The 72,089-nt window shown below is 34.1% G+C and overlaps 2 pseudogenes across 2 annotated transcripts; both read left to right on the forward strand.

Annotated features, from left to right (window-relative positions):
- Nucleotides 1-29,542: 29,542 nt before the first annotated feature.
- LOC149568401 (putative inactive receptor kinase At1g27190 pseudogene) lies at nt 29,543-32,026 on the forward strand (annotated as a pseudogene). Its single transcript, XR_016362554.1, has one exon. The product of XR_016362554.1 is annotated as a putative inactive receptor kinase At1g27190 pseudogene (transcript).
- Nucleotides 32,027-35,479: 3,453 nt separating this feature from the next.
- Nucleotides 35,480-37,887, forward strand: LOC149568402 (putative inactive receptor kinase At1g27190 pseudogene; annotated as a pseudogene). Its single transcript, XR_016362555.1, has one exon. The product of XR_016362555.1 is annotated as a putative inactive receptor kinase At1g27190 pseudogene (transcript).
- Nucleotides 37,888-72,089: the final 34,202 nt, after the last annotated feature.

Here is a 72,089-nt window from a genome sequence, read left to right on the forward strand (position 1 = left end):
CTTTGAGTAACTTTTTATCCACACCACATTTGTGCAATCTATAGATTTTTGTTGTCATCAGTCTTCTCAAAACATCTTCAAAGATAGTTATGCAGTCTTTCATACCATGCTATGGGAGCTTGCTTTAAACCATATAAAGCTTTGTGTAATCTACACACCATGTTCTGATTGTTAGGATCAATAATACTTTAGGTTGTTCAATGTAAACCTCCTCTTCCAGTATACCATTCAAAAATGATGACTTAACATTCATTTGATAAAATTTGAATCCTTTATAGGTAGAATAAGAAAACAGAGTTCTTACTCCTTCCAATCTTGCTATTGGGGCAAATGTCTTTCCATAGTCAATTGCCTCTTCATGTGAATATCCTTGGCAGATTAACCTTGCCTTATTCCTTGCTACTTCACCATTCTCATCCAATTTGTTTCTGTACACCCACTTGGTTCCAATAATATTCTTGTTCTTTGATCTTGGTACTAGTGTCCATGTTTGTTCTTCTCAATCTGATCAATTTATTCTTTCATGGATTTACTCTAGTCTTTATTCTATAATGCATCCTTCACTGATTTAGGTTCATGTATGCTTTAAAAACATGTCTCATTCCTTAATCTATTCCTTGCTATTGGTCCAACCTCTTTTTTTCCAATGATTTGTTCAACGGGATGATGTCTCTTGACATATTTTGATAATCTTGGCTCTATTCACTACTACATCTGAGGCCACTTTTCGACCATTATTGGTCAAAATTTTGACTTACATTTTGACCAATCTTCGACCAACGTCGACCAAGTCATTGGTCGAAATTTTTTTGGTTGAAATTTCAACCAACATTCTCGTTGGTCAAAATTTTGACCAATAAGTTGGTCGAAAAAGCCTTCATAACCGAAGTGCAATGTTGCCTAGAATTGGTCAAAATTTTGACCATTGAAGTTTTCCATTTTGACCAATATAAGTAGAAATTTTGACCAATGATGGTAGAAAGTTTTGGCCATGAAAGTTGAAACTTTTGACCAATGAAGGTAGAACTTTCGACCAATATAGGTAGAAATTTAAACCAATAAAGGTCGAAAAGTTTGACCAACAAAGGTCGGAACGTTGGCAAGGAAAGGTAGAAATTTCAACTAATGATGGTCGAAAATTTTGACCAATGAAGGTAGAAATTTCTACCAATGCCTGGGTGTAATTTTTTTTTAGGCATTCTATAAAACAGTTCACATGCTTTCCCTATGATATGACATTTTGCATGCATCCTGCAGTGTCTCATCCGGCTGATGATGGATTACGGAGAGTGATCTGAAACGATGACGCTAAAAAAATCACAATCAAATCCAAAATGAACTTGCATTACAAATGGATTGTGGAAATCTGATATTGTGTCTCGCATTGTGATACGCCCCTTATCCTAGATTGTTTGCTATACATATATTAGATTACAATAGTAACATCATAGAACAAACTGCGTATAATAAGACACCAGATACTTAAGTAATCCACACAAGAAGGCATCAAAAGCAATAAAAGACAATATAGAGAGGTTCACAATGATGAGTTAACGTGCATGGTTTGCCTATATGCAATATTGCACTAATTGTTCACAGTAGACAAAATATATGTGCATTGTTAGGCAGCTTCTGCTTAACAAAGCCTACTCTTAAGTTCCCACAATCAAAAACTGTATGGTATGCACTCATGAAAATATCTCCAAGAATCCTAAAAAAAAATTAGTGTTTACAAAAACTTACTCTAAATCCATGTTTGCAAATAGAAAAGGAAAAATTACATGGCACAACATACCATGTCGGACCCAATTGGTGGAGGAACATCCATACCCACAAATCTACTTAGGCACCTAGTAGCAGCACCTTCACCAACTTTCAAAATATATGCTTCCTACAACACCCACATGGAATGGATTATAATATTTCTTAAAATAGTGAAAATTAAATATGATACAATACATCCATTTAGAAAAATGAAACATATACGGTGAAAATTAAATAGAGATCCTAGTGCACTTTTCAGTTGTCTTAGCATTGAGACATCTATTGACAATGAGTATGTGACTGGGTCATATAATTTCAATCTTATTTCTAAGAGTAAAAATGCAAGGGAATGTTAACTTCCAATTTATGGATAGAAGGACAACCTATCAATAGAGTTATAGGATAGATTTGGAGAACAGTATACAAATATGATTTATGCTCGGGTGTTAATTTGTGCTGTTTACACACAGGTTTGACAATCTCCATTGTTCTTCTAGCATTTAAAGCAATGCAGGAATGTGCATCCCCTCTCTTATGGTGTTTTATTTTTAATTGTGAAATTAGTGATCTATATGCTGGAACCAACTATGATACATGGTAGGAAATTGTCTATTAAAGTATTGCTGATGTTCATTGTTATTATTATTTGGCCATTGGAATCGACAAAGTTGACATGGACAACTTCTGTTCTAGGTTGATTGGTGGGAATTTGTTGGTTGCTGGTCCATAAACAACTAGAACTTCACCTCCAAATGCAAGCTCATTGTTTGCAAAAATCCAATACTGTACATAACTTCACCTTCAAATGCTAGCTTGTTGCCTACAGAGATCAAATATTGAATTACATGTTGCCATATTGAGGGGAGGCTGCAAGAGGAAAGCATGTAGCAAACAAAGTATAGCTTGTTAGAATTTGTTAGGAAATGGTTACGTGAATTTGCATGTGTCAAAACTAGAGTCACTAAGATCAAACAGTGTTGCATCTAGCATCTTAGAGAGGCAAAAATTGATACAGGGATACATGTGATAGAAAATTTCATGTGGGCAGAAAGACCTATTAAGGCTAGCAAACAAATAAGAAAATGTTCTAAGGAAAACTGTTAAGAGAGAGAACCTTTGTTCTGTTTCAGTGTCTTGTATATCCAGCATACGAGGAGGTAAGTTGTTGGCAGTCTTGGTGCCAAGGTGGCTGTGAGAAAACAATGGAAGAGTGTAAGTAATAAAGATAATGAAATATAATAGAAGGCAACATTTACCTAGCATGATTAAGATATCTTACCATTTTTTAAGTTTATCTTGCGGAGTGGTACTCTCTTCAGTTGTTGTGTTCTTGTCCTTGGGGCACCTTGAAAATGCAAACAAGAAGAGCACATTAGGAAAGCATTCGAAAAGCAAGTAAACATGTCAGTGGGTATTGATGGGCTAGAAAGGTTAGTCAATCAAGATGTTGTGCATCATTGCAATTCTGAAAACCTTGTGAGTAAACTATAGATGCACTCACTTGACAATGACTAAGTATTGTAGTGGGAAACCATGTCAAGTAAATACCTTTGTTTGGTGCATCCTGTTTGGAAAAGGTCGATTGGAAGGCATACTGATGTGACATTGACTGTGACAAGGTAAAAAGAGCTATGAGTATATTTTTTTCCAAATTAATATTATTACATCATACCAATAATTTGAATGACTTAATCTTTTAAATATTATTTGTAACCAGTGGCATGAAATCTTAAAGTAATGTGAGCAAAACTGAAAGATGGTTCAGCAAAATTATCTCTGTTTTCTTGTCTTAGATGGAACTTTTCCAGTATGAGTGAGATGAATTTCGGGTATAAAAAAGGTAATCAAATTTTACCATTGCCATCACCTTCCTCTTCCTCTATATCAGTCGGTATCAGAGTATAGCTTTCAGATATATTATAGGCGATTTGTTGAAGGTTGGAAGTTGAAGATTCATAATGCACAGAGAAGATAATGTGGCAAAGGAGATTGAGAATTTAAGGAGAGATACACTAAGTTGAAGGAGATGACACAAAGGAAGGCACTATTCGGGACAAGTTGTAAATGCAAAACAAGGTATGTAATGTGGTAATAGATTCAAGTTCTAAGGATAGAATTCTTTGTGAAGTTTTGCCAATGAATTGTAATCTCTTAAATTTTAGAAAGGCCATGGCAGTTTAAGAGATGCTTTGTATGATGGGAGAGAAATAAAATTTCAAATTAAGAAAGATGGAAACACTTTGTCTCTAATATGATTGCAGAAGGATGAAAAAGAGAAAGATAGGATAGGAAGGGTGATCGTGATAGGCGGGAGGGAATTTCTAAGGCATGAGGAAGACGAAAACAAAGAAGGTGCAGCCACACAAGAAAAGAGAATGTTGATACAAGTATAAGCAATGATGCAGGGTTCAAGAGTAAAGAAGAAGATAAGACATAGCTCTACAAGTCTGAAAATATAGTGATGTCAAGGTTTCCCATCTAACAAAAGTGTCAACATGGTGCTCAAGAATGTACAATATAAATAGGAAAACATGGTGCTCAAGAATGTTAGATTTGTTAAAGTTGATAAAAATGCTTGGGTAGAGGAAAGCAAAGAGATGCCACTATTTATCATTATGAATGATGAACTTGTCAATATCATCAAATTGATCGAATATGGACTTCATCATCAAAAGAGACAGAAGAATCAACAAGTGTGTGATCATGATAGAACATGATCATCAAAAGAGATAGAACATGAGCATGATCAGAACCATTGATGTAAAAAATTGTACAATTAATTTAGAAGTATTTGTACTATACCTATGGATTGTGGAAAGCTGATAGATCAAGTATTGGTATCTATTTTGTTAAAATCTTTACGATACTAAAAATATATCATCCTCCTTACTAGTTGCAGTGAATCACACTTCTTTGATACTTCTTCCAAGTTTCTATACTTATATTCCTTGTGACACTATCTTGAAATGTTCTTTTTCAACTAAGTAATATACTATGTATGAGATAGATTAGATTTCCACTATCTATTACAATTATTGTTTTGCGTCTGAATTTCACTATGAGTTTTTTGTTTGCATCAATGTTTCTGATCACTCTCATCTTGATGATGGTTCATGGAGTGTAATTTGAAATGTTCTTACAAACAAAATCATCCAATAAAATATAGAAGCAAAACAATAAAATATGTCATATTTTAAACAACAGTACAAAGAATTGACTTATATCATCATTGTTTTCTCTTTTGTCATCGTGATGATAGATCATAGAACATGATCCAAAATATTAATAGAGAAAAACCCAAAAACTCAAATACAATATAAACCATTTTGACACTTTTCCCCTTTACTAGGCTATTCTCTTCTTTCGATCAACAGACCCTATTTTCTTGATTTTTCTCTTAAACTTTCCAAAACACCAACAAAATAAATAGGATTTTCAGATACCCTTTTGGGAGTTCTATAACATACTCAAAAATTAATATGGACTCCTTTGGAAAAATATGCCAAAAATCATGATTGTCACTATTTTTCAAGGGTAAAACATGAGGTTTTACAAAGCAACTATGCAATATACTTATCCCAACTCCACCAAATTCATATATTCATCATATTTTGTGCCTAACTAGACAAATCCATCATCAATTTCATCCTACGAGGACTTTTGATATGAAACCCCCAAATTCAAGCCTTAAAACCCTCAAAATCAAGGGTATCACCAATCTAGGTCAAGCACACACTTTCAGGATCTAAAACTTAGGATTCACCATCCACTCATCATGTATTCAAAGAATATCAAATAAAAAGTACACCTTGTTAAGCCAGATGTACGGCTGCATAACACCTAGCACTCATTTGGGTACCCAAATTAGTCCTTCCAACACTCAACTTTGCATTTCTTTCACAATAACCTACAAATCTTCACTTTTCTTGCATATTAGAGGTTAGTTTGGCATGTTAGTGCTATGGGTTCCATCCCAAGAAGTGGTTAAGAGTACACATTGGATGGAACCCTCATTTCTTCATGTTAAACTAGGCAAAACTGTGACTTTCGGCGTGACAACAGCAATAAAGATTTAAACTTGTTAATAAATGTATTAAATCTGATTCAAAGTCTCTTAATAACACTTTCCCAACATGAATGAAAGATTACACCACCAAAATATGCTTCAAATGTGCAGGCTTCTTCCAGCCACTTCTGAGGCAATCTGGACTGAGGCATTACTCAAAATTCATGCTAAGACTATAGGCCACTCCTATGCTTTGAATAGCGTGTTGAAATTGGTGATATCAAAATGTATTTCACAAATTCATGTTATGGGCAGCAGTAGTCGTGGATCATTTTAGACCTACCACATGCGAAGTGACCATTTTATGTTAGTTTGAGCTTCACTTGGTTTCAAGAATACTATAATATTCTCTACTTAACAAGGCCAACCACATGAAGGTGGAAGCTCATCTAGCCTCACCCCCCTCCCCCTAACATCAATCTAAAGTACCCATTATCATCTAATTACATACTTCATTGATTCATTCATCCATTTATGAACCATAACATTCAATCAATACAATCACATAACATTCATTAATATGATATAAAATTCATTAATACACAATACTAATCAAGACTTCATTAAGACATAACAATATTCATTAACATAAGATAAAAATCAGTATTAATATGCATCATTCATACATAATTACTTAAAACAAAGTTCTTTCATTATCCAACAAGGTTTATGAAAGAAGATTTTTAAAACATCATTTCTTCTTTTTGTTTTTATGAGCTCTCTTAAGAAAAGCGCTGATAGGAGCATCCATATCTGCATCATTCTCCTCCTCTTCTAGCACGTGTAATGTCAAATTACGATGGCTCCTTCTCTTTGCAGGAGCAGGAGGCTGTTGCACTAAAGGGGGCTCTATTGCAAGAACAAGTGAATGGGATAAATTGGCATAAAGTGGATCATGTACAATTATCATGCACAACTTAAACATTTGATAGTAATGTGTAAGCACTATAACAAACCAAAAATATGTGATATTAACAATATAACATATCACAAAAATGAGTTAACCCAGGGGCATCATGTATTGTCCATACAAGCATTGCATGGAATTTAAATTGTCGATGTCCTATTGGTCTAGAGATGTCATACATAGTGATGCCATTCCATAACTTCAACAACTCGTCAATTAGGGGCTCAATATACACGTTCATATCTTTCACTTGGTATTTACCTAGCAATTGAATGAACATAAACATTACATTATTATTATGACCATTTTCATGCACTATTTATAAATTAATTTAGATAACTATAAAATGATAAAAATACCTGGCACAATCATTAACAACATTATGTGCTCCCTCTTTATGGACATCCAAGGAGGAATGTTATTATTAATAAAAAAAATAGGCCACACTGAGTAAACAGATCTCATATCTCCATATGGATTGACACTGTCTGTTGCCAATGAAAGCTTCAAATTACGAGGTTCTTCTTTAAAGTGTGACCATGTTTCTTCTATCTCTTTAAATGCAAAACCATCGACAGGCATTCACATAATGTCATCCTGACTTCTATTGCATGCATGGTAATCCATAAATTGTGCCAAGGTAGCGCACCTGAATAACCGTTGAAGACGTGGAATAATGGGAATGTACCGAAGAACCTTGTGAGGCACTTTTTTTGTTATTTGATCTGACCAATATCTACTGCTATGACAATCAGGGCATTCTGCTGCAAATTCATATTGTTTATGATATAGAATGTGATCATTGGGACATGCATGTATTGTTTGATACTTCATTCCAATTTGATCCATAATGTTAGATAATTCTCGGTACGAACGAGGCAAAATGTTTGATGGTGGTAACAAAAACTCACTAATAATTCTCGGTACGAACGAAGCAAAATGTTTGATGGTGGTAACAAAAACTCACTAATCAACCTACAACAACAAATATGCATTGTTAATATAATGAATAGTAATTGTATGCTAACATTGAAAATGACAAAAATGACATACCTTAGCATACATGACATTGCTACATTAGATATACCATTCATAACCTTTAAGTTCACCAACAACACTATAGCCAAGAGTAGAGTTGTTTGGGAGCCTTCGTATAAGGGCTCGTGTGCCTTCTCAAGTAAAGGTATATCAAGACCATCTTCATCATCATTATTAGATTGGCTAGTACCATCATTGTGAGCCTCTTCATCACCTGCCCCAATACCATCTTCTTCAATCATGTCCTCTAGCACATTATCATCTTCTTCCATGAGAGTGTTATCCTCAGCTTGGATATTCACACCTCCATGTTCCTCCAGTAGGAAATCCACATTCAGCAATGGACGAAAATTGTGGCCTCCTTCAACATGACCATGTTGCCTACAATGACTCTAGGCTGTTGTGATTAGAATTCTTCGAGTCTTTAAGCCTTTACACATCTTGCAAGGACAATAACATTTATTAGGTTTTCTTCAGAACTGAGCCCACAATGCAGCCATTGTCTCATTTTGTTCAGCGTTCATATTGTTAGGTGTGGTCTTTCTTCACAGGAAAATATATCTGCAAATAAATTGGACATGTTGTGATTAATGTTTATATCTGCACATATGGTTTTCCTTGATTAATGTTTTCAAATGTAACTAAAATGATCCTATAATTTCTAGAAGGCGTAGATGTTTGCAAAATGTGCAGTACCACCCTTCTACCAAAAAAACACACCTAGTATAGAATAATGGATAAGATCAAGACAACAATAATAGTGGTCCTTCTATTGATACGCCTTTTGAAGGTTGAATAAGGTCCTAATTTTGCTAACCCACTCTGTTTTATCTGCTATACTTTCTACTTTCAGCACAATTGCACTATGTGCTAGAATAGAAAGCCATGAAACAAAGATCAACAACCATTTGAGCATAGAAGGTGCCAATTTAATATACAAATATGTGCACTTGCAGTTTGAAACCTGAACCCCAAAATGACACACACCTTTTAGTACTATTCTGTATGAAATCTTGTTGTTGATTTTGAATGTAAGACGTATAGCTACAGCATCAGGACCATTTGCCCTTTTTGAGTTTTTAGAACTTGATTTAGCTAGAGCTGGAGAATCAGAAGTACCATCATTAATTCATTTATTCAAAGACATTAATTCATTAAAAAGTTTTGTGGTGCTTGCTAGATAATGAAGAAAAGTCCATATAAAATTACACAATGGATAAACAGATAGAGACAGTCAATCTCATTTTTCTGTTACTTGATTTAGAAGTTTAAAGGTTCTAATTACAAAACAATTTTATATCCTTCGGGGAACTTTTGAAAAAGACCAAAAGCCTTTACAATCACAAGAGATCAACTTATAGTATACTTAAATTTTAGTAAAGATATGCATTGTAAATTTTCCTCGAAGTGACTGGCGCACATTACAATTACTATGCCACTTAGGCACCACGATATTGCCACATAGGCACTACGATAAACTTAACCATTTCTATTGGTTGGAGAGGCTATGGTGAATTAAAGTAGTATTTGGAGTATCTAGGAATCAAGACCTTTATTAACATGCAACAAAGCAGAGTTCTTTGCTAAAGTAAAACTATGTATTCTCATGCTTCTCCATAGTTGTAGAGGCATGTTTGTTACCATCCTCCTAAGGCATGGATGTAGATAACATTTACTCTTCCCAAAAAATTGAACATAAAGCATTTCAAAATAGAAATCACAAAGAATTTCTGTCTTCACTGGATTCTTATTTCAAGTGAATTCTCAATACAGCTAGACACTCCGTTATGGCATACTGATTCAAGTTAGCAATCCTTTGTAGTAGCTTTACAATCCTATCTGGAAATACTAGTTCTTTACATGGCACTCTTGAGAAAGACATGAATATCTTTGGCCATATCAACTCTGGGATAGCTATCATACATACATACATACATACATACATACATACATACATACATACATACATACATACATACATACATACATACATACATATATATATATATATATATATATATATATATATATATATATATATATATATATATATATATATATATATATATATATAGACACACACACACACACACACACACACACACACACACACAGATCTCAAAAACTGTGAATTTTGTATGTAGCAATCTTGAGAAAGACATGAATATCTTTCTTCTAGTCACATTAATTCTCAGATAGCTTACACAAACACACACTAGATAGAGGCTAGAAAACCATTATGAAAGTTGAAACAGTTCAACTTAGTTGTGACTTCACATGTCAATGTTTTGAATGAATAACGTCAAATATAATAGTCAATTTTGACTCGATCTCCAAAAGAACAAAGGTAACAACTATATCCCTTGGTGATATATTTTGTGAGACAACTTTCACAGTTTGGTTGGTAGATGTTCGGAGCCCTGAGAAAGCTAATGATGAAGATCATGCATATTTTTGTTGAATGCTTGGGTAAGATCATATCTAATTTATGAGGATGGCTTGTACCACTACAAAAGAGTACATGGCATTTAATAATTATGGGTTGCTAAACTTGGAAATAATATATAATTGGACAAAACTATGATTCATTTGATAGGATAGTTTTAATTTTTATGTTTACTAACAATTCATTTAAGAGACTTAAATGTAGATCAATCATTTGTCATTCGTAATGGCTACTTGCACAAGTGTTGAGATTAATGAAGATGCATAAAATAAATGCAACAATACTAATAAAAAGAGGATTAGGATAAACTAAATGTAGAAAAATGCTTCTAAATTGTCTAAAAGGCTCATTTAGATATAAACAATAGGGAAAGACTTCTTTTGAAGGCATGGAAGACTGGATAAACATGCTGCAATGATCTCATGGGAATACATAGGCATTCCAGTGCTATAAGGATAGATTAACATAATTCTGAAGCATGTTCTACTATATGTGGTTTAATATTGGTTCACTTCAATTATCAGGTTATCTGATCACCTAAGAGACACTAGTGCCCCATATGCATGTAATGCTGAAACATATAAATATTCCTTCACAAGTATCCACCTTAATGGATTTAGAAGAGATGAAGAATTATTTTTTTAAACTCGCCTTTGTGCATTGCTCAACTTATGGTTCCAGAGGAAACAACAGTGTTCTTGTTTTAGGAAAAAATTTACCAACATCCTATTATTTAAGAAGGGATACTTTCTTCTTGACCTTAACACTTTTTGACATTATTTAATTTGGTATATCTTTGTCGTAAATTTTTGTATAGAATAGTGCACTAAAATAAGCATAAAATTGTGGAGCTGAAATTAGAACATTCTTAAAGGAAGACAAGGTTTTGTCTGGACTCTAAAATTTAACTTTTGACCAACAGACTGAGAGGACTTACCCATAATTTGGCACTATGCTTCATCATCTGTTCAAGATTATATCTGTATCTTCAATCTGTGAGAAAAGAGTAAGTTTGATCATTAATTTTAACTATTTCATGGGGCTCTAATGTTTTCTATTTTGTAGCTGACCAACTATTGAAGAATTCATCTACCTCTGATTTTGCTTTGCAAAAGAGACCACTTCTACAGCTTACCATCAGCCTGTTACAAGTCGAATCATCCCAGTCGTCACTCTTTAAAACATGTTGATGCCCCTTATCATCTGTCTTGTATAGCCTTAGAATAAATATCAGTTATGCTTATTACACTGTCCAGATTCTCATTAAGACTTACAAATGGCATTTGAGTGCCTTCTTGCCTCTTTGATCTATTACTCATTGACTACATTACACAATGCAAAAGATATCCTTCTCTAGTGATATTTTTTTGGATTATTGGTAGACCATTTCCCACCAAAGTGAACATTGTCCAATATCTCATATGTAACAGCATTGTGAATAAAAAATATTTTCATAAGTTTACCTAGCCACATCATAGCCTGATTCAGAATTCCAAGGCTACAAAAATGATTAAGAAGTGTACTATAGGACACCGTATCTGGGACAAAACCCATTTAAAAAAGTTTTTCTAACAAAGTAATAACCAGACCAAGGGAATCCTTGCAAAACCCATCCCGAATTATATTGAAAGTGAATGTGTCTGGAGAAAATCCTGTGGAAACAACTCTCTCAAGGAGATTAAAAGCTAGCTAAGTCATTTTTGTAATGCAAAGACCATTTATCAAAGTATTGTAGGTAATAACATCAGGAGCACAACCACTACATGATATCATGTTCATGATCTCCAAAGCTTGCTTCATATCAGCTGCCTTACAGTGAGCATTAATTAAAATATTGTAGGTAAAAATATCAGGGGACAAGCCATTGCTTGGCATGAGGGTACAAAGCTGATTTGTTGTACTTATCATTTCTTGTTTACAAAATCCATTAATGAGAGTATTAAAAATAACGACATTAGGCGCAAGCCCAATTTTTAATCATTTGCTTTTCTAGCCCAATGTCCATCAATTAATGAGCTATAAGTGAAATTGTCAGGAAAAATGTGTCGATTTACCATTTCCATAAGGAATCTATGTGCCTTCTTTATGTAGCTTATCTTGCAAAGCCCGTTCATAAAAGGAGTGTAAGCAATAACATCAGGTGGAATTTCTTTCTTGTCCATTTGTGCCCACAGTTTAAAAGTTTGTTCTACATTACCATTCTTGAGATGTTCATCAATCAATACAATGTGTACAGTTTTGTCACGAATCAAACCTTCTCCAAACATTTCCCTCAAAAGCAAATGTGCCTCCTATATATTACCTTCCTTGCATAACCCAATTGTAAGAGTAGTATAAGTAATCACATGAGGAAAAATACCACTCTTTACCATATTATCAAATAGTTTGAATGCAACACTTGTGCAGGCAACCCTGCAGTGTCCAGCAATAATGATATTATACGTAAAGTTTTTTGGAGCCAGACCATTTAGAATTAGTTGGTTTAAGAGTTTGACTGCTTCTTCTAGCCTGCCAGCTCTACAATGACCTGAAATGAGTTGTAAGTGCACATATCAGGAGGTATGTTCCTTTCAAGTATGTAATGTAATATTTGATTGCCTTGCTTTTCTCTGCCAAACTTGAAATAACAAGCAATGAGAGTGTTGATCCCTAGAGCAACCTGGCTAATGTTGACAGAGAAATGTGCTTGGACATTGCAGGAGTGGACTGAACTTCAAGAAATTAATTTGGATTGTGTTAGGGATTGAACTGCAGGAGTCCATTGATTAGATTTTGATAGTTTTGTGTTCTATTTTTTGACTTATCAAATTTGTTTGCCTTGCTTTTGGATTACTGGTATTTATGAATATCTTAGGAGGTTGTTATAAGCACTAGTTTGAAAACTCCTGTTAGGGAAAAAAGAAAATGAGAAATGTCTACTCCAAAAAAAGGAAAACATTGTATAGGGTGCATATAAATATATTCAAAACAAGGCAAGAAATGTCAATCTATAAAACAAAACTTCAACTCGCCTTTGTAATGCTGGGAAGGAGACTCTTCAACGTTTCTAGCTATTATTTGATCCTTTCATGCCGCCTTCTTGCTGAAATCTCTTTCAATGGATCAACTTGGAAGCATTCATGAGCTCTCCTCTACTACAATCAACCACCAAAGAACCCAAGATGTCAAACCCTACTGGTGTTGACGCTGTTAAAACCTTTTGCCGCGTACTCCTGGCCACAAATCGCAGTGGTAGAAAATGGTTCAGTGCATGCACGAGTCTTCTAGGTGCAATACAATAAGATTAGGGTGGCAAACATAACTTATTTCAATTTTTGGTTAAAGATGAACCCGTGTTGGTTGAAATTTCGACCAACACGGGTTCATCTTTAACCAAACCCCATCACAATTCGACCAAATTGACCCCAAATTATCAGATGGTCAAAAGTTTGGTCAAAAATTCGAGTCAAATGTACTAGTGATTCTTCTTTCAACAATAGGCCATTCATGAAGTTCAATCATAGGTTCATTGTGTACTTCTCTGTTAAGTAACTAGAAATTCTCCTCTTTTAAATTGATCTCGACATCATAATGTAACTTGACTTTTGATTATAACTTAGTTGTCGAATACAACTTGTCATCCATTGTATGCGACTCAATAGTCATTGATTCTTGTTGATTTGTAGCTACAATATCACTAGAGTCAATAGACATTCCTTCATATTAGTATATAAAGGTTTTGTAATTCTTAGGTTCCTTCTTTTGTTCATCTTCATGTATTTATGTATATTCATCAAATTTTACATTTGCACTTTCCACAACTTTGTTACTGTTAGTATTTAAACACTTATAAGCTTTACTTCTTGTAGAATAACCAACAAATATACCTTCACTTTTTGCATCAATTTTACCATTTCTATTGTCCTTAAGAATGTAACACTTTCTTCCAAATGCCTTAAAATAGTTGATATTGGATGAGTATCCATACCATAATTCATAAGGTGTGAAATTTGTACCTTTCTTAAGTTGTACTTGGTTCAAGGTATAGACAACTGTCTAACAACCTCTCTCTAGTATTTTATAGCAACGTTCTTCTCCATCATTAGTGTTCTGACACAATCCATCATAGATTTGTTCCTTCTTTTAGCTATCTCATTTTTTGGAGGGGTCCTAGGTGCAGAAGTTTTTCACTTGATTCCTTATTTTGCAAAAGTTATATAATTTATTTGATGTAAAATCTCCACCTTTGTTAAATCTCAGGCATTTCAAGCTTTTACCAATTTCCTTTTTGACTTTAGCTAGATACCACTTAAACATTTGAAAAGCATCAAATTTTCTCTCAAAAACATAATTGTCATCATTCTTGAGTAATCATCAACAAATAGAATAAAATACTTGTCACCTTTGTATATTTACACATCAATTGGTCCACATAGATCAATATGAACTAATTCCAAAATTTCTTTTGAAGTATGACTCTTACTCTTAAAACTAGACTTTGTCATCTTGCTTAGTTGACATTGTTTGCAAATCTCATTATCAGGTTTCTTCAGTTTTGACAAACCTCTAACTCTCTTCTTCTTACTGATACTAACCAAGTTGTCAAAATTTACATGACATAGTTTTTTTTCCATGGCCATATATCATCAAATTGTACAACAAGACAAATAGTTTCATTCATGTCAAGATAAAATCAAATTACCTCGTATGATCTCCACTCCCAAAGAGTTCTCCATCAACATCATAGATCTTAGATTTCTTGTGTTCAAATTCAACCTTGTATCCTGAACTATTCAAGTGTGACACACTCAAAATATTATAGTTAAGTCCTTCTACATAGTAAGCATTGTCACACATGATATTGTTTATCAATTTTATCGATCCTTTACCTTTCATTGGACAAGGTACATCATTACCAAATCTAACACTATTTCCATTGTAATGCTGAAGGGTAGTGAACTTACTTTTGTCACTAATCATGTGATGAGAACATCTATTGTCAATGATCCATCTTCCACCTTTGGTTACATAGGTTACTAATGCAGTTGCCTCATCTTCATCTAAATCATCTTTCATAGCACCATAGACAACTTCATTATCATGACCATATGATTCTTCATTTGATTCTTCTTTGACAATGTAACAAGCTTTCTTTCCTTTGTTTTTATAACCTTTGTTTCTCTCATCTTTTCTACTTCTAGATTGTCTTTATTTCTGTTGTTCTTTGTCTTAGTACACCTTACTGCAATATGACCAACTTCATTACAATTAAAACATCTGATGGGTAACTTACCATAGTATTTTCCTTTGCCTATATGAAATCTCTTATCCAATAGTGCTCCCAATTACTCTAAATCTTCATCATACGTGTCATTGTCACTAGCAACATACTTGACCTTTTTCTTTCCTTTAGGTTCTTTGATTGTCAGCTTAGCTTTGAAAGTAGAATCAATATTCTTAGATTTGAAATTGTCAAAATTGGAAAGTTCAAAGTAGTGAGTCTACCAACCAATCCTTCAAGGGTTAGATCACTACCAGGAGTACCCATCAATTCTTTTATAGAAGAGACTCTAATATTATAGCTAGGTAGTAGGGCTCTCAACACTTTTCTAATCACAATCTCATCTTCAATAACTCCATTTCATCCTCTTATTGCATTTACAATAGCTTTAATTCTTGCACAATACTAGATTATAGTTTCACCTTCTTGTATTCTCATTTCATCAAGTTTTCCTCTTAGAATTTCTACTTTGGCTCTCAACACATTCTTGTCTCCTCTGTAGATCTTCTATAGGGCATCCCACATTCTTTTAGAAGTGGTACATGTTTGACTGTCTGCAAACTCTAAATAACTTAGGGTAGATGCAGTCTCCAACATTGCTTGATTGTGTTATTTCTTCTACTTGAGTTGTTTAATCGTTGGGGCTCTAGTTACTGCAACATATTTAGTGGTGATAGTCACCTATGTATAATCTCCAAGTCCTCCTAGTTGCAACTTCATCAAACTTTTCCATGTAGGAAAGTTTTCCTTGTTTAACTTGGGCACCTCCTTTCTGTACATCTTGATCTTTAGCTTTAAGTACCTTCAAAATTTTTCTTTCACAAGAACTAAACACTCTAATACCAATTGTTGAAATTCTTTAGAGTAATTCAGAGGTGGGTGAATTAGTTATCCAAGGTCCAAATGTATAGATAAAAATTTTCAATACTTAACATATACTTGTGCATGCATTGATTATCTAATATCTCAAACCATAGTATATTATTGTCCCAGGTTAAATAAACTTTGTAGAAATGTAAGGGTGAACCCACAATAATGGGTTCCACTTTAGTGGGATGAACAAAAATGGGAAAAATTGCAAAATGAGAAATTGAGTTTACCATATGTTCGCGCAAACACACTTATTGTGTTCGCGTGAACATATTTCGTATGTTCACGCGAACATATGTGATATATATGTTTGCGCAAACATGATTTGCATGTTCGCGCAAACATACGTTCACGCGAACATGGTAAACGTGTTCGCGCGAACGCCATGTTCGCACGAACATGCAAAATCTCAAAAAATTTAACCTTTTTTTCTTTTTTCTTTTTTTTTGCTCTTTTGACTGCCATAATTGTAGAAGAATGATCTCCTACTGTAAAATAAAAAATTTCAAAATGTGCTGCTCGGAGGAAGCTTTCCAACGACTATAATTTTATTACATAATTTAATCATTAAGACTTTCAAATATGAGTTTAACTCATTATAGGTTCATTACCGATTGAACATCAACCGACTTTGACACCTCGGGAAAATTAGAAAATTAGGTCAATTTTTTTTTGAAAAATATGGAGGCATTGGCTTATTGAGATAACTTTCTATTCAAAAATAAATAAAAATGGTTTATGATAAATTGAGTTCAAATTATTTGTGTCAAATGAAACGTATGTCTGAATTACGGTTCATGTCACTTCAAAACTTCATAAACTATACAATATTCAACAAAAATAAATCAAACCAAATGTAGACACTGGATATTGATGTTACAAATCCAACACCGAAAGAATTACTTCATTATCATTTCTAGAAAAAAAAGTTATGTGTGTCAAACAGACTGTCACTTTTTAAAATATTAAATTTTATTATGTACCACTTTTTGGAGGAGATAAAAAAAATTGACATAAATATTTTTTTTTTTAGATTAAAAAATATGGTTACAAAGTAGGAACAAAGTACTCAAAATCACTAGTTTATGTCATTTGAAAATTATTTATATTTTTGGAGATATAGTCACTTGAACGTGACGTTTGTTGCAAAAATATTGATTTCAGTGTCAAAATTGGTCAAAAAGTGGAACCCATTATTGTGGGATCACCCGTAAACATGAAATACCACAAAATAATTCACATAATTGGACACAAGGATTTAATGTGGAAACCCAATTTGGGAAAAACCATCAGTAACATGCTACCAATTTTTACTCTTCTGAAGTGAACTCTGTGAGGAATCAACCCTGTTAAAGGTTACAATGCACACTGTTGAATGTGACCTTGATTAAAAGATTTTAATCACCTTGTTAGGAGTGATCCTTCTTAGAGGAATTTATAAAATTCAATTAGAATCTCACCCTATTAAAGGATTTACTTATGACTATTATGTCAAACTTAATCCAAAGGATTTACCCAAATTGATACAATTGTTAGAAAGTAATAGTAGGACTTGATCTAATAACAAAATAACTCACTTGTAGATTACAAATCACTTGTTCAGTCCTCCATTCTACTTTGCATTCAATTTCCTTCTTCTCTGACAACTTGTTCACCCTTCAAGGCTTCACCTCCTTAAGCCTTCTTGCTTAGTATGCACATTGTAGATTCATCCCTTCGGCCACCAAATAAGGCAACATCTCAAGACTCCTTGTCTCTATCTAGTTTACACTATGACACTTCTTTTCTAGGCTACTATCTCCTTAAACAGAGAATTTATGTGTTTTGTCTCTTAACCACAATCATCTATCTTAGGGTTAGGTTAGATTCATTGAATCTACTGTCTTTTCCATTTTATTCCCTTTTAGAAATTTCCTTTACAATCCTCTTCAAATTTCTCTTCAAACAGTTTATCTTAAATTTTATGCCATTAGCTCATTATACTTATCTTCCAAATGCTTCACACAATTCAAGAAATCAACTTTGTCGGCTCAATTTCATCAAATCTTTGATCAAACTCATTTTATTGGCACTCAAAAATAACATGTTTTCTCGGCTATCATTATCTTCTGATGCTTGATCAACACTAGATTTCTCGACATACACTAAGTCTTTACTAGTGTTCGACACACACTAAAATTTCTTCACTCGTTACCTACTAAATTTCTCTTTGCTTGACACATACTAAACTTACTTCACTCAACTTCAACTCACTTTCTGCTCGACCTACACTAACTTGCTCAGTTTTGATTGTTTGCTTAGTTAGGCTTGACAAACACATTTCTTTACTTATTCTTCTTCTTGTCTTTGCTCAAGTATCCTTTCATTATAGCCTTAAGTAGATAAGAAATACACTATATCATCAAAGTCTTACTTGGTCTTAGTGCTTCTTTTATACACCATATAACTCAACCTTTCTTTAAGTACTCTTGTTATCCTTTATTTTCAAATCCTCTTCATCAATCAATCAAATGATAGCATTTAGACCAAATTAGCAATTGTCTCACTAGCAAGTAGAAGGTTTGACATTAGTGACAAAATAATAATTGTTCCATGATAGGTTTCATCAATCTTCCTCATTTTTATACTTCAACAATCTTCTTCAACAAATATCGATGAAAGCATTTTTATAGACTATCAGTTTATGTCGAGAAAGATAACTTAGTGTAAAACCACTAAAGAATTCATTCACCCCCCTCTTAGTAATTTATCCAAATCTTTCCAAAACCCTCCCCCTCTTTCTCTCTCTTTCTATCCTATTATCTCCAACTCTCCCTCCCTCCCTCTCTTTCTCTCTCCCCGCCTCTCTCTCTTTCCCTTCACCCCTCCCTCCATCCTTCTCTCCCACTCTCCTTATCCTATCCCATTATCTCTCTATCTATCCCTTTCTCTCCCTCCCTCCCTTCTCATCTATCTCTCTCCCTCTCTCCCTCTCTTTTCCTCTCTCTCAATCCCCCACTCTTCCTATTCTATTTCTCTCCCTCTTTGTCTCTTCCTATCCATTCCTCTCTCTTCACATCCCCTAGTTATCTCCCTCTCATTTCCCCTTTCATATTATTTTCTTTTTCTCCCTTTCCATCTCTTCCTATCACCCTCTCTACATTTGTCTCCCTCCCTCCCTCCCTCCCTCTCACTAATTCTCTTTCTCTCCCTCCCCCTCTTTTGATCCCCCCTCTCCCCTTCTCTCCCTCCCTCCCTCCCTCCCTTCCCCCACTCTCCTTATCTTATCCTCCTCTCTCTCTACCTATCCCTTTCCCTTCCTGTAATGCCCTGCTCAGAAATACTTGGAACAAGGATAAGTAAAAGCCAATACATTTTTTTTAAGGGATAAAGGATGGATACATAAAACATGAACATGCAACTAGATATCACAAAGATTGCAATGGAAGACTTAACCAAATAGTCCAATCAACCAATAATCTCCAAGCATCATTACTTAACAACACTTTCATTAACCAATTATGTGAGTTAAATATATAATGCCCATTTCCTAATTATAATAAATGTGCAAGGAATCATGACTAGCCATCCTAAAACCTAACTAAGCTTGAAATCCTGAAAAACTATCTAAGTTTGAAATTTAGAAGCATGCTAGGATCTAAAATCTTTATCTTAACTCCTAGAGGTATGGAACCTAGCTCAAATGAATCTTCACATATATACAATATATCTTAAGTATAAGTGTCATTCCCTTTTTCTTATACTTAAACGATATATTTTTTACCCAAACTAGCAAGATCTAGGAAGGTGTGAGACCCAATAGGGTATCCAAAACTCTAGATCTCATTTCCAGAAAGTGCATGAAAACACTCTTTGTTTACTATACAAATAAATACAATATTCCAGTCTCACACAAGTGAATACATACGCGAGCAGGAATCAAGCTTCGCGTAAGGGACTGCTCCATTGCATGAGAAAATACCTCAAGCATGAGTCACATGAACTCGTGTGAGTAAATTCTAGGCTACATGAGAGTATGCACTCTTGTGTGAGCATCTATCATACCCTGCATGAGAGAATACTTTCCTTGCATGAGGAAATGCATCTCTGATGCGAGATCACCTGACATCACAAATAAGATACATAATAGGAAGCAAGGTATGAATGAATCCTCCACACTAGGGAGTACCAAAAGCAAAAATGTTGAGGCTCAAACACTTGATAGAATGAAATATATTTGACATGCTAATAAAGGAGAATCAAACATCTAACCATTTAATCCGTGACATCTAATGTAATCATGCAGTAAGAAACATCACAATGAACATACATGTGCATAAATCAACTATCTCAATAAAATAAAATAATATTAATCACAAGAGAAACATACTCCAAAAAGTTATAGAGAACCATGTCAACATTGAACTCTAGAACTGAATTGGAGGAAAGCCAACTTTGTACGTCGATCCTTAGCAATGGTATAGGTACGCCTCCCAAACACGTGGAACTCGTAGGCCAACTCTAATAATGTTGATGGAGATGGTGATCTAACCAAAAACACACACAAGTATGCCATCTATGGCTAACACTTATGCCAAACAGTACATGGGACTAAAACTAAGATCATGAGATAATGCAATACAATAGGTCCTGGTCAGACACTCTATGGGCCTACCATGTAGGGACTTTAGTGGAGTGTAGGACACTTGGCATCATGGAGCCCAAGCTAAACAACATGTGGGAACTCTCCCTTAGGAGGCCATCACACCATGTCCTCAGTAAACTGGTACAAGCGCTCACCCTCAAAAAACCCATAAAGGCACATACCCTCAAATCAACTGACACATGTATTCTCTTATCTAATCTTAGTTTTATTACCCATTAATTCATTTAGTTATCACTTATTAGAAAATACTTCACATTTATCTAATTGGAGATATTACTTAGGGTAATGAGATAAGCCACTCCACACATCTACCCTACACACCCATGCTCATCACACGATGAGTGCCCATAGGCAATGCAGTTTCCCAATCCAACCCTAATGAACATAACTCTACCGATATCGATTGAGAGTTCAAGTCTCACAAGAACCCGAAAAATACATGCTCACATGCTCGTGTATGGGCTCACCAACTACACGAAGGTCATAAACAACAAGTTTTGGATGAGAAACAATAAAATACCAAGTATAAAAATCACTCAACTGAGCATATTGCTAGGAGTATGGATTCAACACAAATCCCAATGCAAGGAGAATACATCTATGACCAAATTGGAATCCTCACGGATAATCCAAATCCATGACCAGCATCAATGCCAAGAAACACCCAAGAAAACTAGGTAGCACACAAAGTGAGGTGAAGAGAAAAGAAGCCCAAAATTCAACATTTACAAAAATTAATGAAATTAAAACCCTTTTTACAATCAAGTATAAAAACCCCAAATATCAAATAAAATTTAGGTTTGAAGTTTGTATGCAAATATGACTAGCATAGTGGTCTAAAAACCCAAAACCCTAAGTCAAGAGGCAATCAAATGCTCATACTTGTCCAATCGCCTAGAGTTAGCATACAAGAATGGAGGGGAACACTAGTTCTTTGCCTCATAGTAAACTACTATCCAAAACAAACTCTAAATTAGAGTTGAAATGTAAAAATGAGAGAGCCCTTCTTGGTAGCCAAAAGGGCAAATACAGGAATTCTCGCGATAAAATAATCACTCTGCTAAAAATGTCGAAAGTCTTGACAAATCAAGTCTCCCTGAGCCAGATCCAATTAGATCAACCTCGCACCGATCCCATGCCCGCGACTCCCACAATGAGGAAAACGGTAATTCCTCCTTAAGTGAATTTTGGGATTTTTCTCTCAAAATCAAGTTTTAAAAGTGAGGTGAGAAAGAACTCACTTTTTGGAATATATATTCACTTGAAAAGTGAAATATTAAAATAGAAAAATAACTGGCTCACTTAATTATATATCCCTTTTTAACCTAGACAAAATTAGACAGTTCTAATTAAATAGAATTCAACAACAAAAAAGTTGCCAATAATTAAAATAATTAAATCCAATAATAAAATTTCCTTAAGACATTAAATCGCAATATTCCTTAGTAATTTCCATGGCAAATGTGGAGATCTAGATAGACAGATAGAATACTGGTCTAGTCATAAATGCAAATTAATTTGGATTTATTAAATCACCAAAGAGTTTAATTAGATAATTAAATAAGATATGTCGCTCATACATGGATGACATTTGCTAGGTATGAACATCTGAATCACTAACTCCATGTGCCACTACTGGGGATATAAATCCAACACATTAAACAACATGATCAAGTGCAATTGCATATAATAATATAGCCGAAGCAATAAATGCATTAAAATCATGTAATTAATCATTTATTTAATTACATTAAAATAATCTACTTAAATCATTCATTGCATCATGAAACATCTCAAAGCAAGAATGAAGTAAATATATGTAGCATCAAATTATAGTATCCAAAATCCAATAGGTCCATCATATAATCATAAATATAGTATATGTTTGAATACAAAATAAATAGATATCATCATCAAGTATCATGTCACATCAACAAGCATCATCATGTAGATATGATCAAATTGAACAACATAGCATCTATCATCTATGATACTGGCAATCCAAAATATTATATTTGACCATCAAGTCATCTCAAATGTCATCTAATATGAGTATCAAAGTATCTCTCAAATCAAAATATAGCAAGGTACAAAATGCAAACACAAAAGGCACTACACTCCCTCCCTCCCTCCCTCCCTCCTTTCTTATCCCTCTCTCTTTCTCTCCCTCTCTTTTCCTATTCCCCCCTCCTATACCCCCCTCTTTCTCTCCTGCACTCTCCCTCAATCTCTCATCCCAGTCTACTTATCCTATCCCCTCTCTCCCCCATCCCTTCTTATGCCTGTCCCTTTCTCTATTTCTCTCTCCATCTCTCAATCCCCTCTTTCCTATTATCTTTCTCCCCCCCCACCCCCCCACCCCTCTCTCTCTCTCTCTCTCTCTCTCTCTCTCTCTCTCTCTCTCTCTCTCTCTCTCTCTCTCTCTCTCTCTATCCCTTCTCTCCCTCTTTCCCTTTCAATACCTCTCCCTCTCTCTCTCTCTCTCTCTCTCTCTCTCTCTCTCTCTCTCTCTCTCTCTCTCTCTCTCTCTCTCTCTCTCTCTCTCTCCTTTACTTAGCATAATGTGTGTACCCTATAGTACACTTGCACTATAACATGAACACACTTCTTAATACATTGGAATTCACCAAGTGCAAGGCTTGGATTTTCCTTGGAGATCCAACCTAAAGGCTTGGTGGACTTAAACATGTCTAATGCATGTTTCTCAATAAGCATACAAAAAATTTATAACTTTTTGTGTGTACTCTCCATTAGGTTTCCTCATGGTTTAACATCGATAAGAGTAGGTTACATGATACTATAGATCTCTATGCTATATAATTAACTGTATAATTTATTTTGAATTTAGACTATTTTAAGCCTTTGAACTATAATTTCTTTTGAATGTATGTCCATTTTTTATCAAAACAAACATGTAGTTCTTGGGGATTAGATTTTGGCTTATTCATCAAATTTTATAACAAGTTAGTTGTTTAGAAACTAGACTTCATTCTACACTTTAGTACAATAATATTTTGATTTTTTATTACTTTTCAACTACTTTAGGGGGGAGCACAAATATTGCACATTTTCAGGATGTGTCCACTTACAAAATTTGTGCAAAATTAGCAAAAAAATCCTAGATAAACTATGTGGTGCTAGGTAACTTCTAACTAGAGTGATTTTAGAATTTAAAAAAAAATGGTTTAGAGGGAGCACACCTGAAACAATGTTATGTATTTACTGAAAAATAGTACCAAATTGTATGCCCCCTCATTTTGAAGGCCTTAAGCTCCACCATTTAGCAAAAAAGTTAGTAGTTTAGAAAATAGATTTGAAGGACTACAAAATTCATTTTTGTTTTATCTTAAAATTTTGAGTCTAACTATCTTCAATTTCTTGTCAAAGTTTAGAAATTGTTGATTTCCAAAAAAAAAAAAAAGTGAATTCTTCAACCTCGCTTTTGGTTTCACATATTTGTGCACTTACCCAACAACATATACATATTATTTTTTACCAATCAAGAATAAAAATGAAATTATTTAAGATGAAGAAATTTATTTTAGGGCAATTTCATGAAGCCTTGATATTATTATCACAATTTAATTAAAACTATCACATCTTGTCTTACACTACTTTCTAGAAATTGGAATCTAAATTTGATTCCCAAATAACTACGTGAAAGCCATGTATCCATGAATGTTTGAGGCCCATAGAAAATCATGCAACAACTTCTTTAGCTCATTGTTTGATGATTTGCATAGTGCATAGTAGGAGGAATAATGAACATGTTTTCACAAGCATCTTTGAAAATATTAGAAACTTTCCTACTAGAGAAAGTGGCCTGGTCAACCATTATTGCAATTTGGTCAAAATTTTGGAAATAACTACACTCCAAAGATTGGGTGTAGAACCATGAAAAGAAAATGGGATACCAAGAAAGAGAAAAACCTAGTCACGATGAATCCACTTCTAGACATATTGAAGAATCTAAAATGGAACTGGAAGAAATGATTGAAAATCGTCCATTTGAGGTTCCTTTCTAGAGTATTTAGACACACTGTGTTCACAATTTTCTTGACATTGCTCACCTAAGTGCAGGGTTTCACCTTGTAGATAATTTGATTCCCCACTTCTTTGTTTGTCCCCATTTGGATGGGGTCTTGCTGGTAACACTCCTTCAACACCTTTAGGTTGGTTCGATTGTGGTCGAAGGATGATCCACAAAAATCAGAAGCCATTGAAGGTTGGGGAAAGGAGGATGATCCATGCCCTCCTCCTCCTTCTACTATTATGTTTGCATAGGGTGATTTATCTTTGGGTTACACTCATGTTTTTGTTTCTTTGCGACGCGCATGTGTTTCTCTATTCTCTGGGTTGTAGGCAAGCTCATATGATTATCAATGAGTGAGCTTAATTCCTCACTCATATTTTTAAATTTTTTAAAAACTTGTGTTTATAATTTAATATAAATGATTATGGCATTTAATAAAAAAATAGATTTAAAAAAATCCTTTCAAATTAATCTCTGCTCATTTGCATTCTTAAATAATTAAGCGATTAAATACTATATTATGGATTAAAGAAATGAGATCTACTTTACCTTATTTAAATATTGAAAATAAAGTTATTTGAATCTAAAAATATTTATTTTCAACATTTTGTGAATTGAAATTGAAGGCAAAGAGATTTAATGTGATAGTGGATTTGTTGAAAGATTTAAATAAATATTATTTTTTTAAAGAGAAAAACTTATTAATGATTAAAAAAAAAGGAAATCTTTAGACAAAGAGCAAGAGTTATAAACCATGTTCTAATTTAGTAGACAATGTATATTATTAATAAAAGACTTATTAATACATCATCTTGTGAGTCAATAGGTGCCCAATTCTTGGAAAAAACAAGAGTTGCATGCAGCTAGAGTCCTTGCCTAATGTAACAAAAAAAGAGGAAGTATTGCAAAGAAAGTGGGCAAGTTAGTAAAGATAAGTGAAAAAATAAGCAAAGATAAGTGAGAAAATAAGCAAATAAACGAAAGGATCAATGGCATTATTGTCATATATCTTGTCCCATTCTTATGCCTTTTCTTCATAACATCAATAGAGAATGAATTTACAACACAAAATATTATTTTCCCCTAGTTCTATATTCCTATAGTTTGTAAAGGAGAAATCCATGTATATGGAGTGATATAGGCCAAGAACTAGTATGTAATGAATTTACAATACAAAATATTATTTTCCCCAGTTCTATATTCTAATGAATTTACAACACAAAATATTATTTTCCCCTAGTTCTATATTCTATAGTTTGTAAAGGAGAAATCCATGTATATGGAGTGATATAGGCCAAGAACTAGTATGTGGAACAATACTCAGATACCCACTAGTGGGTGAGTGAAACTCCTTGGTGAAAATATATCACAAAATTACAAGTGTTCTATTAGTGTTGATATAAATAGCTTATATGGTACCACCTATTGATCATGGAAAAGTGGTGATTTTCTGCCATATAAATTTCTTCCAAAAAAATTCCATAATAGACGTTGTTATGTATAATAAATATAAATCTTTTCATATTATTACCATATACTATATGTTATACAAAATGTGTCATAAAATTAATGACAAACAAATTTGATAAAATTTACACAAACAAATTAAAGAAAGAGATGTCATTAAGAGTAAACTTTAATATGATATAAGTAATGATTGCAAAAAGAAAAAGAAAATTAAAGTTTTTTTATCCTCTATTCACTTTGTGCATAAACTATAAATACAAGAAACTAATAACAAAATTTTAACATGAGGAGGTAGTAACTATTTTCATGTTTAGACATGTGGAAGCACAAGAAATGAAATGATGTAACTATTTTCATGCTTAGACACATGGAAGCAGAATAAATGAAATGATGTGCATACAATACAAAGATATTAGCATTGCAACTATCTTGCTATGCATGTATGCCAAATGTGGAAAAGGCACCTAGAATGTATGGATCAATGACACATTTCCTACGCATTATATTATTTATTTAGCCTTTAAAATCCTTTTGGGGGAGGATGTAAACATTTTCAAATGTTCTCTTTTTCTTTTTTCCATTTTTTTATGGTTATTGTTCATTGGAAACATCCTTTTTCATATTTATTGTTCATTGGACACATCTTTTTTTCTTGATTTTATTAAAAAATTAGAAAACCCTAACAAGAAATAGGGGTTCAAAAATAAAAAATGGGAAAGAGAAGTCATTTTAATGAAGAATCTCTTAAAACTACATGATAAATGTACTCACACAATTTTCCTAAATTATGAAGTATGGATTAATTGGAAGTAGGTGACTACAACATTTATCTTTAGTGATTTGAAAGAATTCAGATTGTAAATGCAAAACTACCTTGATTGATTTAAAGGCTAGTTTGAGAAAAGGCAAGGATCCCTATGTTAGTCCATAGGACCCCATAAGGACTTTTGGAAGCATCAAGTATATTTTCCATAGTTTTAATATGTGCTTCACTGCAAGAAATGAGACCCAAGTAGAAGAAAAGTATTAGCCATGGTTGTAGCACAAATGCACCAAATCTCATTGCTAAGATTATCTCATTATGTATACATTGAAGAATTCAAAAGTTGTCCAAAATATACAAAATAAAGAGAAAACATATGAGTGTAGAAATGCAAAATTTAAGTTGCTATAGAAAGTCTGAGTTCAAAATGACTAACACCTGAATTGCAACCTAATATAAATGTATATCTACAGATATTGAAAATTTCAAATGGAGTTGAATATTAAGCACAATCCAAAGTTTCATAAGTCCCAAAACACAATAATTAAATTTCCTTGTGCTTAGCATGTACACAATCTTCTAATTGTAGCTCTACCATGGTAATGATATCCACAAACTATGTGGAATCGGAAACCATGATGAGAAACAAAGCTACCATTCCACTGGATGAAACATCAAAAAGAATATTACCACCTCGTATTCCTTTGTTTTCTAATTTGGGGGACACTCAAATGAAAGAAGATGTTATTTCACAACACACTATCACCCCTTTCAAATTTGAGAGGAGTGATGGATACATGCTTTTGTCAAGATGGTTACCAGAGAGCTCTTTGAATGTAGCATTGGAGATTGCAAGTTTTGATTACACCATCTACATTTTGCAATAGATATTAAAAGCCAAAGTGTGAAGATATCAATCATCTACTTGACATTCTTGAAATGAAATTATCTCATTTTTGATAAATTTATATGATGGTCTACTTGGATATCTTCACAATAGTCCATGTGCTTAGAGAAGTATGAATTCTTATCTATTTTAACATCGAGGTAAAATGCAACATTCCCTAATGCCTTTTGATGACTTGACTATCATTCAAGTGAAGAATATGAATGATGGTACGATTTACCATGTGATGAAGGTTCAACATGAGCAATGTTCAGTTCGGCTTCCAAATGTGCAACATACAAAATAGAAAATAATAGATTTTGTTTAGTTTTTTCTATCATAAATGGTTTATAGACAATATGTGGTCTTCTAGTCTTAATCTTACAAGAGGAGTAAAGGGAATTCCTAGGGTTAAAACTATAGGATCTCATGGTTCTCCTAGTTCTAGTCTTCTAGTTCTTCATTCTATGAAGGTGGATGACAACAAAAAAATCTTTCCATTGGCAAAAGTGCCCAATTCACCAATCAATTAGCACCATTAGCCATCTCCGTAAAAATGTGTATCAAATAGACAACATCAAGGAAAGTTTAGAGGTTGGAATGGCTTACTCTTCTAATCAACAAAGAGAGAACCTAACACTCTTAAACATGGAGGGAGGGATTAGCCTACCAAAAAAAAAATCCTAGTTTGAGATCTTTTGAATAACATTACATCTAAATATAATGAACTGTCTCTGACTAGAACAATTTAGGAGCATTGCTTACATAAAAATTGGGTGTACTAAAAATGCAGATTTTCAAACCTCTATTTTGTGTAGATGAAAAGAAAGGGGCAAATAGTTTTTAAAAGAACTGTTGCATGTTACAAATATCTAGACAGATTTTTGCCATGCCTTGTTCTATGCAACCAAAAACCATGGCAACCCCGCATGCAAATAACACGTTTATTTGTGGAGAAAACACCAAATGGAAATGGAAAATGTCACTTGGAAATTGCCCAAAACATGCATGTACACTCTTAATTTCTCTTAAATTTGTTGTGGAAATAATGAAAAGACTATGGGTAAAAAAGAAGACAGCCAATGGGAAAATCAGAATTAAACTAAACAAATTTCTTTTAATACAAAATATTACTAGAACCATAGTATAAAAGGAACTTATTTGCATTTGCACGCATACCTAGATAGCAACTAATAGGAAAGAGCATATCAAAAACATTAATCTTAGGAACTAAAAATGTTAATAATTAGATCAATTGTGCAACTTTATAGATACCAATAACTCATCATTATTGTACATAAGTATTTAAATTCATTTTACAATTTTTTATTTTTAAAATGAACAAATTAAAAAAAATACTAAATCAATTTCATAGTTCGCTTTAAACTAACCCGTGTTTTTAAATTTTTGTGCATATAATGATTTTCCTATATATCTCTTTACTACCAATAAATTAAACATTATAGCAAAACATGTGGTAAAATCTGAAAATTAACTATAATACCTACCCATTTCTAGTAAGACACGCGTTTGAGAATTTGTTGCGTGCAAAGATGAAAATTTTCGTCGAACTTCACAAGATGAAAACAACTTTGAAAAGTATTGCCGTGTCCAATGGGCGAAGAATCGAATTGAAACGCCGTGTTGACTGGGAATGGAAGTCAAGATGCGGCCGGAGCCCAATTTTTCCATCTCCTTGCTCCTTCCAAGTTTCTGCACAGTCATTTGCAGGAATATGTCCATTGGAAATGAAACACAATTATGCCATTGAAAACTTGGTGTTTATGCTACATGAGCTGCGGTGCGGAGGCCATGACAAAGTTTGTATATTCGATCCTCCTCTTCTTCCTCTTCTTAGAGTTGCCTCTCTGCAACAGTGTGCTCATAAAAAACCCAGAGGTAGAAGAAGACGACATAAGGTGCCTGAACGAGAGTAAAGCTCAATTGACTGATCCAAATCAGTCTCTCTTCACGCGGCGGTTTGGAAACAGCAGCCAAGGCTTTATTTGTAACTTTGTGGGAGTTGGGTGCTGGCATAACGATGACGGCAAAGTGATGAGCGTTAAGCTCCCTTCGATGGAGCTCTCGGGACTATTCCCCAGCGGCCTGAAGTACTGCGGGACTATGACTTTTTTGGATCTCTCAGGCAATAGACTTTCTGGCCCAATCCCAAAAGATCTCTGCAAATGGCTTCCCTGTCTTCTGCAAATTGATCTTTCATCAAACCAGTTTACCGGATCGATCCCCCCCGAGCTCGCTAATTGTACATATCTGAATGTTCTCCACCTCAATGACAACCAGCTTAGCGGCTCGATACCGTGGGAATTCAGGCGCCTGGAGAGGCTCAATGACTTCAATTTTGCAAATAATATGCTTACAGGCACTATACCCTCTAAGTGGGTCTCTAACAGCACCGACCTTTTTGTGGGTAACCCTGGATTGTGTGGAAAGCCCTTCAACAGGGAATGCGATCTTGAAGGATTGCCGAAATCAGTGAATCCAGTGGTTGTTGCTGCCTTTGTGCTTTACGGGATCGTCATTATTACCTGGAGCACTGTCGGTATTCGCTGCTGGATTTCAAGACGAGCTTCTCGAGGATCGCTGCTGCCGCCCTTTAAGCAGTCCACTGATCATCTGAGAACTCGGAGATCCAAAAAAGTTCGTATGTTTGAGAAGCCCATACAAAAGATGAGATTGGGTGACATTCTGGATGCCACCCACAACTTCAGCGAAAACAACATCATATGGAGTGACAGGACCGGCGTATTTTACAAGGCTGAGCTACCCGACGGATCTCTGCTGACAGTGAAGAGGCTAAGGACATGCGAGCAGAGTGAGAAGGAGTTCAAGTGGGAGATGAATACGTTGGGCCATCTCAGGCACCGTAATCTGCTCCCGCTTTTGGGTTACTGCAGTACGGGCGAGCAAGAGAGGCTGCTCGTCTACAAATACATGGCCAGAGGAACTCTTCTCAATTGCTTCCACGGCCTCCACAGAGACCAGAATGAGTTGGACTCGCCCACCAAACTCAGGATTTGTGTGGGAATTTCGAGAGGACTTGCGTGGCTTCATCACAATTGCAACCCTCGTGTCGTCCATCGCAATATGAGTTCAGGAGTTATTTATTTGGATGAAGGCTACGAGCCCCGCGTTAGCGGATTCGGATTAGCGAGATTCACCGACGATGACGGCGAGATTCGCGTTAGCATTTCTCCCGAGCAGAATCTGCAGGAACCGGAATTCCAGTACGATGCGCTCGAACAGGGGAGGAATATTCCGTCTTCTTTGGCCACATTGAAAGGAGACGTGTACAGCTTTGGAGTAGTTTTGTTGGAAGTCGTAACTGGTTTAAAGCCTGAGGACGTACTCATGGAAAAGGAAAGTGGGCAGGAATTAACGCTGACCGAGTGGATACGTGGCAACAACATGCAGGCAGTGGAGAAACATGTGGTAGAGAAGTGTTTATCTTCGGAGGAGGAAAAATCAATGGTGGAGGGGATAATGGAGATTGGTTTTAGGTGCGTGAGACATAACCCTCAACAAAGGCCTTCCATGTATCAAGCGTACCAGTGTTTGAATAACTTGGGTCACAAGTATGGAGTTTGGGACAATGAAGAGGAAATACCACTTCGGTTTAAATACGATTGACGGTCGCGTGGAAGCCCTCGAATCATCCAAAACATTTGTATGTAACAAAGCTCCATCATCCAAATATTCACATCTTCCTTGTTTCAGGCACTGGGTTTTTTTTACCTAGGTTATTAAAAAAAAATATTAGCATCAATTATATCCATTAAAATTGTAATTAGATATTTGTTGCTAGAAATGTGAACAACATTTCTCATTTCCATGTATGAAACAAGTTTCTCCTTTGTTGACAATCATTGTTCACACGTCATTCAAATTTAGGAGAGTGTGGGAGTTCCACTTTTCTAAAATTTAAAGTTAATTTAATTATTGATATTGTAATAAACAAGAGATGCAATATGTTAAAGTTCATTCAATAGAGTAAGAAGAGAAGACGATAATGTGGAAGTAGATATGATGATAGTGTGAGATTGGGAGATTGAAGATATGAAGATAGAGTGGGAGAGGAAGAGGGAGATAAATAAATGGAAATGTACAGATGAAGAGGAAAGAGTGAGAATGAACAAGGGAGAATATTATATCTGACCATCAAGTCATCTTGAATGTCATCTAACATGAGTATCAAAGTATCTCTCGAACCAAAATATAACAAGGTACAAAATGCAAACACAAGAGGCACTACACTCCCTCCCTCCCTCCCTCCCTCCTTTCTTATCCCTCTGTCTTTCTCTCCCATTCTCTTACTCCCTCTCTTTTCCTATTCCCCCTCCTATCCCTCCCTATTTCTCTCCTATACCCTCCCTCCATCTCTCATCCTAGTCTACTTATCTTATCCCCTCTCTCTCCCATCCCTTCTTATGCTTGCCCCTTTCTCTCTTTCTCTCTCTCCCTCTCTCAATCCCCTCTTCTTACTCGCACTATAACATGGACACACTTCTTAATACATTGGAATTCACCAAGCACATGGCTTGGATTTTCCTTGAAGATCCAACCTAAAGGCTTGGTGGACTCAAACATGTCTAAGACGTGTTTCTCAATACACATACAAAAAATGTATAACTTTTTGTGTGTGCTCTCCATTAGGTTTCCTTATGGTTGAACATTGATAAGAGTAAGTTACATGATACTATAGATCTCTGTGCTATCTAGTTTTGAATTTAGATTATTTTAAGCCTTTGAACTATAATTTCTTTTTAATGTATGTCCATTTTTTGTCTAAAATAAACATGTAGTCCCTGGGGATTAGATTTTTGCTCATTCATTAAATTTTCTAACAAGTTAGTTGTTTAGAAATTAGACTTCGTTCTACACTGTAATAAGATAATATTTTGACTTTTTATTACATTTCAACTACTTTAGTGGGGAGCACACAAATATTGTACATTTTCGAGATGTGTCCACTTACAACATTTGTGCAAAATTAGTAGAAAAATTCAGGATAAACTATGTGGTGTTAGGTAACTTCTAACTAGAACGATTAAAGAATATTTTTATTTTTTTAAAAGTTAGAATTTTAGAGCGAGCAAACTTGAAATAATGTTATGTTTTTACTGAAAAAATAGTACCAAATTGCATGCCCCCTCATTTTGAAGGCCTTAAGCTCCACCATTTAGCAAAAAAGTTAGTAGTTTAGAAAATAGATTTGAAGGACTACAACATTTTTTTTTGTTGTATCTTAAAATTTTGAGTCTAACCATCTTCAATTTCTTGTCGAAGTTTAGATATTGTTGATTTCAGGCAAAAAAAAAAGTGACATCTTCAACCCTGCTTTTGGTTTCACATCTCTGTGCACTTGCCCAACAACATATACATATTATTTTTAAAAAATTAATATAATATTATGAAAACAACCTTTTACCAATCAAGAATAAAAATGAAATTATTTAAGATGAATAAATTTATTTTAGGGAAATTTCATGAAGCCATGATATTATTATCACAATTTAATTAAAACTATCACATCCTATCTTACACTACTTTCTAGCAATTGGAAACTAAATTTGATTCCCAAACAACTATGTGAAAGCAATGTATCTCTAAATGTCTGAGGCCCATAGAAAATCATGCAACAGCTTCTTTAGCTCATTGTTTGATGATTTGCATAGTGCCCAGTAGGAGGAATAATGAACATGTTTTCGCAAGTGCCTTTGAACATATTAGAAACTTTCCTGCTAGAGAAAGCGGCTTGGGAAACTATTATTGCAATTTGGTCTCAATCTTGGAAACAACTACACTCCAAAGCTTGGGTGTAGAACCATGAAAAGAAAATGGGATCCCAAGAAAGAAAAAAACCTAGTCACAATGAATGCACTTCCAGACATACTGAAGAATCTAAAATGGATCTGGAAGAAATGATTGAAAATCGTCCAATTGAGGTTCCTCTCCCAAGCATTTAGAAACGCTATGTTCACAATTTTTTTGACATTGCTCACCTAAGTGTGGAGGATTTCACTTTGTAAATTATTGGATTCCCCACTTCTTTGTGGGTCCCCATCTGGATGGGCTCTTGCTGGTAACACTCCTTCAACACCTTTAGGTTGGTTCGATTGTGGTGGAAGGATGATCCACGATAATCAGAACCCACTAAAGGTTGGGGAAAGAAGGATGATCCATAACCTCCTTCTCCTTCTACTATTATGTCTGCATAGGGTGATTTATCTTTGGGTTACACTCATGTTTTTATTTGGTCGTTTGTGTTTCTTTGTGGCGCCTATGTGTTTCTCTATTCTCTAGGTTGTAGGCAAGCTCTGATGAGTGAGTTTAATTCCTCACTCATATTTTTTATATTTTTTAAAAACTTGTGTTTATACTTTAATATAAATGATTATGGCATTTAATAATAAAATATTTTTTAAAAAAAAACTCTTTCAAATTCATCTCTGCTCATTCGTATTCTTAAATAATTAAGAAATTAAATATTATATTATGGATTAAAGAAATGAGATCTACTTTACCTTATTTAAATATTGAAAATAAATTGATTTCAATCTAAAAATGTCTATCTTCAACATTTTGTGAATTGAAATTGAAGGCAAAGAGATTTAATGTGATAGTAGATTTATTGAAAGACTAAAATAAATATTATATTTTAAAGAGAAAAACTTATTAATGATAATAATAAATGAAAAAATCTTTAGATAAAGAGGAAGAGTTATAACCCATGTTCCAATTTAGTAGACAATGTACATATTGTTAAGAAAAGGCTTATTAATTCAACATCTTGTGAGTCTATAGGTGCTTAATTCTTAGAAAAAAATATTAATAATTAGATCAATTGTGCAACTTTATAGATACCAATAACTCATCATTATTAAGACTTTTGTACATAAGTATTTAAATTAATTTTAATTCTTTTATTTTTAAAATGAACAAATAATAGAAGAATACCGAATCAATTTCATAGTTAGCTTTAAACTAACCCTTTATTTTTAATCTTTGTGCATATTATGATTTTCCTATATATCTCTTTACTACAAATAAATTAAACAATATAGCAAAACATTTGTTAAATCAGAAAATTAACTATCATACCTACCCATTTGTAGTAAGACACGCGTTTGAGAATATGATGCATGCAAAAGATGAAAATTTCGTGGAACTTCACAAGATGGAAACAAATTTGAAAAGTAGTGCCGTGTTGAATGGGCGAAAAATCGAATTGCAACGCCGTGTTGACTGAGAATGGAAGTCAAGATGCTGCCCAAATTTTCCAAACTTCTACAGAGTCATTTGCAGGAATAAATCCATTGGAAATGAAGCACAACTATGCCATTGAAAACTTGGTGTTTATGCTACATGAGCTGCGCTGTGGAGGCCATGACAAAGTTTGTATATTTTATCCTCCTCTTCTTCCTCTTCTTTGAGTTGCCTCTCCGCAACAATGCGCTCCTAAGAAGGCCAGAGTTTCAAGAAGACGACATAAGGTGTCTCAACGAGAGTAAAGCTCAATTGACTGATCCAAATCAGTCTCTCTTCACGTGGCGATTCGGAAACAGCAGCCAAGGCTTTATCTGTAACTTTGTGGGAGTTCAGTGCTGGCATAAGGATGGCGGCAAAGTGTTGAGCGTTAAGCTCCCTTCAATGGAGCTCTCAGGGCATTTCCCGAGCGGCCTGAAGTACTGCGGGAGTATGACAAACTTGAACCTCTCAGGCAATAGTCTTTCTGGCCCAATCCCCAAAGATCTCTGCAAATGGCTTCCCTTTCTTGTGATAATTGATCTTTCATCAAACCAGTTTACCGGATCGATTCCCCCCGAGCTCGCTAATTGTACATATCTGAATGTTCTCCACCTCAATGACAACCAACTTAGCGGTTCGATACCATGGGAATTGACGCGTGTGGAGCGGCTCAACGACTTCAATTTTGCAAACAATGAGCTTACTGGCCCAATACCCGCTATGTGGGCCTCTAATAACTTCGACCTCTTCGCGGGTAACCATGGGTTATGTTCGAAACCCATGAGCAGGAGATGCGGAGGAGCGACTTCAGTGAATCCGGTGGTTGTCGCTGCGTTTGCGCTTTACGGCATCGTGGTTCTTACGTGGAGCGTTCTCTGCATTCGCTGGTGGATTTCAAGGCAAGCATCTCGAGGATCGTCTCTTCCGTCATTTAGTCAGCAGCCCCTCGATCATGTCAAAATTCGGAGGTCCAAAAAAGTTTGTATGTTCGAGAAGCCCATAAAGAAGATGCGAGTGGGTGACCTTGCGGATGCCACTAACAACTTCGGCGAAGGCAACATCATATGGAGTGACAGCACAGGTGTGTTTTACAAGGCTGAGCTGCCCGACGGCTCTCTGCTGACGGTGAAGAGGCTGAGGACATGCGGGCAGAGTGAAAAGGAGTTCAAGTGGGAGATGCAGACCCTGGGGCATCTCAGGCACCGCAATTTGCTCCCGCTTCTCGGTTACTGCATTGCCGAGGACCAGGAAAGACTGCTGGTCTACAAATACATGGCCAGAGGAACTCTCCTCAATTGTTTCCATGGCCTCCACAGAGACCAGAATGAGGTGGACTGGCCCACCAAGCTTAGGATTTGCATCGGCGTTTCAAGGGGACTGGCGTGGCTTCATCACATCTGCAATCCTCATATAATACACCGGAATATATGCTCCGCAGTTATTTATATGGACAATGATTATGAGCCCCGGATCAGCGGGTTCGGATTAGCGAGATTCAGCGGCGATGAAGGCGAGATTTGCATTAGCGTATCTTCTGAGCAGAGTCTGGAGAACGAATTCCAGTATGCTGCGCCGGAACAGTTGAGGAGTATTCCGTCTTCTTTGGCCACGTTGAAAGGTGATGTGTACAGCTTTGGAGTCGTTGTGCTCGAAGTTTTGACGGGACTGACGCCCGAGGATGTGCTGATGGAAAAGGAAAGCGGGAAGGAGTTGACGCTGATCGAGTGGTTACGATTGAACAGCGAGGAGGCAGAGAGGGCGGTAGGGAAATATGTGGAAGAGAGCTATTTGTTGTCGGAGGAAGAGAAATCGATGGTTGCGGAGGTGATGGAGTTAGGTTTAAGGTGTGTGAGATGTAATCCGGAGGAAAGGCCTTCGATGTACCAGGAATACGAATCTTTGACTAAGATCGGTGACAAATATGGAGTGCGGGATCACGAGCGGACGACTTAAACATCACACACCAAGTTTAATTCCTAGACTAAAAGTGTTAAATAACGAGGAGGAAATGCCGGTTGAGTGGGAGCTCAGTTGAAGTACAATTGATCGAACACAAAAGGAAAAAAAGTGTTAAATAGAGGACTGGTGAAGTTGAATGCCTCACAAAGAGCCCACCAGGGATCAAGTCTCGCTGAGTGCAAGACTCGAAGACATCATAAGGGATGAGGTCGGGATCGTGCCCTAGGAGAATTTGACGTGGATGCTCCTTAGTCCTTAGCTCTTAGCCGAAGAAGTTTCAGGCATGCATGGGCCCGTATCAGGATTTAAAACTTCTTTGTGGATGACCTCCATCAAATAATAATAATAATAATGGTGCATTAAATTGTGCCCATTTATGTGAGATTCTCTCCAACATATTTGTACTATTTTCTACCCTACAGTTTATGTAATGGCTTCCCCTAACCCCCTTTTGAAGGGTATATTTGTTGTGAAATTAATGATATTCAAAGTGATCTAGAGGCAACATTTTCTTTTCTATTATCTACATTTTATTGTTGAAATCTATAAGCTATTAATATGTTATTCTTATTCTAATAGTATAATATTTTATAATCAATATTTTAACTTAGGTGAAACGAGTTAGTTGTCATTCATATCCCAATGACTGCCACGTTCTAGCACTACATATCTTCCCAATTATTGCTCATAAAAAATCCCAAAAATGATAGTACATGCACTAATAGTTGATCGCTTTTTAGCTTTCTTGGTTTTTGATTGGTCCATTTGTACAGAAAGTACTATAAATTTTTGGTGAGCAGCTCTTGGGGGGTGAATATATTAGGTTTCGGGCGAACATTTTAAAATGGCACTTTCAGACCACCTAGCACTCTACGGGTTCTATAGAGAGGACTGTAAATGTGAGAAAGTCAAAAGGTTAGCTTTAAGCTCTTCACTCACCTACGAAGGTTTACCAAAAACATCAGCAACGACAAATTTTGACATGATACAGATTAGGAACTGTAGGTGCATGAAATTAGCCTAGCCAACTACTAACTCCTCTACTCTACTTATAGTTAATCTTTTTCAAATGATGAATCACTTTGAATAAAACCTCATTATACAATTAAGTCGAGAAAAACTTTTATCTACGATCTATAAATTTTTCTTCTAAAAAAATATAGTGTAAAATTATTAATAAAAAATATACTTGTTTAAATTATTTTTTATGTACTATCATATAATAATATCAAGTTAAAAGGTACAGGTAGAGATGATCTATATTATATTATTGGAGGGCAACTTTGTATCGTATTTGTTGCTGAACAATCAACTTTAGTGAAAGTCTAAAGTCTTAGTTTTTAGTCGAATATTTTATAATTTTTTTAAAAGTATATGATAATCTTGTCTATTTTTTTATGCATCAAATATATGTTCATTATGGAATTATTATTTTTTAACCTTCTTTTTCAACATCATTTACACATAAACATAAAAGCAATCACAAAATGGAACATAACTCTCCAAACACTTGATTATCACCTTAGACTCTATTATCATGATAACATTAATAAAAAAGTAACACAAATATTTGAATGAAGAGAAGCTAATACTGAGGCAACAAAATAGACACCATGACCACCCCTCCACCCCCCTCTCTCTCACACACACACAAATTTCAATTGACACCTTAGATTAGGGATGCTCCACTATATTATTATGCTCATATATATATATAAGCTACTTGTACATGGAAGTTGAACTCAATGGTGGATGTCATACACCTCACACACAATGACATCACTTTCTAGCCAAAAGTATAATAAGACATATTATGTTCTCATTTGTCAATCACTTTAGGAGTTACAATATAAGAGAAATATTTCTAATATATACTATATTTAATTATTTTATATAAATTACAGTTTTTGTTATACCAAAAGACTGACACGTGAATGTTCAATATAACTACAAGACTTTTAGAATCCACAAGATGCAGTTAGTCCCTTGTTACAAATCTCGAGGAGAGAGTTAACCATTTTTTCAATAAACTTACCCTTAAAACTATTCAAGGGGATGCAAACTTGTGATCAAGTTCTAATACCACTTGTTACAAGTGTGGTTGTCATTGTACCAAAAGATTGACCCGTCAATGCTTGATACAACCGCTAGACTTATAGAATCCACATGAGGTAGTTATTCCCTTGTTATGAAGCTTGATGGGAACACTGACAATTTTTCTAACAAGTAACACTTCAATTTTGTGTGCATATAAAAATTTATAAATAGATTAATCTATTTTAAAACATAATTTATCAAGCTATTAATATCTAATTATTTATTGTGAATGTATAATTAAGTAGCCCAAGGACATTATCTTAGTAAATTAAATTTTGTGTTTGGTTGATAGTTATAATTAATCTAATATGATTTCCAAGATAGACAAATAAATTGGTCTTTAAACTATTTGTAGAGTTTATTATTAAATACATGAATTTAATTAATTTTTTGTAGTAGACATATCTTGAGTACTTAGCTAATGGAATAATAGATCATATCAACTGTATTCGTAAATTGGAGGATTTTAAAATGGGCACAAAAATAGGGCATATTTCCTACATATGGTTATTTTTTCCCTTGGGGGTGAAGGATATGGGTGGGTATTGGAGGGGGTTGAGTAAAAAGGAGTTTAGGACAATATTTTTTGAGAATAGGGGTATTCATTAGTATGTCACAACCACATACATGTTGTGACCCAAATCCACTAAGTGATGCCCCTATGAGAAACATTTTAATAGTTAAATAATTTAATTTAAAAATAAAATATTTTTACTATAGTTAGAAAGTCACAAAAATTATGTATTAGATAAACCAAAAGGTGTTGAGAGTATTCATCCATCATCAATTGCTATACATGAGTAATCTCTACTATGTAGTTTAAAATTGTATTTGTATTTAGAATTCACTTGAAGTATAATTGTGTAATTTTAACCATTCTTCAATTTTATGTGTATGCCCATATATATAGCATGATAGAACTATTCAGATGACCAATGCTTTTACCATTGATAAGTGTAGACAATTTGTGAATATGTTTCATGCAAAGATGAAAACAAATTTGAAAAGTAATGCCATGTCTAGTGGGTGAAGAATCTTCAACCATGTAGACTGGGAATGGAATTCAAGATGTTGCCAGTAAGCTCCAATTTTACTTTTCGTTGCTCCTTCCAATTTTTTGCACAATTATTTACAGGAATATATCCATTGGAAATCAGACACAATTATGCCATTGAAAACTTGGGGTTTATGCTACATAAGTTGTGATGCGGATGCCATGACAATGTTTGGATATTTTACCATGCTCTAGTGTCAAAATCCCTCTTAATGGTGCCTCCCTCTTAGTATGGATAGCATGGCATTAGAATTTCATATGCTAAAATTCTAAGTTAGCTTAGTTCCAAGTTGTCTAACACTCAAAAGATTATGTTTTAAACCATCCATAAAGTAAACATCTTTAGTGTTACTCTTTCCATCAAGTGTAATAGATCCTTTTCTTTTTATGTGACATGCTACATTATTTCCATCTCTAGCTACTCCACCATCATAACTATTGAATTCAAATAATTTATTCATATCTCTAGTCATATAAAGGAAACAACCACTATTGTCATCTTGTTTGAATTGACTCTCTGCGATAGAGCCCTTGTAAAAAGCCCAGAGTTTTGAGAAGACAACATATAGTTCTTGAACGAGACTAAAGTAGAATTGACTAATCCAAAAAAATCTCTCTTCATGTGGCATTTAGAAAACAATAGTCAAGGTTACATGACTAAAGCCTAATGGAAAAGGAAAGTGGGATGCAATTGATATTGATCAAGGCTAGTGGCTATGGGGCAACTTATATGCACCAACTGGCAATGTTGATAGTCTAAGTCCCTTTTATTACCCCTATATTTTCATTGCAATTTGGTTGCAATCTAAGTTGCATGTAATGCCTCACTTGAGAACCCAAGACAAATAAACCTAACATGTTACACTATTTACTAAACTATTTTTTAAAAAAGTTTAAACAACACAAGATAGAAATAATGTGGAAGCAATATATAACACCCTACCAAGGGATCCAAAAGAATTAACCTAAAGTTTTACTAAGTTTGCCAAACATTTTTCTTTTAACAAGAAAGATAGAACATACACATCAAACACATATTAGCAGAAGCAATAACATACAATCAACTAAAAACATACATATAGGTTACATTCCTTAAGGATCCCAAGACATTGAGTCACATTTAAAATTAATTAATTCTATGTCTAACAACTACCGCATCTACATGAAAGAATAATTAGAAAGTCTAATATCCTTTTTAATAATATACATTTGTTCTGAATGCCTCTTGGCAAATGAAATTCAGAATGCTCACTCATCCACTGCACATGTCATAGGGTATGGAAGGCTAAAATAATATAAATATGTAGAAATAAAGATACATCATCCTCCTCGAATCCATGATACAAAGTACGAAAGCATCCACCATGAAAGATATAAACATCCATTATAAGATATAACCATCCTTCAAATGATACAAGATAGAATGAAAGGATATGCAAACAAGGAAGCTCCAACCACGGCAACTACAGATGGATCTTAATGGTAAGAGTAAAAAGCACTACAACCCAACCATGTGGAACCTAAATGGCCCATTCCCACCACATTGAGGAGATAGTCTCAAGTCCCAAACAGGATATCAAATCACATAACACAAATACTCTCTAAGTCCAGAAAATCCTAAAAGTATACTAACTCAAAGGTTCTAAAATAGATCGACATCTAGACCCAGAGGCACACAAGACACGTAGGAAACCTACTATGTAAGCGAGCAAGTGCCATCACATGAATCATGTTGGAGTTACCCTGGCAATCCCTTAGGACCCCAGGGTCCCTAGTGATCCCTATGCGGCCACTAATATCCTCTCATTCTGACAAGGCATACTACAAAATGCAAGGTCACAACCAAGCGTTCTCTCTACTCTCATCCTAGTCTATACTAGCACTCGAGGCATGGGTGAAAACATACAAGGACTCTTATTAGGTTCATTTTACTCTCATTTAGTGTAATGTTTTCACTTATTAAACAACTCACAATGAGTTACCTTGGGAACCACTTAGGGCCCTAGCCCCCATTGCAAGCCACTTCCTAACAACGCATATAAATTACCTACCCTAAGCTCATGAAATCAAAAATCAAAGAATCATAGTAAAATCACCTCATTCCTATACAAGTGACTAGAAAGCATCATAAAAATAATCATAATAATCACATCAGTTCTTTGCGAGCAACTAGAAAGCATCAAAGATAAATCACAATATCCAGCGGTTCCCAATAACCAGAAAGTATCCCAATAATACTTATCAATGACTCAAAATGGTTAAGTCAAACATGTCACAACATGACATCATCAAGAACATAGCAAACACTTCAATCATATCAAAGGGACTGGAAAGTAGTTCAATTATAACTAATGAAGGACTCAAAATTGGTTAGGTCAGGTATCTCATATACATACACCTCAACTTCGCACAAAAATACTAGAAAGCAATAATGAACAATTAAATACAAATTCACCATAGAGCATATCATCACATTACCATGGTTGGGTTTAAAGAATCGAGATCAAAACATCATAACATCACAATCACATAACCCCCGAGCCTCTGGTAACAGCCTAAGACTAGTCAACGCTAGGTCAAACCCCAAAACCCCAAATCATAGACAATACATAGAAACAGAACAGTCTCACAAATTGATTGGATTTAGAAAACATGTCGTTGAATTAAAAGTAAGGTTTTTAGTTTCAAGTTTAATATACGTTTTCAAGTATATAAAAATTCTCAGTTTATCCTAAGAATATTTACTCAATCATTTGTTCAAATAAAACATAGAATTACCCCTCCATTATTTTTAAAAGAATTTTCTAGAATAATTAGAAGATAATTATTTATTTATTTAAATTATCAAACTAATTCCCATTGATTTTTAACAAAATCATTTGCATTATTTTATTGAAATCAATGTTACTAATAATTAAATAATTCTCCCTTTTCTAAGAAGCAACTTCCATTATTCAATAAATTTATTAAATTAAATATAATTTAATTAACTATTGTGAATACATATAAAATAATTAAATTTTAATTAATAATTTAATATTAATAAACATTTAATAAATTTTATTTTAAATAATATATAAAATAAAAATTAATAATTATTATTAATTAAAACTTAATTTTAATTAAATTAAAAATAAATAATAATAATAAAACTTTTAGACATAGCGTTTAAGGCCTGTCGGTCATATGTTTTATGGCTGCTATCGTGCGGTAGGATAACTGCTACCTATGTGCAGTAGTAGGCCTGCACACGCAGTCCGTAGGAGTTGGAAGGTAAGGGGTTGGGGTGGGGTAAAACCCCCCCTCCCAAATATATATATATATATATATATATATAATTTTTATTATATTTTATTTCATTTTAAGTTTTGACAAAAGAATAACCCCCTTCCCCCCATAATAATATTTTAAATATATTTTTTTTTACGAACATTTACAATATTAGTTTGATAGGAAAAATAAGTTTAACCATTCAAAATTTTAATTTAAAAAATTTATCTTTATTTCAAACCCTTCCCGAATAAAAATACTAAATTTTTCAATCTACAAAATGGGGTTTTTTGACTACTTTTCTAATCCTCACGTATACAGAAGATATTGACAGGCATCTAGTAATTTACAACATTGAAATGTTCAAGGGTTTATCACAGAGAATTTCAGATTTTACAATCCACAGGCATGAAGAAGATAGGAAAGGAAATTGTGTGAATAATCACAAGCATCTACCTGGACACTAATGGTAATCACTATGCCCAAGAAGATTGCAAAGAAATCCCTCCTCACAGAACCTTCCCTTTTCCAAAATTCATGGTCAAAATTTGCATCCCCCAAAAATGAACCCTCCAATTGTGATAAAGAGTTCTCTCTTTAAATTGGGGCACTAATTGTGCATTCAGCCAGGAGAACTCCGTGCTCACCAAACTTCAACTCCTATTAACTTTTCTTAATATTTTCTTTATCTTTTCCATGCATGTTAAAAGAATTTTTAAATTACTTTATTTAATTTTCACTTGACTCCTCTTTTAATTAATTTATTAATTTTCAATCTCATGTGCACTTCATGCAATTAAAATATCTTATTAAATTCACTTGTTTTATTAATTTCTTATATTTTAATCTCATGCATGCATCATGCGAACTTAAATTTTTTAATAAATTACTTTTTTTTCACTTTTTAATTTATTTTCGAAACTTAATTGATAAAATATTTATTAACTTAAATAATAATATTATTTAACATTTATTTAAAAATAAACTCTAAATATATTATTATTAAATTAAATTAATATTATCATGTTCTAAAAATTATCCTTATAACTTTTATCTTCAAATTTAATTCTTTTTATTTAATTAATTTTTCAATTAATTAAATATTAAAATATCATAATAATTCTCCATTAAATTAAATCATTAATTTAACCTTTTAATTAGACTTAATTAATAGAAAATTCACCAAAGATTCATAAAATAAAATATGAAGACCCATCATAGAAAAACACATACAAGGTCAAACTAAAGGTTTATAATCACGAATTAATATCATTCGACGCATTTAGAGGGTACTCAACTTAGATACTTGCCCTAATTTTCAATTAGGACAAATCACTTAAAGGTTTGGGATTTGGACTTAAGAATTTATCTCCCCTCTCTTACCATTGAGATAATGCGATAGGATGCACTCATCCTTGCAATTTAGGGAAGTCAATACCTAGTACCTGCAACCTGCATAAAATCTACGCATGTACAAACACAATATTCTAAGCTAAGTAGGCAATGGTAGGAAGTGGTGCATCATGTATATCCCAACTAGCATGTGACTACGACTCCCTTCCTTAACCACATTAAAAATGCCATACATAAGGAAAACAAATATGCACACCATACACATGCAGTATGGGGTAAGTATCCATAAGAAAACACATAGGATAATAAACCATCTAACTAATTATCATCAATAACTGAAATGTCATGTCCCCTTTTCAAATAATTAAAAAATAATAATCTTTGCTAAGACAGGCAGGCCCAAGAAAGTGAAGTTTCGGAAAAAGCGAGTTAATCTTTGGAAACCGTTGGACTAATAAATGATAATTATTATTAAAATATGTTTCATTAACCTCTCTTGGACGTGAGTTACAGTTATGCCCTTTTTAAAGAGGTTTGGAGGCATTTTGGGGGGATTCCAGACTTGATTTTCACTCATTCTTTGTTATTCTTCAGAGGCTGCCAAACCTGTGGAGAAGGAGACCCAAGAACGGGAGTTTGCAGGTTTCCAGGGAGACCCAAGAACGGGAGTTTGCAGGTTTCCAGGAAGGCTAAGGACGGGAGTTTGAAGCCATTCCATGTGCATGCTCATACAGAGTTTGCCTTTGTGCTGAACAGTGCAGATTTGTGAGTTTCCGGGTGTATTTTTGTAAGAGTTTGGTGTTTCCGGTTGAGTATTTCATATCAGTTTTGGTTGCTGCTGTATTTTATACTTTAAGCTGTTAAAATAGAGCTGAATATATATATTGGGACGTGATTAAACTTCTGAGATAGATTATTAGTGTTCTTGTGGTGTTTCCGAGCATATTTTGTGCTATTTCGGGAGCCCGATGAGCATAGTTTTGGTCCTACATTTTCGAGCTGTTGTGTAAAGGCTATACGGATCTGGAAATATCAATTTGTAGGCTGTTATGCTGCTGAAAGTTCTGTAAAAATTTCCATTTTCAGATTCATTAATAATTTGTGAAGTTGTGAAGCTTTTAGCACTATTTTCAACATACCCGATTTGGGGTTTCTTAAGGAATTTGGTGGATCTTTGTGATAGCAGTTGTTTGATTTCAAAGATCTGATTAGAGGTTGGAAATATCATGAAAAATCAGAAAAGGGACATTTCAGTGGTATCAGAGCCATGATCTTGCCAGCCTGAGGGTTTGTAGAAGTTGCAGGTCAGTTTTGACAACTACCCAGATATTGCATTTCAGTTTTGAGAACTACCCAAATCTTGCATGTCATAATTTATGATTGCATGTTGCTTCTAATCAGCTGCATGTAAAAATTTATGGTTGCATGCTACTTCTAATCATTTTCATGTTAGTTCTTGGTGAATTTGGTGGTTGTAGAAGTTTGCATTTCAGTTTTGACAAGTACCCAGATCTTCCATGTCAGTTTTGACAACTACCCAGATCTTGCATGTCATAATTTGGTGGTTGCATGTTGCTTCTAATCAGTTGCATGTCCAAATCTATGGTTTCATGCTACTTCTAATCATTTTCCTATTAGTTCTTGGTGAATTTGGCGGTTGTAGAAGTTTGCATGTCAGTTTTGACAACTACCCAGATCTTGCATGTCATAATTTGGTGGTTGCATGTTGCTTCTAATCAGTTGCATGTCCAAATCTATGGTTGCATGCTACTTCTAATCATTTGCATGTTAGTTCTTGGTGCTTGAAGAAGTTATATCCTATTGGGGTTACACTCTACTTTATCCAGAATGGACAGGTATAGTACAGAGTCTCAGAGGGAACGATCTTGGACAATTGATAGCCAGAGTCAAAATAGTAGAAAGGATGGTTATTTAGACATTCGAGATAAACTTATGAAAATAAGCCATGACATGTCTAAACAGTTGGTTGAGCACCACCGTATAAATGACATGTTATCTGACCCAGCTAAGGTGGATAAGTTGACTGGATTTCTATTTGGCAGATTTTCTCACAGGACAGATGACACAATTCCCAAGAACTTGCATGAGGAGTTTGAGAAACTAGCTGATAGCCAGGTAGTGGTCTCAGATTCTACTTTGCCACAGGAGGTGGTGGGAAAGGATATTACACAGATTGATAGTAACAGTCAACTTGATACTCAAATTGAGACAATTGTTTATAGGTTGTCAAAGGGTGATGCCACAGGTATTCAGGATGGTATAGTTACAACAGGCAGTGACTACAGTGTAGTGGGTTCAGATGATGATTATGAGGATGTTGTTGTGCAGGATGGTGAGATACCTAGTAGAGATGAGCAGACATTGAGCATTCATGAATTTGCTGAGAAAGAGTACCAGGTGCAGTTAGATGCTTCATCACATGAGGTTGAGGCAGGTAGTACTTCACATGATTTATCCCGCCAGCTGAAGGTGAGTGAAGATAGTATTGTGACTTCATTACCTTATCATGACAGGTATGTGGAGTTAGTTGGTATTGGTCATATTACTCAGGTGAGGAGTTTGCTTGAGTTACCAGTTGATTCTAGTTTACGGATATGGACACGAGATTGTTATATTGGTGTTTGGGATTCAGTTGACTGGAGATCTTTAACACTTTTTGGTCGCAGTGTTTGTTTGGGTGCTATCATGGATTTGATTAGCAGATTACACGGTGTTGTCTTTTCTTGTGCCAGTATCTTGTCTGATGTTGGTATTAGTTTTTATACACCGGTGTTGGGCTTTGTTCATATATCCAGTCGACCATACTTGCTGGAATGTGTTGATGATCTTTCATATTTGGCAGTGTGTACAGATGAGTCCCAGGATCATATTGGCATCGATGACATCCAGGAGGATGTAGTGGGCAATTTTGAAGACTTAGTTTCTTTGGGTACAGAGGAGTTGGACAGCAGTGCTACAAATTTTGATACTCTGTATGTTGATATGAGCTTTAGAGTTGATTCACAGGACATGGATGGTAATACTCTAGAGACTAGTAACTTTGAGGATACTCCTTTAGACAGTGCATCAAAGGAGGTTTGTAGGAGACAGTCAAGCCAATGCCATCATGTGTCTAATCAGTTGAGAGTTAGTGACCGAGACATTGCTATCACTTGCCAACATTTTGATGCTGCTCGTCAATTATTAGCAGTTTATGGATGGGGTTCTCCTACTAGTGATGAGCAGGAAGGAAGTTATCTTTCCTTGACAGAGATCCACTCTTTATGGGAGGCTATTCAGATTTTGAGACAGAATTATATGCAGTTGGTAGCTGATAGAGATTATCTTATGGAGTGGGGTAGTACAACATATGATGCATTGTTGGCCAAGGAAGATGAGGTGAGTGAGCTTACTGAGCAGCTTGAGGTGACTTTTGAGATTCTTGAGAGTACACAGTTGGCTTTCAAGGAGTCACAGTTTCATTTGGCTAAGGTGACCATGGAGTTAGAGCGACTACAGTCTTTATCTGATTCTATACAGTCACAAGCTATGGTGTTTGGTGATTCGAGGATGTCCATGACTGAGATTGTCAGAGACAATGGAGATGGGGATGCATCCATCCTTGATACTAACATTGGCATATCAGGTTCATTCCCACTAGAGTCAGGTTTAGTTGAGTTGGGTATTGTAGCAGATTATTGTATGCCTGACAGGGTGGTGGCCTCTAGTACTGAAGGCACAGAGACTAGAGATGTATCAAAGGTCATGTGTGATGTTGGTGAGTCGACAGTTGGCATGGTTCCTGATAGTAATACTACTCCCTTGGTGATATCTTTGGAGGTAGTAGTCAGTTCCAACATGGTTGATGATCAATTGCAGTTAGTTTCATCTGGATTACAGTCTGAGCCACTGACTGAGATTGGCGCATTCTATCGGCATTACACTGTGAGGTACGCTCATCAATTTACCTTTGATGACCATGTTGATGAGATTATGATACAGAGATGTACTTTGGTTCCTAGTGCTTATCATCAATTATGGAATAGTTTGATGCCTCGAGATGAGAGTTGTGATGGGCACGACATGGCGACAGGTTTTGTAGTTGATAGCTTGATAATACATGACTTAGAGCAGGAGTTTTGGAGTGATGCTTCAGCAAGTGTTGTTATTGATTCTACTCCTTTGGCTATGACATCTCCTGACTTAGCTAGTGATCAGTCACAGTGGGTTGTATCACTTGTTCATGGTGAGTTGTTGACTGAGGTTGGTTTTTTTAATCAACATTATATTGCAAGGTATGTACATCAGTTAACAATTGATCCTTATGCTGAGGAGTTGATGGCAGGAAAATTTGGTTTGGGTTCCATTTCTTGTTGTTTATCTTGTGATGGCTTTTCACCATCAGGGGTGCATGGGAGTTATGGTTATGAGACAGTGGCCAATGATCTACAGAGTTGTGTTGACTGCAGGAGTTGTATAGTGTGTGGATTCTCCATACTTGGTATAGTTTCATTTGAGAGCATTCACCATTGTTGCAGAGTTGGATTGTACATTCCATATAGGCCAGTGGAATGCATTGATGGTATTTACTATGTTGGTAGTCCACTTTACTTGGATTTTGATATTCTAAGAGTTTGTGTCTCATGGGTTTTTGACTGTGGTAATGGTGATTTTAGAGTTTGGTTGAGCTATAATTGCCAGTTTGATTATGGATTCCTCTTGGTCATATTGCAGAGGATCTTGCAGGAGTCTGTGTTAATTGGTAGTAGTATAGTTCATGACTACATTTGGGATCCAGGAGGATTGATTGGTTTATTGTTCAGCCATTGCTTGAGGACAAGCAATGTTTGGGAGGGGAGGACTTGTCATGTCCCCTTTTCAAATAATTAAAAAATAATAATCTTTGCTAAGACAGGCAGGCCCAAGAAAGTGAAGTTTCGGAAAAAGGGAGTTAATCTTTGGAAACCGTTGGACTAATAAATGATAATTATTATTAAAATATGTTTCATTAACCTCTCTTGGACGTGAGTTACAGTTATGCCCTTTTTAAAGAGGTTTGGAGGCATTTTGGGGGGATTCCAGACTTGATTTTCACTCATTCTTTGTTATTCTTCAGAGGCTGCCAAACCTGTGGAGAAGGAGACCCAAGAACGGGAGTTTGCAGGTTTCCAGGGAGACCCAAGAACGGGAGTTTGCAGGTTTCCAGGAAGGCTAAGGACGGGAGTTTGAAGCCATTCCATGTGCATGCTCATACAAAGTTTGCCTTTGTGCTGAACAGTGCAGATTTGTGAGTTTTCGGGTGTATTTTTGTAAGAGTTTGGTGTTTCCGGTTGAGTATTTCATATCAGTTTTGGTTGCTGCTGTATTTTATACTTTAAGCTGTTAAAATAGAGCTGAATATATATATTGGGACGTGATTAAACTTCTGAGATAGATTATTAGTGTTCTTGTGGTGTTTCCGAGCATATTTTGTGCTATTTCGGGAGCCCGATGAGCATAGTTTTGGTCCTACATTTTCGAGCTGTTGTGTAAAGGCTATACGGATCTGGAAATATCAATTTGTAGGCTGTTATGCTGCTGAAAGTTCTGTAAAAATTTCCATTTTCAGATTCATTAATAATTTGTGAAGTTGTGAAGCTTTTAGCACTATTTTCAACATACCCGATTTGGGGTTTCTTAAGGAATTTGGTGGATCTTTGTGATAGCAGTTGTTTGATTTCAAAGATCTGATTAGAGGTTGGAAATATCATGAAAAATCAGAAAAGGGACATTTCAGCACTGTAATAATCATCATGCATACATGAAATATAGAGTACTAAGTAATCTCATCATATATTCAACTAAATGTAAAACAATATCTAATAATCTCAAAATAATACTACTAGTAATCAAGCATAAAACTGGCCTAAAAGAGTTCAACAATGATAGCAAAAATGTAAACTAGGGGCAGACACTACACAATATATACATACACATTAAGTACACATAAATAATTACAAATATAGTTTACATTCATCAAGGGTTCCTTCACGTTGGGTCACATTAAAAAGTTTGTATTAATCAGTTTAAGTCTCAAGTACAGTGTCTCCTGATCATAAAGAAATAACAAATAAATCATCTCATAAGAAAATGCATGAATAAAACTAATACAATGAGAACACATCAAATGAATAACATCCACTACAAATGACATAGGGTATGCAGGAATAGATACAAGTACATTAATATACAATACAATATACCATAGGATCTCAAAATACATGATAAACAGATACATCAAATGAATAGAAGTCTCCAAGATAAGAATAAGAATGATAAAGGGTACAACTACACCAACGAGCATCCAACATTTGTCAATTTGAGGGGGACCCAAATGGTAAGAATACACTACTTTCTGACCGCGTGGTCATCTAATCAGGCTCCCACTCCCACCATGTAGGAGAGATAATGTATAATCCACACATAGATAATCAAAACATAAAACAATCCTAGGTAACGAATCCTGATAGATAAAACTACTTCAAGCATAACACACACTACTCAAGAAGAAGAGATAATCAAAATTGAAAGGACACCCATTCCAATATGAGAATCTCATAACTGTTGACTAATTGAAACACTCATATTAAATCGTTGCTTCTATTAAATGATAATATTGCAAGCACCTTATTTAATGCAACTAGATTGAATTTTTCTTGTTTAACTAATGTACCTTTTTTTATTCCCACAATTGCAGCCAAGTTACTATTTCTTTGTGAGTAAGGTTAATTAATTATGAAAAAAGAATGCAACCCACATATTATAATGTAATCAATCATTCTCTAGAAGCATAATTATAGAGGTTTATAGTATTCTATTCTATTTCTTAAATTAATAAAATTATGATTAGAAAGGAGATAAATAGTGATAGTATAATCATTTACAAATTACAATATGATTTTCTTTTACAAGAAATTAGGAAAATGATTTGTTTTGTTTTATTGTTTTAAAAATATATATATAGTTTCAACATTTAAATTGTTTTAACTTGCCTTATGGGATGATTAAATTAATAAACGTACAAATATAAAGAAAGTTTCCTTTAGTTTAGTTATAGTTAGTTTGAAAAACTAAAATACTTAAAATAAGAAAGTCATTATTCCCTTCCTATTTTTTCTCCAATATAAAGATGGAGGTGGAAGTTTATATATATATATATATATATATATATATATATATATATATATATATATATATATATATATATATATATATAGAAGTGGACATATGTTTATTTTAATATTTAATGTATTGAAATGTACAAAACAATATTTATTTTAAGATTTTAAAAATAGAAAATTTCACCCTTCAATTATGTAATTTAAATTTAAGGAGAATTGTGAGTACGTGCAGGATCATAGTCAACCAAACTATGGCCTTAAATGACAGTGAAAAATTAGCAAATAAGGGTTATGTCAACTTGATGTACACTTTTCAATTTGTTATGCACTTTCTATCAAAAATTTGAGAGAAAAGAATCTTTAGGAAATTGAATTTAATTTTTAAACTACTAGGCCTTATCTAAAAAAATTAAAAATTGATTGGTTAAAATTTTTAATTTGAATGCAATAGTACAAAACTTTTAGGAGAAAAATAAGATATAGAAATATGTCTTACCACCTTAATCAAAATCAAATGACAATATTTTTAATAATACTCTAGAAATAAGAAGTAGACTCATGCCCAGATGTGATGCATATTTTTGAGTATTTTTATTCTAAATAAATAATTAATTATGAACTTTCTAGTATAATATTTTTATAATTAAAAAACTCTTGTGTCTGACCACCTTAACTAATTCAAAACAAGTTACAAATTTTTCTTTTCTTTTTTTTTCCCTTATAGTAGAAGAAGCATAGAATGTGATGCATCTTTTAGATTTCAAAAATGTTGTACCATTTGAAAGTTTTAGTTGTTTTTCAATCAGTGTGTCAATCAACACTTCATACGTAACTGCATTAGAAAATAAGCAATAACTACTTACTAAACTTGTAGTTTGACAAACATTACTTTTATGGAAATCCAAGAACATTCTTAAGAAATCATTTTCATTTCATCAAATTTGGGTTAAGAAAACACATAACCAATGCTACATGATTGGGACTTGTCAATGACTCGCACAAACAAAAACCTCACACCAAATGAACAGATTGAGTTTGACCAAGCAAGACATTTGTTCACTACAAATAAAAAAGTATCACTCCACAACAAAAAAGTTCAAAGAACTAAATGCCCCAATTGTACTTTGTACTGTGATAAATTCACATCGTAGGCTCGAGGAATCTGTTGATGATGACCAACTACTCAAAAAGTTTTTATTACATAAACTTCAATGTGTTACACTTACAAAAAGCCTATGTATCATAGCTAGTCTTGTTAATGGATCTGTTGGAGAGGGAAAAGATATAGTGTATCCAATAGGCCCTAAACCTCCTTTGTTGTCTTCATGTGTTACAATAGAGTTCAATAGCTACATTGGTCCGCCTTGGGATCCTAGAAACTCAAAAACCATTCCAATCCAACCCATATCCCAAGGTAATCGCACACAACTACCCTTCACCATAGCCTAGGCTATCACTATATACAAATCACAATGCCTTTCCCTAGATAGAGCTACAATTGATATAGGTAGAACTGAAAGATAATACCTCACCTTCACAGTAATCTCCAGAGTCTAATCAATCCAAGGACTTCATATAGAGCCTTCCTTTTGTTTTGAACACTTTTGCAAGATGCATGTCTCCACTTGATCTCACATACCAACCACATCTATGAAATTACTTCTACAAAAAATGGTAATGTTTGACATTCTAATGCTATTCATATTTCATTTATTAGTTTCTTTTTTTGCTTGCTAATTAATCCATTACTCTTTTCTACAGATTGACATTTATTGAATTCAAAAAATTGTACAATTCAAACCACCTCTTAAATGGAATGTGGTACACTAAATAAAATATTAAAGTTGTACAAATTTTGAAGCTCCAAAGAAGGTATTAGTGTGTCTATGACTCAATTCTATATAACAACTAAATTGTATGTTGTCAATTTTAAATCCTTCCTTTAATTTTACATCTCTTTTATTCGAATTTTAGGGGAAAAAACCTATCAGCATACCCCTTGCACCTCTTTCTGGTGCAAGTGCTAATCTTTAAAAATATTTTAGAAATTTAATTGTTTGTGTACAATATATGTTTCCATAAGCTTAACCATTGCACTTCATTGTAAATACTAGTTCTAAGTTACAATTACAATAATATGTCATAGAAGGAAGTCATCATCTAACTCATGGTCAAGAATATATTACCAGTAGGTAAGACTCGTGATCAAGAATATTCTATTAATTGTTTCTTGGAACTTCCCTGACACAAATAATATTCTAGAATATATTACCAGTAGGTAAGACTCCTGGTAAAGAATATGCTGTTAATTGTTTCCTGGAACTTTCCTAGACGACACAGATAATATTCATATTCAAATTCCTGTCAAACTAAACATAGGAAAAATATCTTCTCCATTAAATTTTAGATGAACCAAACAAGTTCAACTATTTTCCTAAAAGTCAAATTCTCAAATTATAAATTCAGAAATTGGCAAATTCTGACTATAACACCAATACTAGTATTGCAAATTGCTTCAGTCAAATAGGCCCTAAAAAAATCGATCTCTCTTTCATTTAAATTGAAAAACAATTTTTTGTGTGTTTGTGATGAAGATGATTCACTGAATTTGGTCCATCATATTTATTCGCGGAACTTGACAAGGTAAAGACAATAATCAATGGTCACAAGGTAAAGACAATAATGAATAGTCACGCCGTGTGTAGCGGGAATGGAAACTTCACAGCAAAACTTACGTCATGTCGTTCTACTACAAACCAATGCCGTGTGTTGACTGGTAATGGAAGTCGAACTGCTGCCTATTATTTTCATCGCTTCTACCAACTTCCTTTGGGAGGAAAATGTGGTCACTCGCAGGGAATTATATCCTTTTGAAATCAAGCACAATCATCTATTCTGCGTTATTGTAAACGTTGTGGATTATTCCGTCTTGTATTCCAAAACTATAAAGCAATCACTCTCCTTCATTTAAATTTTCAGAATCATGTTCCAAAACCGCAGAGCAAGAACTCGTCAAATGTTAATGATTGTGTTTCACAATAATACAGACTGACTCTTACCTGTGAAAATCATTCCCCCAAATTTGGGCCAAAAGATGCCATTTCCAAAACTTCAAAGCAATCACTCTCCTTCATTTAAATCAAAGGATCAACTGTTTCCCCGTAGTTGGTCCATCCATTATTTTGCAGAACTTCACAAGATAAAGACAATTTTGAATAGTCACGCTGTGTCGAGTGGGAATGGAATCTTCCACCGCAAAACTTACTTCATGTCGTGTTGACTGGGAATGGAAGTTGAAATGGTGCTTGTAATTTTGTTTGCTAGGATCCTTCGAAGGAAAATGTATATCCTTTTGAGATCGAGCACCATCTGAAAATATATTCAAAACATATAAGACACAGCAGACCGGGGGGAAAGGGTACATTTGATGGCGTGGATTCATTCCAATCTTTTCCGAAAACAATTTCGGCTTTCAGCTTTTGTCTAGGATTTTTTGGCCAAGAATTAAGGACTGATTTTATCAGTAAAGTTTTCGGTAGTAATTTAATTTTTTTAAAAGTATTTATATTAATGAGGTGCAAGGATTAGATAAATATTTATGTAAGATTGCATATAAGTTAAACTAGCAATCACGCTTTAGTAAGGTGCAATAGTTACGTCAAAGCTATATTCAAAGTCAACAATTCAAATAATTGCATTCTAAGTACTAAAGATAGAAAATAATGAATGACACTTAGGCTGGGAAAAAAATCTAGAATTGAGTGATTATGCCTAATTGCAAGACAAGATGATAGGCTGGACAAGGGAAATGACTTTAGATGAAAATTGCACCCAAAATCATAATCTGTAAGATCCAAAAAAAAATTTCTATAAGCTTTTGAGGGAATATGTTAATGTTTAGTCCACACCAAATCAAACTCTACATTGGATACAAGGACAACCAATCTATATCAATTATAGACCAAAGCATTAACACTACTTCAACACAAAAAAAATCAGGACTCTCTCCTTATACACGAGAGAACAAGAGTCAAATTGATTATAAGATGAATAAATACCATGTAACTGACACCGCCAAGATTAAAATTATTTCTAAAGCAACACATGCAGAGTGAAAACTCCCATAAATATTGCATAATATAATAACTTTTGACACTGCCAAACTTACAAATATACCATGAATATAGATAATCCTTGCTACAGTAAAGAGTTATATTATACAACCTAGTAAAGGAGTCTAGAACCATCTACACATTTCTCATTCTCTACATCATTTACATCATTCTTTACAAAGTCTTGTATCATACTCTTTGCAATCTCACATGTTAATCTCCGTGCATCTACCTTCCATCCATAAACCAAACTCCAAGCACCCTCTTTATTTGAGGCTCCATCTTTCCAATTTTCTCAAGTCATTTTGCCCCTTTGTCTATACAACTCCTCCTTTTTGCATACATGACTTTTCTCTAGAAACTTCCTTATGGAGAAAAGAATCAGATTCCCCCCACAACTACTGATTATCACCAATTTATTTAGTTTTGTGTGCAGTTTGCAACCCAACTTCTCAACACCTAAATCATGTCTAATCAATGTGCTTGCCTCTCCTCTCCTCCCATCACCAAATGCTAGAAATGTGGCCACTTATCCCAACTTTATCTAAATTCCACACAATCCTTTGTCAAAATTGATGAAATAGCTCAGATTTTTATAAATACAAGTTCCCTTCCAAAGCTTCCACAACCTAATCTATACAAAATAGCAAAAGTTTCTCGAACAAGGATTCATCTCATCATGGGTAAGGAAAATAAAAACATTCGATCTTATCACTTCTCTTTTCTTTGAATTCCATCACCAATTAATCTCGTTAAGAAAAAGATAGAAATAAAAGGTCCAAATATTCTATTGTCAAAGGAAAAAACTTTGTTCATCTTAACTAGTTTTACTATACTGCTATAAGCTCACATGGCTTCTAGCTCTACTTTTGTACAAAACAACTTGCTCTACCTCAATTTTCTCTCATTTGCAAACAATCTCTCAAATTAAAATCAAACCTAAAATCCTCTACTAAAGTCCCAAAAATAACAAAGGAAATGAGAAATGTAACACCTCACCATGTGACCCAAAAGAAAACAACCTAAAAGTTTCACTAAGTTTGCCAAACATTTTTTTTTATAAAGATAATAACAAAAACATATATAATATACCAGAAGCATTAACATTCACATAAACACATACCATAAAACATATTACAATTCTTAAGGGTCTCATGACGTTGAATCACATTTAAGTTTTAATTAATACTAAAACCAATATATAAAACATCCATATTAAAGAATAACAGAATGCACAGTCATCCACTGTACAGGTCACAGGGTATGAAAGGCTGAAATAATATACATCATGAAATAGATTACATCATTTCGTAATATCTATGAAATCAAATACATTACACTTAGAGTATAATCATCCATCATAGAAATACAAGATCAGATAAAAAAGAACATCTGCACAAACACATCCAACAACAACATCTGACGGTCGAATCTCGATGGTACAAAAAAATGCACTACCACCTGACCTCATGGAACCTAAATGGCCCACTCCCACCACACTAAGGAGATAGACTCGAGTCTCAAATAGATAATAAACTCAAAAGTCAAAACCAACATCTAGGTTCAAGGAATCATAGGTCTAAAAGAAAACTATCTCAAAGGGTACTAAGACACAAGTATCAACTAAACCCAGAGGAAACAAAGACACATAGGAAATCTTCTATGCAAGTGGACAAGTGTCATCGCATGATGATCTAAATTGATGAAGTGGACTGCAAACATGATATCTGGTGAATTGTTACCTGCGATACCAATGTTCAAATTTTGGAAAATCTTGCAAGAACTTGAAAGAGTTGTATGCAAACCAAAACCCATCTTGAAATTGAGATTGAAAGAATATATACAATGATGGAATATGTACAACCACCATAACCATGAATTTGAAATGTTTATGTGGCTAAAATTAAAAAAACAACAAATTAAACTAAACTATTCAAAACTAAGTGTCTAATTAACCCAACTTGTCAAGGTCATAACTTTTGACCTGTAGCTCGAAATTTGAAACCGCTTACACCGTTGGAAAGAAGAACTAAAAATTTAGTTTACTCCCTAAAATAGAGAGCCTTTGGGTGTCCAATTTTAGGGATTGATTATAGTTTCGGCTTAAAATTTTGAGTAGAAGACCTTCGAAAAGGCCAAACAAAAAGATATAGAAAAACTATTAAAAAATATGCAAAAAGGCTTTCAAAAAGATTAGATCTTCTATATAATATGGATCACATGAGCCAAGTCTAAAGTTACCCTGGTAACCACTATGGACTCCAGACCCTCTAGTGTCTCTATGTGGCATCAATATCCTTCCGTTCATACAAAGCATACAAACAAGTCAACTTTAAGGTTACCCTGACAGTCTTTTGGTACTCCAGACCCCCTAAAAACTTTCTATGGTACCAATATCTTATTAATTCATTTTAAAACCTATTTAATGAAATGTTATCACTTATTAAAATAACCTACAATGGGTTACCCGCCAGCCTCTTTAACGCCTCGGCCTCCATTGCAAGCCACTTCCCAACATGACATACAAATAACCTACCCTAAGCTAAGCAAAAGAAAAAGATCCCAAATGACTATAAACCACACATCAATTCTTAAACAAGAAACTAGAGAAGCAATCCAAAGATAACTAATCAAAGACTCAAAGGTTATATCAAGAAAGACACATCATCCACCTCAATTCTACACAAAAACTGGAAAGCACATCAAAATATCTGATCAAACTCATCATAGCACACACACAACACATCACTGTGGTCATGTATAAAATTTTGTAATCAAAACATCATCATGACATCACAGAACAAAACTCCCAAGCCCCTGGTAAACATTTTAACTGGTCAAAGCTAAGTCGACCCCAAAACCCATAATAGTAAACCACACATCATAAAGAGTACATACAAAAGTCATTATCATAATTCATTAGGTTTTGAAAACACACAGTTAATTTTTTTTTTTACTAAAGGTTTTCAAGTTTTGATTCTCATTTTTTAAGTATTATAGGTTGACAAGATTTTTCAATTATTTTAAGTCTTAGACTTATCAAAGTCGACAAATTTCCCTTAACATATAAATGATTATTTAATGAAATCACTAATAAGTTTTAAAATAAATAATCCAACTATACCCAATTGATAACAAAATAAACTAAAATCCATTATAAGTCACTTAAATATAAAAACCTCAAATTTAATATATATAAAATGAATTACCATTAAACAACTTCAAACTTTATTAAAATCTTTCCATTTCAATTAGATTTTAATAATAAGTATATCTATAACCAAAACTTTAGATAAACTATTATTAAATAATAATAATAACATTATTATAATAATAGCTATTAAACTATAAAAAAATTTATATTAATTAATCTATTAATAATAATAACTACTAAAAATTACAATATAGTAAAAATTAATAATAATAATAATAATATTAAACAATATTTAATATTTAATAACTAATAAAATTTAATACTTTTTAAATAACATAAATTAATAATTAATAATTAAAATTTAATAAAACAAAAAAAACAAAAAGAACTTACCCCTATTTTATTATACAACTCGTAGGTTGTTCTGCTACCACGACATCTCTACTGGCGCGACAACAAAGTACTACCTATGGTAGTACCTACTACCGCAGCAACAGAGTCTATCATGTGGCAGGCCATAAAGGTTGCCAACAACACTCTCATCACCATGCAATGAAGAGATAATGGGTAATGGTGGGTGGGGAGGTGGTGGCCCCACCCACCAACATAAATTATATCAATTTTTTAAATTTTATTTTATAAAAAATTATAACAACAAACAACCACCGCGGTAAAAATAAATACAGTGCTCCTAATTCATCCTTTAATATATAGTAATGTAATTACACACACACACACACACAACACACACACACACACACACACACACACACACACACACATAAACAAATTTGCAAAATAAACCTAGTATACAAACCTTGATCAAATAGTCAAAATCAATAAAACCAACTTGTTTTCATTTCAAAACTCACATTCTGATTTTTAATCAATCAAACAAAGGTTTTCAAATTAAATCCATCCACAAATATTCTCAAGAAACAAAGAACAATAATTTCAATATGAGGATCTCTAATTTCCAATTCATATACAGATAATCTCAAAACAAAGAACAAGTGAAATTTACCAAATCTAAAGATTTCGAAAACAGATATATCCAAACATGAAGAAGACAAGAATTCAAAGAACGAAAAAACCATTGTACAAATAAACCACAAGATCCTACTTGGATCTGATGCTAAATGACAATCGCACGAAGCAAACAAATAATCCATTTTTTTCTTTCTAAAAACCATCCTCTCGAAAATTGCTCCTCCAAAACCCCCGTTATTGCAAATTGAGCTCTAGATCTCTAATAAAGAGTTCTCCCCTAAATTTGCGGCTTTGATTGTGTAATCATGCAAGAAGACTTGTTGATCTTTAACTATTATTATATTTTAATTTCATGCACAACCTTTTTGCAATTAATTAAAATATCTTTATTAAATTAATTCCTTTCTCTATTTAATTAATTTGCGAGACATTTTTAATAATATATTTATTAATTTTAACTAATAATATTATTTAGAGTTTATTATTAAAATGAAACTCCTGAATAATAATTATTAAATTAAATAAATATAATTATACCAAGATTAGAACTTTAATAAAATCTTTTAAATTTAATTCTTTTATTTAATTAATTTCTAAATTAATTAAATATAATTAAATATTAATTTTTCCTTATAAAAATTCTATTAAATTCAATCATTAAATTATCTTTTAATTTGATGTAATTATAACAAGAATTGTCACAAACCCATAAGAGTAAATATGAAAACCCCAACATAAAGTACAGAATACCAAAACAAGCTCCAAGGTCAAAATCATGAATTTACATCACTTGACGAATTCAAAAGGGTAAACAACTCAGGTACTTGTCCTACTTTCTAGGATAATTGGCTTAGGTTAGGATTTGAACTCGAGAGTTATCTCTCCACTTATACCATTGAAATATTGCAATAGGGTACACTCATCCTAGCAATTCAAGGAAGTCAATACTCGGTACCTACAATTTGCATAAATCCATGCATGTAAAAACACATATATTCTAAACTAAACATGCAATGGTAGGAAGTGGTACATTGTGTAGATCTTGACTAGTAGGTGACTACGACTCCCTTCTTCAACCACATCAGAAACATCGTACATAGAGTAAAATAGACAAGTACACCATACACATGAAAGTATGGGGTAAGTAATCATAGAAACTACATATAAATAATACATCTACTGACCATCATGAAATAACTAAAAGTCATTAAATGAACATATATATCATCATTGAAATAATCTTGAAATAACTTAGTAACTCATCACATATATAAACTGAGTATGAAATACATTTAATCTGATCTGGTAACCAAGTATCGATAATCATAAAACATAATTAAAAAAGTGACCTAAAAGAATCTGACAATACAACATAAAAGTCAAGTAGGAGTAGGCATTACATCCACTCCCCCTAGACATAGGCTTACTCCTTGAAGCCTACAAGAAAGATAAAACTAAACTAGGGATAGGCATTACAAGAAACATAGCTTGTCTTACCTCAATTCTCCCTTAGCTTCTACAACCAATCCCTAAAAATGAATCCCAAATTCATCCTCTTAAAATGCAAGACTAATAAAAACCAATGGGAACAAGAAAGTCAATGTCAGAAGAAAAAATGCAAACAAGTCCTATAGAAGGATAGGGCACTACGAGGGGTGCCCATAGCCCATAAAATTTTAGGTAGGGGACTATAATTTGTCAATCATTAGTCCAATAGGGATGAGTATTGATTGAGGTGATTATCTCATTTTAAATGGCCAACCACACAACCACACATAGCTAAGAAAATTTCAACACTTTAAAAACATGCAAGTGGAGATGAAGATGAAGAAGAGTAGAAGAAGAGTAGGCAGCAACAAAATAATCATCCACTACTTAATCTGCTAAAGTTTCCACATAATCCAAAATAAAAATTTAAAAAGCCTGAATCAGAATGTTCTGATCATCTTCCAACCTCAAGATATAGTGTGGACCTCGATGCAAGAAGTGAACCGCTTCACTTCAGTATAGTTATGCATAAAAGCAATTAATTTTACATGAGCGCTCACCAATACATTACGACAGCAAAACACAAACAATGGTGTAGCTCTGATGAGGCACTTGAAAGAGGCTCACTAAACTTGTTGATGATCTCAAAGATTATATTGACCAAGTCAACCTACATGTTTGTTTGCGTTTACACGAGGAGCCATCTGCAAAGGCCATAAAAAGTGTTCATAGATTATGGTAAATTCATTGACTGTTTGGTTGATGGAATAGGAATAGAAAAATTTGGAATATGATTTTTATATTCTCATTTTGCCTCTAAAATGAGCTTAGGCCCCGTTTGGTTACGGGAAGAACAAGCATGGAATAGGGTTTTCAGAGCCAAAACTAGGTCATGGAGGAAAAGAGGGACATTTGGTTCAGCAAACGCAGAACCCGGTTTTGGTTTTCATCTGCCAATTTTGCCCGAAAATTGGAAGAAACATCTTCTAGGAAATAGGTAGAAGTTGAAATCAAAACTCGAAGTTGGGTTTTTATGAATGCGTTTGAATAAATTGTCGGGTCCGCAGAATCTGCCTTAGATTTTTGGAAGAACAAATTGGGTTTTTTGGAAGATGACGAATTGTGCTATTTTCATGCTCTACTGTGTGAAGGCGAGGCTTTCTAGTTTGCTGGGTTTCTTGGGCTATGGCCATGGTGTTTGTTGGGTTGTGGCCGTGGTGTTTGCTGGGTTTCCTGTGGCTGTGGTATTTACTAGGTTGTGGCCATGGCATTTTCTATGATTTCTCTGCGGTCGTGGCTAGGGTTTCTCCGCTTTGAACGGTGGCGGCGGCTTTGAAGGGTTCTCTTCTCCCATCCACCTTTGCATACTAAATTTTTTTGGGTTTTTTTTGTTCATTCAAACAGGTCTGCTTAGAAAAATAGTTAAAATATATGCTCAGGAATGAGTTCCAGTATGTGCTCACGCCATTTAGCTTTGATTACTTGTATATATCATAGTTAAAGTTTTAAGTTTTTGTACTCATAGCAATGAAATTTACAAGTATATCAATAGCTTTTATCTATACATAGCTGACCTATACATAGTTTATCATGGTTTTATTTCTATCTGCTATTTGCTTAGCAATTTAGTCAATATATGTGGTAACTATTTGTTTCAAATCTATTTTTAAAATAGTCAATATGTGCTCACTAATAAATTTGAGTATAGTGCTATGAGAGATAAATTTTAGTGAAATAAACAATTAAACTTTGTAACAGTTTCTGACTATTTGTTTCAAATTTGTTTAGCAAAATAGTCAATATGTGCTCACTAATAAATTCCAGTATAGTGTTGTGAGAGATCAATACCAGTGAAATGAACAACTAAACTTTGTAATAGTTTCTTGCCAGTAATGAGTTCTAGTATACTATTGTGAATGTAAATGAGTTCTAGTATATTGTTGTGAGAGATGAATGCAATACCATTAAACAGAGCCAAGTCATAAACTTGTGCTCACTAATAAATTCTAGTATAGTGCTGTGAGAGATCAATACCAGTGAAATGAACAACTAAACTTTCTAATCGTTTCTTGCCAGTAATGAGTTCTAGTATACTATTGTGAGAGATGAATGCAATACCATTAAATAGAGCCAAGTCATAAACTATGTATGGATCAACTATGTATAGATCAATGGCAATCATGGCTTTTATCTATACATAATCAATATGTGCTTAATAATGAATTCTAGTATGTGCTCATGTGATTACCTGTATATATCATAGTGCCAATCAAGAAAAACATGACAATCATGGCTTTTATCTATACATAGTTGACCTATACATAGTTTATCATGGTTCAAATCTGTTTAGCAAAATAGTCCAATATATGTTGTAACAGTTTGTTTAGAATCTGTTTAACAAAATAGTCAATATATGCTCACAAATGAGTGCCAATATAGTGTTGTGAGAGATCAATACCAGTGAAATGAACAACTAAACTTTGTAACAGTTTCTTGCTAGTAATGAGTGTACACTTGATTTGTGTCACACTCTAAACCCTTCTATCCAAACGATTCCATGAGTTGGAATGCTTGGATGCCGACTTAGAGCTCCCTATCCACGGAGTGCAAGAGAGTGTATTTCAAGTTCAAGGGCTCTTAGATGAGCCTTAGAGATACTCTTCTTGCTAGTAAACTATGCAATGGGAGGTTCCAAAGACAAGATGCAAGAATGCAAATGTCCCAAGGAGTTCCTCAAGGATGCAATGCAAATGAAAATTAAGCTAGAATGAGATGCAAAGTGGAGCTATGCTAAAACATGTATGAGAGTGTTACAATACCATTATTAAGCTATGTGAGATTAAGCTACATGTAAAAATGAAAGCTAAGCTAAGATGCTATGGTATGAAAGAATGTAGACAAGAAATAGAAGTTCTCCACAAAGCTCCAAAGAAACCTGTTAGAAAATCTGTAGCATAACAATATTCAAATGAGGATGGATTGAGGGGGAAAGCTCTCTCCCTTTTAAAGTTGTACGGACGGTAGAGATCAAGATGAAGATGGTGGATGATCAACGGTGGAATTTGAAAAGAGGAGTGATCCATGTGCACACACAAGTCAACCAATAGAATATAAGTTAACTTGTCATATAAGACAAAAGTCACAAAGCCTTTTCTTTTAATTGCAAAATAGAAAAAGGACTTTATGTATGCACTTTAACTGGGTTAGAAGAATGGGGTCTTTTATTTAATTAAAAGGGGACATGTTCTTTTAATCAAATAATGAACTTAGGATAGCATAGTCAAACTATAGGTTATAATCAAATAAATTGATTATTAGCAATTTGGTCTAGGTAAATGATTAAATTAATTTAGCCAAAATGCTGAGAAGGGGGCTAATAGTCTAGATGACCATTTTTAGGTGATTACAATGAGTTCTAGTATACTGCTGTGAGAGATGAATGCAATACCATTAAATAGAGCCAAGTCATAAACTATGTATGGATCAACTATGTATAGATCAATGGCAATCATGGCTTTTATATATAAATAATCAATATGTGCTCAATAATGAATTCTAGTATGTGATCATGTGATTACCTGTATATATTATAGTGCCAATCATAATAGAAAAATATGGCAATCATGCTTTTATCTATACATAGTTGACCTATACATAGTTTATCATGGTTCAAATCTATTTAACAAAACAGTCCAATGAGTTCCAGTATAGTGTTGTGAGAGATCAATGCAATACCATTAATCAAAGTGAATTATGCCAATGAAATGAACAACTAAACTATGGATATATCAAGTATGTATTGATCCATGCAAAATCATTCAACATACTTATGAGGTCATAAACTATGTATAGATAAAAACCATGATTTCAAACTATGTATAGATCAATGCAGAAAGAAACTCTATTCCCACTACCAACATTGCTACTTTTCATCTTCTAAAATATGAGCCTCAGTTTCAGCGGACTCGACGATTTATTAAAACACATTCATAAAAACCAAAATTTAGGTTACAGTTTGTACATGTGTATGTGTACATACATACATGTGTCTGTACATTTATACATGTCTATACAAGCACACATACACACATACATACATGTGTGTGTACGTACATACATGCATACATGTGTGTGTATGTATGTACATGCATCCATACATGTGTGTGTGTATGTACATACATGCATACATGTGTGTGTGTACGTACATGCATACATACATGTGTGTGCACATACATGTGTGTATACATATAGACAAATGGAATCAGTTTTATGCTTTCATTGGTATAGATAGATTACATGGAGTAGAATGACACATTATTGTAATTTGTTCATTATCGGCTTATGATCCTCAGTAGTTGGTACTCCTTGCTGTATTTGAATAAATAATTGACTTCTTAATGCAATGAGGCTAGCAAATAATCATGTTGTATCTCGATAGGTGATAGTTGATATCTCATAACTGATAGTGTTTAAATTGTCCACGTTTCAGGTCACTGATGGATCCTATGGAGAGTATAGAGGTCCAAGGAAGCATAGTTAGGAAGACCACATACACCCGCATTCTCACAATTCTTTTTTCTTTTGTTGGCATAGCCAAAGTACTGGTAGCCTGAGAAGGTAGTCAAATGGGTAAACGAATAAGAAAAGGAAATTCCTTTTGTAGAGACATTATTCATTGGAATGAGGTGGATTGTCATGATCAGATTCGGATGAGTAGGGCAGCCTTCTTTTCTCTAGCTCGTATTATGAGGCTAAAAGGAAGCTTGAGAGATACGATCCCCTTGAAGTTAGAGGAACAACTAGTGATGTTCCTCCACACCCTTGGGCACAATCTAAGGAACCGCAAGATTGCCCATAACTTTGGGCACTCAGGAGAGAGAGTCAGTTGGTAATTCCACAAGGTTTTGATGGCTATCTTAGCCCTTCATAGAGATTACTTCATACCACCTGGTCCAGGCACTCCTCCCAAAATTAGTGGGAAGGATCATTTTGAACCATTCTTCAAGCTAAATCACACATTGTTACAAGTTTATTGTCTAGAATGTTGTCCTTATCTTATTATTACTTGAGCATGCATTTGATTAGTGTATCATATCCCACAAGATTGCATTGGAGCCATCAACGGAACCCATATTCCAGTGCGAGTCGATGTCGACATACAGGGTAAATATTGTGATAGAGAAGGGAACCTATCACAAAATTTTATGGGTGTCTGCTCCTTTGATTGTAAGTTTCAATACTGCCTTGCTAGTTGGAAAGGCTCTGCTACAGATAGCTATGTTCTAGCCTCAGCTCTATCCAGATCAGATCCACTTGTAGTTCCCCCTAGTAAGCCAAATCACATTTTAATATACTCAAGGTTATGCTATATGGTTCAAGTATTGACAATATACTTTCTTTATGTAGGAAAATATTATCTCGTGGATGCTGGATATCCAAATGCACCCGAATTTCTTGCTCCTTATCGGTGTACATGCTACCACTTGAAAGAGTGGTCAAGAGAGAACCCAATAAACTTTGCACATGAGTTGTTCAACCATAGACACTCCTCTCTTAGAAATGCAATAGAATGTACATTTGGTATTCTGAAGCAACATTTTCCAATCTTAAGACATGCAACGTCTTATGATATCATGACAAAATCCTATATTGTTTTAGCATGTTGTGCATACTTCACAATTTCATTATGATAGAGGATGGCTTTCCATTGGAAGAAGCTATTGAAGAGGAAGATGATCGTGATGGGATAGAGGTACCACTACTTGAGACATATGGGTTGTCTCAGGAGGATAGAGATGAGTGGACCCAATTTCAAGAAGATATAGCAAGTAGGATGTGGGAAGATTATAGATCCTGAGAATAAATGATTTATTAGAAGGCAATGTGCTTTATATGATTAAATTGATGTATGCATATACAATGATGGTGTGTGATTTTGTTATTCTGATATCAGTCCTTGCTACATTCTAATTAAATAAAAAGAACATTAACTTTCAATTTCACACCTACATTATGTACAAAAACTATTGATCATATCTGCAATACACAATCCAACTTGAAATATAGATTACATTGCTTTAAATGCAAGAAAGCACAATTATTATACATCTTTGCATTGAGAAAGTGCAATAACATGCTTCATAATGGGGCTCACGACTATTTACTTGCCATTGATATCACCATTTTGTCTTGTTGGTAGTTTTTTTGATGCTGATGTGTTATCATCAATTATTGCTTAAAATGTGTATCATCTGATAGGAGTAGCTCAAATGTCTCCCAACTTTTCCTCCTATCTGCTGCCTCAAACCCACTCAAATTGTCACATGCTGTAGTTGAATAATGTTTATCATCTTCAGTTAAATGCTTTCAAGTTTATTAAATTGTAGCCTCATTGCATTAGGATGTATTAAAAAATGATATTTAAAGTTTATCGTCTTCAATTTTAAATGAAATACAACAAGGAGTACCAAATGATGAAGATCATAAGCCCACTAGTAAGAAGAGAACATCGAATTTGCTGAAAATCCTATTTTTTTTATTTTACTGCTTGCTGCATTCCATTTAAATTTAATGAGCAATAAATTTCAATTTCAGTCATATGATTACTTTAAATCGTAATACGTTTACCTATTCAATATGTTAGCCTTGTTCCATTATGATGTATTACAAATTGATAGTGAAAGTTTTTCACCTTCAAATTTAAATGAAATATAGGAAGGAGTACAAAATGGCATATACCGAGCTCATGATGAGCATGGATGAATCTGATCATGTGAACCAGACATGTGTTCTCCCATTACTTTGAGTGATATAGATGGATCCCTTGCTGTGAGCAACAAATCTTCTTCTTCAAAGAAGAAAATGTGGACAAAATCGATGGAACGCAAGTTTCTAGACTTGCTCCTCGAACAAGTTCATCTCGGACGGAAAGGCGAAGGTGGGTTTAAAAAAGAGGCATCAACTGCGATAGAGAGGACATTCGATGCAACGATGAACTTGAATCTATCACGAGATCATTTTAAGAATAAGCTGAAAACATAGAAAGTAGGATATAAAGTAATGAAGGACTTGAAAAATACAAGTGGATTAGCTTAGAATGAAGAAACTCAAACTGTGGATGCTGAGGATTCAGTGTGGGATGACCTTTTGAAGGTAGGATGATCTTTGTACTCTTTTCATTGAAGAAATTTTCCCTTCTTATTTTAATAATGAAAAACTTACAACCTAATCCATCTATTAATGCTTACATGTAGAGGAGAGAATTCAAAAATGCAAAAATGTATAAGAGATCACCTTTCCTATATTTCAATGAGTTGGTTGTAATTGTCGGCAATGACATTGCTAAAGGGTTCGCATCTACAACACCCCTTGATGCTTAAGAAGGGCACCCTATGAACGATGCATTTAATCTGCTTGATGAGGGTGATACCAATTGTGGTACACCTCTTGACAGCCAACCAGATATTGATGAAGAGTTATATCATTCCAATTAGTTGAGTGCAAGTGCTAGAGGGACTTCTCCACCATCATCATCAAGGAGGGGAAAGAGGAAGAAGACATCTTTCGCTACATCATTGGATGTGATATGCGAAACTATGAAGGAAATGAAAGATGACCTCGGTAAGCCTCAGATTATAAAAGTGGATAAATCTGAAGACGATAATATTTTGAGTGCTACATATACTGCTCTCAAAGTTGTCCCTTAACTGAGTCAAGCAATTTTTGTGCAAGCACATGATACCTTTGTGCTTCAACGTGAAAGAGCCAAAGGGTTCTTGATGATGGATGAGGCAGAGAGAGTGGAGTGGATTGCAATGACATTTGGTATGATTTAGCTATTTTAGCTACTGACTGGATTGCAATGACTTATGCTGCATGATTACTTTGTTCAATGGTTTTGCATTAATCTCTAATAACACTAAACTGAAACTATATTGATCTCACATCACTATATTGGAACTCATTATTGAGCACATTTTGACTATTTACTTGATATATGCATAGTTTAGTTGTTCATTTCATTGGCATGATTCACTTTGATTAATGGTATCGCACTTATCTCTCATAGCACTATACTAGAACTCATTAGTGAGCATATATTTACTATTTTGTTAAAAAGATTCTAAACAAACTATTACAACATGTATTGGACTATTTTGCTAAACAGATTTGAACCATGATAAACTATGTATAGGTCAACTATGTATAGATAAAAGCCATTATTGTCATTGATCTTCCATGTATCCATACATAGTTTATGAGTTGGTTGTGTTTAATGGTATTGCATTGATATGTACATAGTTTATGACCTCATAAGTATGTTGAATGATTTTGCATGGATCTATACATACTTGATATATCCATAGTTCAGTTGTTCATTTCATTGGCATGATTCACTTTGATTAATGGTATTGCATTGATCTCTCACAGCACTATACTGAAACTAATTAGTGAGCATATATTTACTATTTTGTTAAACAGATTCTAAACAAACTGTTACAGCATGTATTGGACACATATTTCATTATTGAGCACATACTGAGCACATATTGATTATGTCTAGATAAAAGCCATGATTGCCATTGATCTATACATAGTCTATGGCTTGGCTCTATTTATATGGTATTGCATTCATCTCTCACAACACTATACTAGAACTCATTACTGGCAAGAAACTGTTACAAAGTTTAGTTGTCCATTTCACTGGTATTGATCTATCACAACACTATACTGGAATTCATTAGTGAGCACATATTGACTATTTTGCTAAACAGATTTGAAACAAACAATATGTATGTACACACATGTATGTACGTATGTACATATGTATGTATGTATGTGCATATGTATGTATGTATGTATACATACTTGATCTATGCATAGTTTAGTCATCCATTTCATTGACATGATTGGCATTGGTCAATATATAGTTTAGTTGTTCATTTCATTGGCATTCACATGATTGGCATGTGAAATAATTCCAGATAGTTAGTTGGCTTTGTTTAATGGTATTGCATTGATCTCTCACAACACGTAGTTTATGATCTCGTAAATGTTTGGTATAGTTGTTCATTGCATTGTTAATTAGAGTTATATTTGAACCATACATACGTGGAATACACAAGGAGTGGAAAATGATGAATGCTCAATTGTAGAACTTGAAAGCATATAGAAATGTGATTTTCTAGATGATTGTATAGTTCATGATTCTATCCTATGTTATATCTATAGTCCTAATTTGCTTTCATATGTTTTTATTTCTTGTCTTTTTGTCCCTATTTGATTTTCTATGTATGTTCTCGTTGACAAGATTATCAAAAGTATTGAGGATTTCTGGTAGATGATTATACAGTCATGATTCTGTCCCATGTTATATGTATATTCCTAATTTGCTTGGATTTTTTATTTTTATTTTTATTTTTCCACAATTTGGTTTCCTATGTACGTGCTTCTTGACAAGATTGTCAACAGTATTGATAAAGTGTCTTTCTTTTGTATTTTCTTATTGCTCTTGATTTGCTGATATTGCAAGACCACACATGCTGATAAAAAATGAGCTATCTAATGATTGTTTACTATGTTTGTAAATGGTCAATATTTCTGATGCCACTCCTTGGTGTATGCCATTGAAAAAATAATCAGGTTTTAATTTTTTAAGCATGTTTAGTTCATATATGTAGGATTGACCATCTAACAATATAGACAATAATGGGAAGATTGAGCAGCATGAGAGGGTTGCCGTCGAATGTGGGGCATAAGGGCATACATCGTGGATTTCTTAGTGTTTTCATATTTAACTGTGTGTTTTCACACCACCATTCAGATCATGGATATTGTTCTATCAAGTTAGCAAGTTTTCATATTGTTCATAGATATGTGATCTAGTTAGCAAGTTTTCATATTGTAGTAATTATGTGAAATTCATTATCAGAATTTCATGATGTTAAAATATGATTTATATGATTAATGATTTTCATGATCTTTTTTTTAAATTGCATGTAAAATCTATGTAGCCAAAATTCCACATTTTTTAAGAGCAAT

The sequence above is a fragment of the Cupressus sempervirens genome, chromosome 3 (assembly GCF_028749045.1).
Source record: "Cupressus sempervirens isolate cs-2001-9-10 chromosome 3, ASM2874904v1, whole genome shotgun sequence".
Classification (NCBI taxonomy): Eukaryota; Viridiplantae; Streptophyta; class Pinopsida; order Cupressales; family Cupressaceae; genus Cupressus; species Cupressus sempervirens.